Raw genomic sequence first — 72,089 nt, 5'->3', positions numbered from 1 at the left:
GCTTTGTATGTGTGCTTGTTAATGCTTAGCAGTGCTTTGTGATTGCTTTACCACTACTTTCTCTTTAAAACTGCTTTCCATGTAAACATTCATTGCTTTCAGTATGCTTTGGCACTGCTTGCTTTTGCACTGCTTGTGAGTGGTTTAGTAGTGCTTTGGCACTACTTTTTGACTGCTTGGTCACTACTTTGCATTTTTAGACTGCTTTACATGGAATATGAGTATCCTACATGTGCTTTGTGGGTCTCACTGCATTAGCACTGCTTTGTATGTGTGTTTGTCAATGCTTAGTAGTGCTTTGTGATTGCTTTACCACTGCTTTCTCTTTGAAAACTTATTTCCTATAAACAATCATTGCTTTCAGATTGCTTTGGCTTTCTTTTGTGAGTGCTTTAGCACTGCTTGTGAGTAGTTTGGTGGTGCTTTGGCACTGCTTTCTGACTGCTTGGTCTTTGTGGGTCTCACTGCTTTGTATGTGTGTTTGTGAATGCCAGTGCTTTGTGACTGCTTTACCACTGCTTTTCATGTAAACTGCTTTGCCACCTACATAGAAAAATTCAAATTCATGATTCGATCGGAAACTCGAGTGAAAATTTTGTTTGGGAAAAAAAACGAGCAAAAATTTATTTTTTTCACAATTTGCCACGTCATCCATCAATATTCATATGAATAAAAAGTATTCATACGAATAGGTATTTGTACAAATAGGTATTAGTATGAATAGCTTATTCGTACAAATAAAGCTAATAGTACAAATAATTTCTCCTATATAGGCCAACAGTTGTTTGTACTTTGCTCATCTTGTGCTTGGTTCTCTAGCTGCAATGGAGATCAAAGAAGGAAAATAAAACAAGGAAGGCCTCTTAGATTGCTCAAGCAATCTCTAAGGTCTAAAATAAGATGGAATTTTTGTTTTTGTATGTGTGAGTTCTTAGGAGCTTTTGTCTTGGATGTTCCTAAGCTAATAGTACAAATAATTTCTCCTATATAGGCCAACAGTTGTTTGTACTTTGCTCATCTTCTGCTTGGTTCTCTAGCTGCAATGGAGATCAAAGAAGGAAAATAAAACAAGGAAGGCCTCTTAGATTGCTCAAGCAATCTCTAAGGTCTAAAATAAGATGGAATTTTTGTTTTTGTATGTGTGAGTTCTTAGGAGCTTTTGTCTTGGATGTTCCTATCATTGACAAGAAGAGAATCAAGGGATTCTTGGGCGTGTTTCTTCTTCAAACTTTTAAACATATCTTCATTAGCCTTGTCTGCCCTTCTAGCCCACCTATGTCTAGTGTAGATTCTGGCCTAGTTGGCTACAATTTATGTTTCTACCCTGAGTTTTGCCTTGGTTGATCTCAGTTGATCCTATCCCCGTGTGGTGTAGTCGCTTTCTAGGAGAGTCAATTATTCTTCAAGCTTCTGAATTCTTAGTGCTCTAGCTTTATCTGCTCTCCATTTGATTGCTTGTAAGAAGGTTTTAGACCTCTCCGTCGCTCTGATCCACTTGTCAGTAGTGATGGCTATTCCCCCAAAGGCATTTATCCAAATTTTTTTAATCTTGTCCCTTACATGAGGAAGCTGGAAAAAAAAAGGATTGGCTTTGAACCACGATCGGCCAATTCTCCTCTTTTCCTTTTCCAAAACTAAGGAGAGAGGCTTATGATCCGAAAAGGAAAGGGGCTTCTTATCACTCTACACTTAATGCACATCATGTCCTCCACAATTCTCTTAGAGTAGTAAGCTCTGTCAAGCCGCCCTTCTTGTGGAGGGACCCCACCTGATTGTTTGTCCAAGTGAAGGACGTATCTCCTGATACGTACAAGAGCTCGGCCCTATCTTTGAAGTTTGACCGCGTATTTAACTCATAGCCTCTTATGACACTGCCTATCCCTTCCCATTTGGCTCCTCTGCTCTCAACCATGTTAAAGTCTCCGAGAAGAAGCACATTATCATTTAGGAGGATGGATTCCCACAGCAAGGCTCTGTCTCTTGCCACATTCGGGGCATACACCTACAAGATCTAACACGAGAGATTTGGGTGGCAAAACTCCACTCCTACTCCAAATTTGCCAAAGTCTTGAAGGACTCTTCCTACTCCAAGTGTGAGGTGTTTAGCTACCCCTATAACCATTCCTCCTCTTCCCTCCTGGTGGTCTATTGTGTACCAAGTTCTGTTATCATCAATCTGTTTTAATCTTTAGCGGAGCTTACCTCCTCCAGCTTTGACTTCTTGTACGGCTAAGAAGTTGGGGTACAACTTGATTAATCTCATCCATCTCTTAAAGACCAGGGGCTTCAAGTCATTTGTTAGCCCCTGCACATTAACTCACAGATATATGAAATTTTTTTGGCTCGTCATTGAGTGGAGATTTTGTTCCCTAGCTTCTTGAATGTGACCGGGCTCATTTGAGGGGAAAGCACAAATCCTCTGGATAGCCTTCTCTTTTCCCTTCCTACTAAGGATTTCTTGGTCGGGTTGTCTAGTTGGGCATTGTTTATCTTCCTTTCAAGTTGTGTGGCTCTTTTTCCTTTCACTACGGTGAACGGCCGATCATCCTGGGAGATGGATTCGAATTCAGCTTGCTCTAATTGAGCTTCGAATTTTTGCGTGTCGGGAACAAATTCCTCTTCCTCTGAGCTATCTTCCATATTTTCCTCGCTATTTCTTTCTTCTACTCTCTATTTATCTACCTTCTCTAGAGTAGTTCTATCCTCTTTGGTCTGGTTAGGCTCCTCTTCTTGCAACGTAGGGATAGGTTCCTTAATCCTTGTCTTGGCCCCTCCCTCTATATCCTTGCTCTTCTCTGATAGCTTCTCTGGTTTCTTTTCTTTACCATGGTTTCTTTGGGAAGGACAGTATTTGATGAAATGGCCACCCAACCCATAGAGAAAATAGGAGTTCAGGATATTTTTGTAGAAGACTTTTTGTATCAACTCTGCCCCTCTCCATCAAGTAGCCGAATGGCATTGGGGGGATCTATGGATAGGTCCATCAGCACACAGGCTAGAGGGTTTCCTCTTGGGCTTATGAACCAAGTTTTGGTTTCTACACCTAGAAACTGGCCAAGGGGCAAGCAAAGTGCCTCTAACTACGGGAAGAGAGACAGGGCCAAGTCTAGGAACTCAACCCAGATGGTGCCTTAGTGGGCAAAGGTGCGTCGGGATTGAAGGAAGGTTCCGAGAGCTGGACTGACAGAGGTTGATTTCTAATAGTCCAAGTTTCTTTTTGAACTACTTTCGTCGCCATTTCTACCTTTTCAAAGATAAAAACAATATATATGTTTCTTAAGAAGCGAATGCTTGCGTGACATTTAGAGCTTTTCGTGACTAGAAGTTCCTGATCCATCCTTCAAGAAACATCGTAGGCAGGCACGGCTCGTGGATATACCCAACTATCACACGCAAACACAGCCATTTTGTCATTTCATTAAGGATTCCGTTGTGAACCTTTACTATTGGAAACTTACCTTTGACAGTGCCTCCATCTGCGCTGGTGAGCTTATCCAGCTTGGAGGGATCACCGAAGATGCGTTTGGCCCACAGGGAGAGTTGTTCCCATGCTGTTTGTTTTGGTGCTTGAGGTCCTGTGAAGAGGCTTCGACCTCCGCTATGAACCGCTCCAACATAGGAGCCTCTCTGCACGTTCTACAAGGGTGCCCCTACTTGTGCCTGCTGCATTGGATCTTGTCTTGCTCCATTGGTTTGTCTATCTTGTCTTGGAGCTGCAAAAACAACACTTTTGGGCTTTTCTACTGATTTCTTTCCTGAAGACGACGATTGGTTGTAAGTGGCTATTTTGAGAGAGCTCGGTATCTTTCTGTAAGTAGCCTCACTGGCATTTTGCATGTCACATCCTTCCACATGGAATGTAAACCCCGACTTTATACCATCTGTAGAATTCTCTTTGATCCTCTCGAGATCTTGCATGATGAAATCTATTTTACTATTGTTCTCATGATTCAGTGACTCTAGCCCAATGGGATGGAAGGGGATTAATTTGGTGAGGTGAGCTCCCACTCTATCTTTGTCGCCACCACTGGTCTTGTCGCCGCCATCGCTAGGAGATGCCCTATCCCTACCACCATCGCTAGAGGATGCCATTTGTTGGAACATACAATACAACAACCCCCTTCTCACCTCTCATACACTCTATAACTTATAAGCTTACCTCCAATAGCTGTTATACAGCCCGACCACCATGAGTGTGAGCCTCTCTTGTTATGACGGGCAGTTTTTTTATGATCTATTCAATGAAGTTATTTTAATTTAACAAAATATTTTAATTTATATTAATATATTTTATAATATAATTACTATGGTATTTATTTAGTAATATATTTACTAAGGTGTTTACTATAGACTTACACAAATGATGCACTTCCAAGGTATCGACATTATCATAGAATTTATTCATTAAAAAATTATTTACATAAAAATAAATTTTAAATTTCTCACATAAGAAATAACTTTATTCATTTACTTACCTTTTTTCACATAAGAAATAAACTAGTATTTATTCACATAAGAGAATTACAATTACAACCCAAACAAATTGCTTATATATTTTTTCACAAAAGAAAGAACACAAACAATCACATTTCACACAAATAAATTAAACTAATATAAATAAATACACACTTTATAATTTACACAAAAGATGAAGATCTCAAACAAGAGATCCTAAGAACTCTAACAAATAAAACCACAAAAATAATTACACAAGAGGTTCTAATTTAACAAAAAAAAACACAAAAGCAATTTACATAGGAGATATTAAGAAATAAAAAACAAGAGATCCTAAGGAAACTAAAAAACAAAAGCACAAAAACAATCTACACAAGAGATCCTAAGCAAACTAAAATACAAAAGCACAAAAACAATCTACACAAGAGATCCTAAGAACTCTAATAAACAAATACATTAAAAAATTTTTCAAGAGATATTAAGAACTCAAAAAAGAGATCCTAAGAACTCTAACAAACAAAAACACAAAAAAATATCATAGAAGAGATCCTATGAACTCTAACAAACAAAAACACAAAAACAATTCACACAAGAGATCTTAAGAGCTTTACTAAATGAGAACATTAGATATGGGTTAACGGGCCTCCAATGTTGTGCTAAACTGATGCACACCCATTTTGAGGGCATGCTACATAACTTTTTTTTATTTGTTGAAAACCAAAAGGGATTGAAATTTTGGAATCCAAACTAGTGGGACTATTGCATGGCGATCTTAAAACATTGATAGTTGTTGATATTGAGATTCACCCTAAAGTGGAAGAAGTTGAAAATTTGCAATTTGTGCAAGTAGTTGTTTTGCCATTTACTTCAACTTTGCTTCTGGCTTGACATAGCAAAATTTCCACGTACGGACTGCCGCTTCGATGTCTTTGAGGGAAGATAGAATGAAACCCCACTCCATTCTATTGTATGCTTTGTCGAAGTCAATTTTGAGGAAGCAGACATCCTGTTTCATCTCCTTCGCCAATTTAAGACCTTCCCACAGAGTGAGAATGGCTTCCAAGATGTGCCTTCCTTGGATAAATCCCTTTTGCTCTTCCTTGATCCAACATTGCATTGTGGTCTTGAGTCTGACAACCAGTGCCTTTGCAAAGATTTTGTAGCTATTGTTCAACATAGTCAACAGTCTCCAATTTTTCAATGCTTCTTTTGGGCCACCTTTAGGGATCAATTTAATCATGCCCGTGTTGGTCTGTGAGTCTAGGAAACCCTTTTCTTTGGAATCTTGTCAGAGCAGCATGAGGCGAGGACCTACCATTCCCAAAAGACTTGATAGAACTCTATAGGAAGTCCATCTTCTCCTGGGGTCTTTCCCTTCCCCATTTGATCCACTGCCCCTTTTAGCTCTTCTAGAGATAGATCTCTATCCAGATAAATGATGTCAAACACTGAGACTCTTCTTTCTCTTGATCTAGTGCACTTTCCACGGGCTATGGGCTTAAAAGATCCATCAGACAAGGCTGCCTGCTTGCCCCTCTGCTCTTCGCCATAGCTGCAGATGCCCTAGGTTGGCTCATCAAAGATGAGGTAGATAAGGGCACAATGAAAGGTATCCAGGTGGAACGGGACAAATAGATATTGTGTCAGCAATTTGCAGACGATACAAATTTAATGCCCCACAATGATGAAGAGTCTATTTAGGGCACACTCGAATGCCTAAACACTTTTTGCATGGCTTCGAGATCCAGGATTAATCATGATAAAATAGGGATCCATGGCACACGGAGTCCTCTCCCCCTTTTCCTCTCTAATAAGGGGTGTAAAGAAATTAGAAATGGAGAAATCTTTAGACTCTTAGGAATACTCATGGGATTTGGGTGCACAACACAAGATAGATGGGACTGGGTCCAAGATAGAGTCAAAAGTAAGATGAACAGATGGCAAGGACTTCAGCTGACCCTGGCAAGAAGAAAATTCGTCCTAAACCATTACATTTACCCCTCCATTATCTACTATATCTCCTGCTGGTACTCGACTTGGAAGTTCCTAAGACAGATCAATAGCTTGTTCACAACCTTTCTTTGGGGGGGAGATGAAGTCAATAACAAGGTCCCTAAAGTGAACTGGCAACAAACCAAAAGCTATAGGTGGGCTAGGGATAGCGGTTGTGGAAAAATCAGCAGTAAGATTTATGGCACAATGGATGATAAAAGCAATGCAGAACTCGGATAAAATTTGGGCTTACCTAATTCTTAGAAATATAAGTAAGGTAAAGATTAATAGGTGTAAGCATTGGAAGCATCTCCCGGTTGGGTCTGCCCTATACGAAAAAGAAAGTTGCTCAGCTAAGGGCTCAGACCTGTGGAAAGGTATATGGGTAGCTTGGGAGTCTCTGAGATCCTACGTGATTTGGAAAGGTTTCACAAGAAAAACGGGCACATTCATGGCCAATGACTCAATCTGGTTCTCAATCATCTGGGACGCCACCCCACTTAGGGATGATGAAATCAAAAGTGCCTTAAGACTCAACAAGAAAGGAATACGGGTCTGGGGTGACATGTGGGATATAGAGCAAAGGAAATGGATAGATAATGACCGTTTAAAGCTTAGATTTAATTTGAATAGATTCAACCTGGAAATGATAATAGAGAGGAAAAACTTGTGGAACAGAGACTCGATTTCCTGGATCGGGGGAAGATCTCCTCCGAAAACCAAAGAATTTAGGTGGGCAGGCTAGACTGTCCCAGTCCCCATCTTTGTTGAAAGACAAGAAGAGCTTCTTGCCCAGTTGAACCGGAAATGGCTGAGAACAAACGCGAAAAGAGTGTGGGCAAAGAGGTTCAAAAGAATGTGGGACAGGGAAATTCCAGAAAAAGAGGCCTGCCTCTTATGACTCAGTGTGCACAAGGGTGTATGGACAGCCAAGCGAGCACTCACAATTGGTCAAGGTGATGGCTACTACCAAAGGTATATTAGAACGCAGGAAGATATCCCCTATCTATTCCTAAACTACATATCTTCTAGAGATTTCTGGGAAGTGGTTCACAAACAGTTTAGTTAGAGGCTCGTGGCTCAAAATGACCCAAAAGGTGTCTCGGTCAAAGTTTGAACGAAGCTGCTCCTCGTCCCGACTTCAAGCCTTTGGAACCCAGGCCTCTCGAACAGAAACCCATAAGCCGTGCCCCCATCCTCGCATTCTTAGAACGATCGTACTATGAGTGGTTGCCCAGTTGGCACCAAAAGAAGAGCCTCATGAAGCACCATAGCTCTCTTTTTGTCTCTATTACTTCTAGTTCATCTGCTGAAAATATATTTTTTGGTATAGGCTCAGATATTGAGCAGTACTCTCAGAGATATGTTGGTCATTTTTTACTATTGTAAATACAATTGACACTATTTTAATATAAACCCGCATTTTTAAATAAAAATTTAAAAAAAATAATAGATCATAAAAAGTTACACACTTTTTCCTTTTGCAGCTCCTTGATCCGAGTTGTAGGTCACATCATGTTATGTCCATCGAGATCCCCATGGCCATAACTTGAGATCCGTAGCTCGGATGGAGCTCTAAAAAGGGAAAGTGTGTGGTTTTTTATTATCTATTCAATGGCCCATGGGATATATGATTCAAAAAAATTACTTAACGTATTCGTACGAATAAGCTATTCATACGAATAAATTAGGAAAAATCGTAGGATTCGTTTTAAATCGGGAAATTCATGCTTTTTCGAATCCAAAAAAAAAGAAGCAAATTAATGCAACTTCGTTTGCCACTGCTTTCTCTTTTAAAACTACTTTATGTGTTCTATGTTAGGTACCATGTGTTCTCTAGTAGTTAGCATTTATTCTCGGCTATTTATAATATATTTTCTACCTATTAGCATTTATGTGTGTCAAGAAGCATTTGGTCTATGCTAACTAGCATGTATTCTATGCTAACCAGCAAAGCTCCAATATCTAGAGGTAAGTCGCTAGAACAAAGATAAAAATGGTGCTCCTTTCTAGATATAAACGGTGGTCAATATGGCCCTTGCCCCTAAATAGGACCCCTCAAGGGCCATATTGACAAATGTTTATCCCTAGAAAAGGCTCTAGAGATAAATTTGTTTGTCAATATGGCCCTTGAGGGCTCCCCTTGGGCAAGGGCCACATTGACAAGGGTACTAACATTGCTCCCTCAAGACATTGCTTTTGCACTACTTGTGAATGGTTTGGTAGGGCTTTGGCACTGCTTTTTGGCTGCTTGATTTTGTCAGTGCTTTTGTGACTGGTTTGGTAATCTTAAGCACTGGGTTTAGATTTTTGTTTGCTTTCCTTCTACTTTTGGACTTCTTTGCATATGCTTTGCATGGGTGCATCATGTGCTTTGTGATGGTTTTCAAGGAGTGCTTTGTATATTTATTTTTGGTAGTGCTTTGTTCCTGCATTGTTTATGCATGACTACATGACTACTAAATGTGTTCTTGCATTAGTTTACATGTGTTTTTTCCACCATGATAAAATCTCCTTTTGAAATTTGGCATGTTCTATGGATGCAGTCTTTGTTGATAATTCATAGGCAGGATCATCAAACAAGCCTAGAGTACTTGGATGTTCCCAAGCATTTGTTGCTGAGCCTGCACCTTTCTTGGATAGCACATCCCATGAGAAGACTCCTGGCCTCATCCCAGGGCTTGAGCCCCATTCTACTTTTTGGAAATTATTTTTGATAATGAATAGGTGAGGTCGTCAGAAAAGGTTGGAAGCAAACCTGATTGTATGTTTATTGATGATGAGATAACACCTTTGTCGGGTAGCCCAAGGTCTATGTAGAGTCCTAAAAAAGTGGTTGAATTAGAAGATGGAATAGACACACAGATGGGTGATGTACCTACATAGGCAGGTTTGGATGATCTCATAGAAGTAGCCACAACTATAGGAGATGCTACTCCCAACCAAGGGACTAGTCTAGATGGGTTGACTATGGGACAATGGATAAAAGTACTAACAAAGTCAAGACCACACAGAACAATGCAATAGAGGCCAGTCCATCAACTACACAAATGCCTACTATAGCAGGGCAAAAATGACCAAAACACCAAGTAATGATGAGAAGGTTCTTGAGAAGGATGCAAGTCCTGTAGCTAACCTGAAATCCAGTATGCACCGCCCATGGGCCCGCAAGACATTGTAATTTTTAGATTTGGAATCTAGGTTTACCCCATGTAATAAAATGCCATCTTAATCAAGTCATTGGTATTGTGATGTCTCTTATTGTAGTTTAAATGTCTTCTAGTTATTACGTATGCTCTCCGTCTAAACAGAGATCATAAACCTTAAAATAATTTGATTATCATACATTAATCTTATATTGTCCTGCATTTGAGGTTTGTGACTGCTTACCTCATCACTCCCCTTGAAGAACTTAAAAGTTGGGCAGGGAATTGTATCTTATTAAAATTACAGTTCAAAATTTGGGAGTTGTAGATATTTGCACCCGTGCGTAAACATGTGTTAACTTAATGAGAGAGTGAGAGATGGAGAGAGGTGCCTTGATGAAGCTCGATCACGTTGTGGTTTGTATAGGTGATCAAAAAAAAGCATTGATCGTGTACACAAAAAGTCCTTTCAAACTCCAGCCTAAGATGAGTGCAAAGATAGCATGTGGTTCACATCCAGGTCATCACAGGAGAGCACTAACAAGATATGTTGCAAAGCTAGGGATCATCATTCACCGTACCAGTAATATCGCCATTCCCCTCATGAACTTAGAGAGTAGGATTTTGTTGTCTCCCCCAGGACCTAACTATTACATGATCCCAGAGAGCAAGAATGCAGGATGACATGCATTTGTGATAGACATGAATGGTGTGCCAATTTATCATCACAACTATGAAAAGTAGCTATTCTGGCCCCGATGGCATCATCACGCATGGCAAGTATGAGACTTCCACAGATGGCCCAATTGTGACTTGACATTTTTGGTGCCAGAGGATGGAGATACTTTTTGTATTGGGCTGCTCGATGGCTCGATGTATATATATGGAGCTCCCAACAGAGACGCAACCTGTTGTGGTGCTTTAAGTTTGTTTTCTTGGCCTGGAGAATGATATCTCAAGATTTATGGATCAGGAATATTGTGACAGGGCACATTTCACCATTTCTGATGGGAAACCAATCTTTTCCAAGCACCTGTGGTATTTCTAGGAGAAATACCCTTTCTATGATCTTTCAAGCACTGTGCTTCTAGATGACAGCATCTATAAGTATACTGGAAATCTAGAAGGGACATTTTGTGTACTCCCAAATTTAGATTCAGTCCTTGTGCATTGGCAGCACAATTTTTTGGTTAAGCATGTAGGACCCTAGTTATGGTGATGGTTGAACTCATGGGATCACCAATAGTTTGCATCTAAAGACTACTTTGGTGCTTGGGAAGATACCGATAACTTGCTAGTTGCAAAAAAGCATGTTGTGCAGCCTGGATGAGTGGTAGCCCCAATTGTGGAGCTGATTGCTTTTGGGGCACGTGACATGTTTATCAAACTAAGGTAGAGGACATATTTTACAAGCCGTTATCCGTGAAATTGTTCAAGGACTACAAATACTACCTATAACCTTGGTCATGTACCTTGTTGTTTCATGAGGTGTAATTTTTGGCTACTAGATCATGTACAATTATTCAACTGGATCATGAATATAATACCAGACCATGTAATTATTCTTTGTGGCTTGCATCATGTCTTGCCTAGCTGTAGTGCTTTCTGACTGCTTGCAAATATTATCAATAACTTGGATCATGTGCCCTATGGTTGGATCTCGGGGGGGGTCACCCATCATATGTAACCCTATCACATGATTTCAACAAAAGGACATTTTTAATATCTAAATTTTACAAAATTTAATTTACATAAGGGAGTATTTAAAACAATATTGGGAGAAATGTACAGATTGTTGAGATATCGAGCTCCACTCATGATATGCCAGGGTGACCATTGTGCATTTATGTCACCGACTTGTTAGCTGCAGATGCGGTTGGTACACCGCTCATGAATAATAGCTGGATGACAGCTATCTTTATGTACTCTAGTTAGTGGCTCAGTTAGTATGCCACCTAGGTTAGCTGAGTTTGGTTTGGGACCCACATATAGGTTTCACCTATTCCTTTTATACTTAGAGAGTTCTTTTGGCTTTCACAACTAAGAAGAGAAAAACTGTTTTCAGCCTCCACCTTTGTGTGTATTCCCCCATTGTGTATGTGAGAAAGCCACAAGTGAGACTCCTTCCTTCTCTTCCACTCTCTTCACATGGTATCAGAGCTCAGTTCATGGTAAGGAGCTCAAGAAAGCAAACCAAGTTCGTGGTGTCTTAGTAAGAGGATCAGTGTTGCTTTCCTTTTTTGAGTTTGGGAGCAAATCTCTGCAGGTAGCACAGCCGGAAAGTGCAAGAGTGCACTGTCTCAAATTGGCATGCCCTTCGTGGTGTGGCAAGAGGGCATTATATGCTACGGGGCCATTTCGAGGCCCGTTTTGGTGGCAGAAGTTTTCCACAAGCACTCAAAAAAGCACCTTGTTTTTGCTGTGCGACCATTGTTCTGCAGGTTGATGAAAATTTGCCACAGAAATTGCATTGTATGCCTGTGCGCAGAGATATTGGGAGTGACAGAATCATTCTTATTGCTTGTTGATGCAAAATCGTCAGTAGAAAGTGACTGTGTGGTCAAATACCACTTTTTTCAGTTTTGTAGATTTGCCCTTGTGAGGCAGAAGTTGTGTTTTTTCGAGTGACAGAATATTTTTGCAGTGTTTTGTAATGGCATCTGATGCTCTTTCACAGATAGTCACTGAAAAGCTTGACAAGAACAACTTCCAAGCATGGAAGTTTAGAATGACGAATTTCCTTAAGGGAAAAGGCTATTGGGAGTTCATTACTGGAGTTGAACAAGAGCCAATTATTCCTAATGTTCCCAATCAATAGGAGTTGTAGGCATTTAAAGGATGGCATGAGAGAGCCAGAAAAGTTATGTACTAGCTGTCTACCAGTATTTCAGATTCTATGATTGTGCATATTCAGGATGCAAACATGTCGAAGGAGGCTTGGGATACTCTTACAAAAATGTATAGCACAAATACGCAAGCCAGGAAAATGCATCTCAAGTAGGAGTTGCATAATGTGCAGAGAGAAAATATGAGCATCAATGACTACCACATGAAGGTGAAGAAGATTGCAGATGCACTTGCTTCCATTGGGTTGCCAGTGGAAGATGATGATTTAGTTTCTGTGACCTTGAATAAAAAGGATTATGCACAATTCCGGACATCCATTGCCGTCCGTGAGAATTTTCCTGATTTTGGGGAGTTGATTGCTCTTCTAATTTCTGAAGAGTAGAGAAATGGTGGTGCATCTTCTTCAGGAGGAACTTCAAAAGAAACTGTCTTCTACTCAAATGCTGGAAGATGTAGAGGCAGAGGTAGAGGTAGAGTAGGCCGATCTGGAGGCTGTGGCAGAAATCAAAATATGCAGCAAATTCAAGAAAACCAATCCTATGGAGGAGGACGTGGTAACTTTAGAGGCAGGGGGAGCCAAAGAGGTCATGGTGGATGGTAGAGAGGCCAAAATGCAAAGAGCAATGTTGAATGCTACTACTATGGTAAAATGGGTCATATGGTTAAAGACTGCTATAAAAAGCAAAATGACATCATGACTGGAAAATTGCAGCAAGGCAATTATGCATCCTCTAGTAGACAGGGTGATGATAGAAATGAGCATTTGTTTATGGTGTAGCACATGACCAATTCTGTGACAACTGCAGAAGAAAGCAATGATGTGTGGTATGTTGACTCAGGTGCATCAAACCACATGACAAGTCATGCAGAATGGATGCAGGATGCAAGGAAAATGGAAAGACCAAGATTTTTGGAGACTAGTGATGATACTACACATCCTATTGTGCAGATTGGTAAAATTCCTTTGTCTATGTAGGATGGGAAAAAGAAATACATGTTTGATGTATTTCATGTCCCAAATATCACCAAGAACCTAGTTTCTATTGGTCAAATGGTTGAGCAGGGCCTATAGGTCAGATTTAATCCTCATGGATGCTTTGTTGAGGATATGAAAAATAAAGGTTGCTTGATAGAAAAAGGGAAGAAGAAGGGCAAGATGTTTACGTTGGATGCGGACATGCTTGAATTGAGTGCAGCAATGTTTGCACATGGGACCGGTGTAGTTGCAGATATTGATATCTGGCATAAATGCATTGGTCATGTTAATGTACAATGAGTTAAATTAATGCAAGCCCAAAATATTGTTACAGGATTGCCTAAGTTCAAGGTTGTAGAAATGCATAAGGTATATGAAGCCTGTCAATTTGGAAAACAGGCAAGGAAACCATTTCCTAGACATGTTCAACAAAGTAAGAGGCCATTGGAATTAATCCACTCTGATGTGTGGACTACTAAAGCTGGATCTATTGGAGGCTGTCATTATTTTGTCACTTTTATTAATGACTACAGCAGAAAACTTTGGGTGTATTTTATGAAAAAGAAAAGTGAAGTGTTTGGGCATTTCAAAGCTTTTAAAGCTATGGTTGAAAAAGAAACAAGCTTGCAAATAAAATGCCTAAGGTCAAATGGAGGGGGAGAGTACCTCTCAAATGAGTTTGCAAGATTCCTGCAAGAGCATGGCATAAAGCAGCAATATTCATGCAGTCATACCCCACAGCAAAATGGACTTGCAGAAAGGAAAAATAGGCACATTGGAGAGGTATCTCGTGCCATGCTCAACGAAAAAGACCCACCAAATTATTATTGGGCTGAAGTAGTTGCTACAGCAGTCTACATAATGAACAGGACTCCCACTCCAGCAATACATGGCATGACGCCAAAGGAGAGGTATACTGGTAGGAAACCAGATATTTCTCATTTGAAAGTTTTTGGTTGCATTGCCTATGTTCATGTGCCAGATGAGTTGAGATCCAAGTTGGATCCAAAAGCTGAGAAGTGCATCTTTATTGGTTATTCTCTGTAGCAAAAAGGGTATAGATGCTATAACCCTTCTACTCGTAAGTTTATAGTTAGCAAAGATGTTGTTTTTGATGAGATGAGCAGTTGGTATAAACCACTAAATGTGATTGATGATGTAGATTCACAAAATGGTAATGCTGCACAGAATTCACAGCAGCAATCACAAAATGTTAGTGGACCTGTAGTGTCCTCTAGCAGTGGTTCACATACTTCACCATGGACAGGCAGATTGAGATCAGGAGAATCTCCTCAAAGCAATGCACGTATCACGAAAAGAAAAAGAGAAAGTAGATCAGCCCATGGTTGATGTGAATGCAGGTCACTCTTATGTGGATGGTGAATCCAGTGGCTCAGAACATAGCCTTGATGATGAGTTGGGTATTCCTTCTGTTGTTACACCTAGAGTAAGAAAGACAAGGGATGTTTTGGGAGCACGTGGTAGTAAGCCTACTTTGCGCAAGTCTACCAGAGTTAAGCATCCTATGGATAGGCTGAAATATGATGGATTTTACAGCCATTCACTATGCCTATATGGTCAAAGTGATACATGAACCAGAACCCACTTCTTTTGAGCAAGCCATGGGAAAAGAAAAATGGGAGAAAGCCATGGATGAAGAAATGGATGCCTTGGAAGAAAATGCTACATGGGAATTGGTGCCTTTGCCTAAAGACAAGAATGCAATTGGCTACAAGTGGGTTTATAAGGTGAAGCACAATGCAGATGGTTCTGTGAACAGATACAAGGCAAGATTAGTTGTCAAGGGGTATGCATAAACATATGGCATTGATTATGAAGAAACATTCAGTCCAATTGCAAGAATGGCAGCCATAAGAGCAGTCATTGATATGGTTGCATCAAAGGGATGGTCTTTACATCAGATGGATGTAAAGAATGCTTTCTTGCATGGTGATTTGCAAGAAGAGGTCTATATGGAGCAGTCACCAGGTTATGTTCATGCTGTTCATCTTGAGTTTGTTTGCAGGTTGAAGAAAGCCTTGTATGGCTTGAAGCAAGCACCCAGAGCATGGTCTGACAAGATAGGACAATATCTTGTCACTATTGGCTTTCATATTTCCAAGGCAGATTTCTCACTTTATGTGAGAAAAACAGGAAAAGGTATTATGCTGCTTGTCATTTATGTTGATGATTTGATCATCACAGGTGATAGTGATGAAGATATCCTTCATGTGAAAATGCTATTGAAGCATAAGTTTGAGATGAAGGATTTGGGAGAGCTATGTTACTTCTTGGGCATTGAGGTAATTAGATCCACAAGTGGGATATGGCTCATGCAGAGGCAGTATGGATTGGACATGTTGTCTAAATATGGGATGACAATCTGTAAGCCTATTTCAGCTCCTTTGGAGAAGAATGTGAAGTTGAGTGCAGATGCAGGTGAGCTTCTGGAAGACCCTACAAATGTACAAACGCATAGTAGGAAGTTTGATTTATATGACTATTACCAGGCCAGATTTAAGCTATGCTATTGGTTTGGTAATTCAATTTATGCAGACTCTAAGGAAACCGCATTTGGATGAGGCTAGATGCATACTGAGGTATGTGAAGTCCACATTGTAGTATGGACTATTTTATGAGACTGGGGTTCAAATACAGTTGCATGGATACACTGATGATGATTGGGCTGGGAGTATTTCTAATAGACGATCTACCAGTGGATATGTGTTCTCTTTTGGGAGTGCTGCAGTCACTTGGAGCAGCAAGTAATAGCCTACAGTTGCCTTGTCCAGCACAGAGGCTGAGCACAGGGGTGCAGCAATGGCTACATGTGAGGCAGCTTGGTTGCATAAGCTACTTTATGATATGCATCAGTCTACAGATGGGCCAGTTGTCATTTATTGTGACAACATGAGCAGTATACACTTGGCAAATAACCCAATCTATCATGCTAGAACACATTGAGGTGCATTATCACTATGTGCGGGAGAAGTTCTAGTAGGTTTTATTGATCTAGTTTATGTCAACATAGAGGATCAGGTAGCTGACATATTCACAAAGGCATTGGGCACAGAGAAGTTGCGCAAGTTTAGAGACCTGTCTGGTGTGCAGGAATTGGGATTGAGCTCGAGGGGGAGTGTTGAGATATCGAGCTCCACTCGTGATATGCCAAGGTTACCATTGTGCATTTATGTCATGCAGATGCGGTTGTGGTACACCACCCATGAATAATAGCTGGATGACAACTATCTTTATGTACTCTAGTTAGTGGCTCAGTTAGTATGCCATCTAGGTTAGCTGAGTTTGGTTTGAGACCCACATATAGGGTTCACCTATTCCTTTTGTACTTAGAGAGTTCTTTTGGCTTTCACAACTAAGAAGAGGAAAACTGTTTTCAGCCTCCACCTTTGTGTGTATTCCCCCATTGTGTATGTGAGAAAGCTGCAAGTGAGACTCCTTCCTTCTCTTCCACTCTCTTCACACAGATTTGTATAGAAAAAGGATACATTTTATTAATGAAATATTTGCAGATAAGAGATTTTAGAAATAGGCCTTGAATGCACGTGATATAGAGGGTTTATACATAGTGACCCCCCTGAGGGTTGGATCATGAAGTATTACTTTTGCTAATGGATCATGACCATTACTTGACTGATGTATATACAATGGTTTCTCAGGATGCTGTTAATTCAGTAGGAGTGTTTGCAAATATTTCATTGGTTTGAAGTGCTGCTACTCTACTGTGGCCTTAAGTTGATTTGTTCCTTGCTGGTAGTGGAATTCGCAGACTCCACTCCATTTGGGATCTCACCTCTCCTGGCATCTATTTGAAGTGTTGCTACTGTGAGGCTAAGTTGCATTAATTCGGGCATTTTTTTTTTAATTCAAAAAAAACACTCAAATATACATTTTTTACGATTTAAAACCTTTCAAATGTTTTTTGCTATTTTATTCATATGAATAACCCATTCATACGAATTGTACAAATAACTATCTATTCGTACAAATAAAGTTAGTATACACTTGCAGACACTGCCATTTTTGGTATTCGTATGAATACATCCACCTGTCTTCCTTGCCACCTTAGCCACTTGCTTGCCATCCCTACTACCTCCTGCTTGCTTACCTACTACCTCCTACTTGCTTACCTACTACCTCCTGCTTGCTTCCATACCTACCAGCTCTCTTCATAGGTACCTTACTGCACCCTTGCTTGTGTTGCAATCTTTCGTTAGTAGTTAATGTTTATTTTGTTTTGTTTTGTTTAGCGATTGGCACTCATCTCTCTTAGGAGAGTTGTGTGTTATAGCCTTTTTAAATTATTTAATATTTATTATAGAGTGGCACTCATCTCTCTTGCAAGAGTTGTGTGTTGCAGTCTATTTTTGTGGTGTGTTGCTGTTTCAATTTTAATATAAATAATTATTTTTTACCTGAGGCCGGCACTCATCTCTCTTAAGAGAGTTGTGTGTTACAATCTCATTTTGTATAAAATTGTTTGTTTGTAGGAACTCTTGGGCTGGCACTCACTCGGCACTCATCTCTCTTAAGAGAGTTGTGTGTTGCAGTCCAAGCTTACTCATGTTTTCATAGATGCTTATTCTGGCACTCATCTCTCCCTTGAGAGTTGTGTGTTACAGTCTAAGTTTAGAGATGTCTTTAAGCACATAGTCTAGCACTCAACTGTCCCTTGATAGTTGTGTGTTGCAGTCTAAGTTAGATATCATGCGATGTGCTCTTAGACACTTAGTCTAGCAATCAACTGTCCTTTGATAGTTGTGTGTTGCAGTCTAAGTTAGATATCATGCAATGTGCTCTTAGACACTTAGTCTAACACTCAACTATCCCTTGATAGTTGTGTGTTGCAGTCTAAGTTAGATATCATGCGATGTGCTCTTAGACACTTAGTCTGTCACTCAACTGTCCCTTGATAGTTGTGTGTTCAGTTGAAGCCTAGTGTTAGATGGTGAAGTCCAAGGTTTAGGGTTATACCTAGGTCATTTTTTGTGTAGGTTACATGCTTATTTTTTGTGTTTTGATTTTCTATAGTCTATTACATGATGTGAGCTTGAGTTGAGAGGTTATACCTAGGTAATTTCTTAGACTGCTTGCATTGTTAATTGTTATGGCTTAATGAGTTTCTTATTGCACTTGGCACTAAATTCTTTTTTGAATTCTGTGTTGCAGCTTACTGCATATGAGATGCCTCACATAGGTGAGAAGAGGAAGTGTCAACAACCTGATCTCACTAAGATTCAGAGGAAGGTGCTGAAAAATGAGAATGTTCACTTCTTAATGAATGTTGATCAGGACATCATTGAGACAGCTTTCCAAAATGGTGAAAGCAGTGTAAAGAATTTGGTGAGGACAATGGCAGAGCATGGAGGGAGAACCTTGCATGACCAATTTCTAGATGTATTTACAATAGAGTCTATAGACCAATATTTGTACCATTTCGTGTTGGAGGGTCGACGATGCCTCAGTCAAATAGATCAAGACATAAACTCCTATGACATGAAGTGGGAGGGTCCTGCTATAGATGCCAGGGTCATGTACATCAAGAATGTGTGGTGAGTTTTCAAAGGCAAAGCAACTGCCTCGACCTCCCTTCCATCAATGCACCCATGCCCCAAGCACAATCGCAACCACAAGCACCAATGCACCCATGCCCCCAGTCACATGGCGCATTGCACCACCGCAACCATAAGCACCAATGCACCCAGGGAGTCACATGCCGCATTCAACCCAACGCAGCCACAAGCACCACTACAGCCATGCCATGCCATGCCATGCATATGCACTAGTGAATCGACCAGAGTATGTCTTTCCCTATATCCCTTTTTCCCAAGTTCTTCCATACCCAAAAGGAGTTCCTCCTCTCGGTCCACATCTCCTACCACATGCACGCCCACATTTCTCCATATCTTTTTCTTCTCCATTTGTGCCTCCTATTGCACACGCAGACTAGTTTCCATCTCCCACATACTCGCCTTTACCAAGAACGCACAATCTATCTGCACAAGCAGATACTTTTCCATCTCCTTCACTCTCGCCTGCATAAGCACCACGCGCATCACATGGCTTGCATGATCATGCAGCAGTGGCAAAACCCATGCGGCCCATACTTCTTCACCGGGAAGTGGGCACAGGCACACATGGAACAATCTTCTTGTCACTCCATTTGATCCGCACAAGATTTATGCATGTAAGGTGCTGAGGCTTTCTGTGCCCACTGATGCATTGAAGGCCAGAGCCTTGGAAGAAGCCACGTGCTTGGGCAATGTCATACATCCGGGCATCATCCGAGCACTAGGTCCAGTCCATGTGCAAGTGAGCTTACTACATAACAAATATATGGCCGTGTGATAGTCAGATATATAAGAGATCCGATGATCTGCCTATAGTACCTATCATTGACTGTAGGCTTTTTTGAATCTTTTGTAAGTTTCAAACTCTATTCCATGGGAGTGGCTGCAATCTTGCAATCTGCCATATGAAACTTCTTCAGGAGACTGTCAACATACCTGAGCTGACTCATGAATGTGCTATCTCAATCTCTCTAGAACTCAATTCCAAGACAATAGTGCATAAGTCCAAGATCTTTCATGTCGAACTCTACAGATAAGTCTTGTTTTAGTTTTTTGATGAAGCTATCCTTGCTTTCGATCACAATCAGATCATCTATGTACAAAAGTACAATAGTAATGTCTTCCCCTTGAACTTTTTAGTAGAGAGTATGATCTGCATTGGATTTCATGTATCCCAGATCAGCAAAATGCTTGTCAATTTTGCTGTACCAACTTCTAGGTGCTTGTGTTAAGCCGTAGAGACTTTTCTTGAGATGGCAAACCTTATTCTCCTTTCCTAGTTCAACATAACCTACTGGTTTTTGCATGTAGACTTCCTCGTCTAGGTAACCATTGAGAAATGCATTCTTGACATCGAGCTGGTACACATTCCATCTTCTGAATGTCGCTAGTGATATCAAGAACCGTATGGAATCCATCTTTGCTACTGGAGCATAAGTCTCATCATAATCTTGACCATATTGCTGTGCAAATCCTTTTGCAACTAGTCTGGCTTTTTATCTTTGAATACTTCCATCTAGATTGTACTTCACTTTGCATACCCATTTGTTTGGTATGGCCTTCTTTCCTGGTGGAAGGTCGCATAATTTATGGTTGATGGGGATCATACAACTTGTATGCTTTGCTTTCTTCACTTTAGCCAACCATGATGCATTTGTGTGACTTCGCATCCAATTTCCTGCGATGATCATCATGTATGTGGGCATATGCTATACAAGCAAATATGCAGAGATGCCCAATGTGTGGCTTGTGTCTAGTGAATGCTTTATAAGGTGTCATACCCTAAATCAGTTTGGTAGGAAGTCGATTAATCAAACAGTTTGCAGTGGCTATTGCTTCTGCCCAATACTAATTCGGAAGATGCTTCTCACTACGCATTGCTCTAGCACTGTCTGCTAAAGTACCATTCTTCCTTTCAGCTCTTGCATTCTACTGAGGAGTATCTGCATAAGTGAATTGTCTTCGAATGCCATGACTTTTGCAAAAGTTCATGAATGCTGAAGACATGTATTCACCTCCTCTATCTAATCTCATGACTTTGATCTTTCTGCTTGTCTGGTTTTCTACAATGGCTTTGAATTCTTGAAATCTAGAAAACACTTCAGATTTCTCTTTCATAAAGTAGGCCCAACTATAGCTGTTGTAGTCATCTATGAAAGTCAAGTAGTAAAGTGAACCATTGATGCTACGGGTCTAGTCATAACCCCATACATCTGTATGTATCAAATCAAGAATACCTCATGCACGAGAGGCACTTCTGTCGAAATTGGTTCTCTTTTGTTTGCCGAAGCAGCATGCTTTGCAAAATTTTCCAAGAAATTATAGCTTAAGAATCCCGATTGCCATATTCTGACTCCTGAGATCTAGCAGGCTCTTGAAATTGACATGACCATATTCTTTTGACCTTCTAATGGTTTCATCTCTATGAACCATTCCTGATGATTTGTCATGTGAGATGATGTATCGATATACCAAGTATCCTGTTCTGCTTGGTCGATTTGGTAGTTGAAATCCTCTTTTGGATTGCAATCAGTGTCTAAGTACACTATGTCAATTTGTTGCACTTCATTTGCAAGAAACATATTCCCATGTTCATTTGCAAAATGACTGTGACTAGAATGTCCACCATGATGATTTCCTCTTTCGTGGAAATTCCCTCGATTATTGATCGCCTTGTCATACTGCTTCTTGCAGCAATCTCTTTCATAGTGTCCAAACTTATGATAGTAGTTGCACTAGATGTTTGACACATTGGTGGATGCATTCCCTCGTCCTTAGAATCTTCCTCGATTGGAATGATTTCCTTTTTGTTGATTCTGATGCTGACTTTGTTGTTGCTGATGATGGCCACTTCTCTGGAATGATCTACCTATGCCTCTACCTCTACCTTTGCTTCTGTCTAAAGCTATGAATGTCTGATCATTAGAATGACCTTTGTGTGTTTGAATGGCTTGCATCCTGATTTCTTCACCAAGTAAGACTGACTGGAGTTCTTCTAGTGACGAAATTTGCCGTTGAATGGCAATACTCTAGACTAGATTCTTGTATCCCTCTCCTAGTCCATTCAGGATGACTTGAACCATTTCTGTGGGGTTCATGGTCTCTCCTGCTGCTGCAAGTTGATTGTTGTAGTCTTTGATCCGGAGTACGTAAGCATGACCGGTTTCATTGTTGTTTTTGAAACTCTAGTTGGTTTGGTTTCTTAGTGTGAGAATCCTGGAAGTGTTCTTGGACTTGTAGAGAGCTACGAACATATCCCATGCTTCTTTTGATGTCTTGATGGTGTTAAGCTGTCCTAGCATGACATCTTGCACATTCTACTTGATCAAATGATATGCATGCATACTTACCTTTCTTATCCCATTCTGCCTGAGCTCGGTCAATGGGAGGATCTACTACAGGTGCAAAAACTATATGGATAGCTGTAGATCCCGCTATAGATCCACTACTGGTGCTGTGACAACAGTGACAACAGGTGGAGTAGAGCTACTGCTGGCTGGATCATCAAATGGTCTAGGTGTAGATCCATCGACATACTCCCATTTCTCCTAAAGTACAAGAATGGTCTCCATTCAGTATTCCATGTGCTGTAATTGGAGTTATCTAACTTAGCAGATGCCTCGAGATTGAGGTCACTAGTCATAGACATAATGCAAGAAATGTACTCAAAGTGTCGTGAAAATCACTATCTGAATAAACTACCAAACACTGACTGTGGCAAGTGAAATTTGAACTGTCGGTGAAGATAGAACTGCAATATATATAATTCGATATGAATTATAAGGCTTGTGGCAAATGATGCCAAAATATTCAAGAGGCTTTACAAGGCTGAAATGATGTGTACAATGCCGTGAAATAGCCAAAAGGGCTTTACAATGATGGCATGTGTGTGTGAAATTAAATCAAGTGCTATCTGCCCATTGGACAATTAGCAATTCCTTTGAACACTCTGAAGTCTTCTCACTGAACTAATGAGCATCAGGTTTCAGGTAATGTGATGATGTAAAACCGTATGTAAGCGTAGGGAGTGTCTGACTCCGAGTAGGAACTAGTCGAGAATTTCGAGCATGGCTTAGATTGGCAACTTGGGGAGATTCAAAGCGTCCCCTCTATGGCAATCTAGTCTACTCTGATCTACATCTATACCAACCATCGATTGATCAAAGAACATCAAATAATTTCTTTTCTTTGGTTCTTTTTATGTGTTGGGTTAGATACGTCGATGTAGAGGCTGATGTGCCTGTAGAAAGTGGATTTGTTGGTGAGGCTCAGAAAGTGAGTGATACTTGCTCCAAAATGTGCATGACATGACGAGCATGTAGAACACAAAAAATCAATCGATTTTTCTTTTTGGAGTGCCCTCAAATTCTTCCTAGATCAAGAGATACGACTTGATCTAGGTGGAGGGACAAAAGGAGCGCAAATGTGCTCAATGATGATGTGGCAATCAAGGGGTCAGATGCAGTGACTATGCCTAGCAGGGACTGTGCCTATGGAGCAGTGAAGAGGTGGCAAAAGTGGTCACATGCAATGACTATGTGTGCCTATAGAGGGTCAAAGTGCCACGTGGCAGTGATGAGGTGGCAGATAATGATGTCAACAAAGATGACATGGTAGATGACATGGCAATTGACGTGGATGATAATGTGGCCTAGAGATGCTGACGTGGACTTGCTAACATGGCAACTGATGTGGTAACTGATGTGGCATGGTGATGTGGCAGATCCCTGGTCAATGATGATGTGGTAGATGTTTGACCACTACTGACATGGCACTCGGTGCGGTTAGGTCTACCAAGGTAACCCTAGGTGACATGGTAGATACGGTCTGCCATCATGTGGTAGATAGGGTTAACACGTGTCAACCCTCACACCACACCTTGGTGTGTGGTAACCCTTATGATAGGGTTGGAATCCTTTGCCACATGTTGAACTACGGGCGATCGGAATCTTTGGATTCTGACAAAATCTTTAAAGATTCAATCACCATCTTCATTGGAGCTTTGGGCTACAGAGGCGTCTCGCGTTTCATTTTCTTTGGTTGGAGCCTATTGTACCGCTTGTGCTATGGTTGCCACTGTGGAGGCGTTGCTTGTTGTGAGCCCGTGAAGGTGTAGGTCATTGAGGAGGCTTACTGTAGGGAGCCGTTTCTAGGAGCGTGGCTGGCTAGATGGAGAAGTTGATGCATCACCCAATTGAAGGAGCCCGTACCTGTGCATTGTAGCTGAGTTGATGGTCGGGCCTAGACGGAGAGCGTGGAGCTTGCATTATTGCATGCGGATGGAGAGGCTCGATGGCATTTTGAGAAGCGGCTCAGTGGATGCTTGGATGTGTTGCTAGTTGATGGCGACGGCGGTTGGAGTTGTGGACTACGTGGGTGCTTGGTTGATGGATAGTGTTGGAGCTTGCCCATACGGTTGGAGTTTCCTCATGAATAAAGAGGAGCCGGCTTGTTTGGCAAGCTTGGCTAGTGAAGATGAAGCTATGGCAGCCTGTAGATGGCTACTCATAGATGTCGCAATTGCTGGAGAAGGGCCCTCGTTGCTTTGTTGCTTGAAGAAGTCTCAGGGTTGACCAAAGATGCCAATGCTAGAGGAGCAGCCGCAAGGTGTAGATGCCGTTGGAGGAGCAACCGCTGATTGTAGAGGAAGATGCAGCCTTGTAGCACGGTGTAGTAGCAATCGATGGAGCTTGGGCTTAGAGCCTTAGATCCCATTGAAGGTTCATAACAATTGTAGAGCCGAAGTTCTATAGCCAGTCTGTAGTAGTTGCTGCTTGTAGTAGTTGTTGCTAAGCATGCCTTTAGTTGTAGAAGTTGATTGTAGCTTTCTATTCTCAGAGAATCTCTCAATACAAGCTCTCGTGAACACTTAAAGAAACTCTCTCACTTAATCTCACAAGGCAAAGAAGTGAAGAGTCGCTCCCTGTCTCTTACACTCAATATCTCTTTCTCACATTTCAAGAAGGTCTCTCTATCTCTTTCTCACAAAACACTATGAATAAAATTCCTATGAAAGGAATTTTTCTCAAAGTGGATGGAAATTTTCTTCACATGAACGGAAGTCTCTCACGAAAGAGAACTCTCGAGAAGCTCTCAATCTCTCTCACGATCTCTATCTCACTCTCACAAGCGGATTGCAATGCCTCAATGGAAGGCAAGGGAGCTCTGATACCATGACAAAATATGAAGAGGGGAGAGGAGAAGAGTGCAGATGAGGAGAGAGGGCACAATTAGAGAGCACACCACAAATGACTAACTGTACACTAGATTTAGTTGAAAATGTAGAATATATACAAACCCATTTAGGGTTAGGGTTAGGGCATGATGTTGAGCGTGAACTCTCAACATCCCATATTTAAAGGTATTTAAGAAAAGTTTACCTAGATCCTAACTCTAATAACTATTCTTCCCTAACCTTACCCATTGATGAAGTGTATAACTTTGACCTATCATTGTTGCATGGAACTCTTCATTCCTCACTTGTAGGGCTAAACAAGATCAGCATGTGAGGTTACTTAGTTTGTTCTCATGGTTCTAGCATCCGTTCCTTTGTATAAGTGGTAGAAGTTATTTAGCTACTTTGGATGTCTTTGTCATTCTTCCAATAGAAAGTATCTATGGATGTAGAAACTTGAGTACGCATATCCATGCCATAGATCTCACAATTAAGAAGAAGGTAGGACAAAGATAGAAATGTACATGCAAGATGTAGACATGGGTGCTTTTGATGTGCATTTCTCATTAATAGAATTTCATATTCATGAGCATTTGTGAAAGGGATTGAGTGGAAGGGAAGGTGCATCGAGTGCTCAGTGCAAGTTTTGGGTGTACTGTGTTCTTGACCAACGGTGTCATATGATGGAAACAAAAGTAGAACAAAGCTACACGTAGTCATGCTTTGCTATATACTAATTTAGCAATGATAGTGATTCATATGGATGTATGTGGAGCACTAATAGGTTTTATAAATGACAATAAACTATGGGTTATTAGTCAATATCTTAATATTCTTTTTGTTGTGGCCTCTATTAGTCTATCTTCTCCCTCTTACAAGCTCTTCATTTCCCTATAAGCATGGTGAGGAATGGGAGTACAAGACCATGCAATATTGTAACCTGTTGTGTGTTCCACAACACCAATAATAAATTGGATGAGTGGATCCCTTGCACCTACATCTTGAATGATTAGGTGGTCATGAAAGGATTTTCTAAGGGTCCACATATGCTTCCCAAGATTAAGGGAGGTTATCTGACTTGGATGAGTGGAAGTTACACAACTTGAAATTTAAGTTTGGGAAGAAAGGATGGGTTGTAAAAGTGCAACACATCTACATGGGAAAAGACATGAGCCTACCTTCATCCCATAATGAATCTAGGATACCATCACATTGTAAATTTTTCTATCTATATAGCCTTTTTATCAATGAGTGTAAGACGTGCATTTGGAATTTTTTTGTTGATATTGAAAGAGTACTTGTCCATGGCAAGTGTATCCCTTTAAACTTTGCCAATTGGAACTGGTCAAGTCTTTTAGAGTTAAGTTCACTACCATTCATGAAGATTTAGGTAAGAAAATGCATGCAAGAGAGAAGTTTTCTTATTTGCTAAAGAGAAAGGTGCAAATTTGTATAATTTAACATACATTATGTCACAAGGATGGTGTTAATCTATGGCCATATTCAAAGCATTGTGCCACCATAACTTCAATACATGGATTGCAGCATGGTGGATTCATGGATGTTGCAACCATACAAGGACAAGATTGTAAAGGATGTGGGCATGGACATGAAGTTTGCATTTGGCTCCAAACGGGCAATGTTGTCTTGGTTGATGCTTCTCACATTTTGGTTTCTTGTTTATAGAATATGAAGATGCATAGAAGAAAAACTATGCAGTTATACAAGCATGTAGATGAAAATGCTCTTAAAGAGTCTGCCTGGGATGAATTTGGAAACCACGTTAGGTGAACAAGGGGGTCATGTGTTTCAATGTCATGGATGTAAGGACAATGTGATTTTTAGGTACCACATCACACCAAATGTTTTATTTATCTTTCCATACAACATTGATTGAAAACAAGTGGTCGATGGCTTCTCCTTAACTCTAACGATGATGACAATCTAGAGATAAATTTATATTTTGATGTTGGTAAGGCATATGTCTATAATGTCACCGCTGTGAAACCACAATGGACTTTAAGGGATGTGGGATAACACTGTAGATCATTGAGGATGGCATATTAGAGTCCTTCAACTTTACCATAAATGGTGAAAAGGTACATAGGATTGTGCAAAAGTGCATGCATAGTGGTAATTTTATCCCTCCCATAAATTTGAATATAGTAACAATGTGTTTGGCTAGTACAGGCACTAAATTCAAAATTTTTACATTTGCAAGTTCTTTGCTTCGTGACTTGGGAGGACATAGATAATAGTGCTGGCTTTTACTATGTGGCTTCATGTTTATATTTTCAAAAGAATATTTGGAATTTATTTTGAACATTTTATTTATAGGGTTTGGGTACATATAGAGGTAAGAGGGAATTTTTCTTTCACTTTTTGTTTAAGTTATACTATTTTTTCAGACTCGTCCACCCGTGGTCCCATCAAGGGGCACACTACGTAGTACCTATGCACTTTATGATGTATTTGAATGAGGGGCACCGCTTGGTAGGCAAGTGCCCTACTACTTGAGCTACCACTACACCTCAATCACTTTTGCAGGTAGAGAGACATTGTTCTTATACTCTCAAAACTACCTCACTTCCACAATTTTTGTTTGACTACGTCTTCCACAAATTTAACTGCATCTTCCACAATTTTTGTTTGACTACATCTTCTACAAATTTAAGCAAGAGTGGTGCTCCATGGTTTCATCTCATAGATTGCATTTATAGATAGGGAGCAAGAGACTCTTTGGGTTTTTGACATGATTTTTTATGTTTTAGGAATATATGAGGAATATATATAAGACTCAAGGATTCCTTCAAACATCTCATCAAGTACATGCAAGACTGCATAAGTTATTGTACATATCAACTTGATGATTTTATGAAAAGATGGGTTCCAATAGTTTGCCTTAAATAACTTTAGACCCAACTTTGTGAAGCACTTGGCTCATTCTTGTGGTAATTCTACAAAGGATAGTTTTAGGGATAGTGGTATCACTATCCTCATAGAATTGGTAGACTGTCGAGGACAATGCAATAGGTTCCTTTCCTATGAGATAGCCATCTTCTTTCTCCAATAAGGAAATTTAGAAGATGAAGCATCACCCTCAAGCACTCCCTCTACCAATCTCATTATCCCTAGAGATGACTTTGAATTGTACATGGAAGAGCCTCTTACCTAGAAAGCAAGGAGAGTGAATTAGTTAAAGTGTTGGATCTACTCCAACGTGGGTTTAATGTTGACACAAGTCGAATATCCCAAATTTTTGGGATCAAATGACCAAAAGATGGAAGATTTTCTGCGACACAATGTGGAGAGTTCTTTGGGCAGCAGATTTGGTGCCTTTACTCTATCTACCTCTGAGCATCATGGACTCTGAAGCCTTGGGACTTCCAGGACCCACTACCTTCTACGGGCGGGTTCGGTTTGGAAGGTGGTTTCTAGCATTACTTTCGTGAAAATGTGTTTTTCCAAATGTGCGCAGGTCATTGGTGGGCATGCATCCATCGCTACTCATGCATCCAAATCTTGGGACGCATCTCATGTTTACTATCCAGAATCAATGAAAGGGATGCACTAGGACCTTTGCACCACTTGAGAGATATTGATATCAATTCATGAGGACTTGGGATTGTTCCTTATTTTTTCATATCACCCACCTAGGATGATGTGGCATTAAACACCAACCCCATGGTGGTTTATTCATATTTTAGAGGCTTCGGATAGAGATCTCACTCTCCCTCTGGTTTAATTCATTTTAAATGGAATAAATTACTTCCTACTTAAGTATACATATGCATGGGGTGACATATGCAAAAGAGAATGGGGAAGGGGAGGTTCCTAGTGAGAGAAACCTTGCTCATGGTGAGAGAACATTAAAACAAGGGAAGAGCAGGAGAGAAAAGGAGGGATTGTATGTGATGTAGAAAGAGCAAGGGAGGGTGGCGGGACAGAAAAGGAGAGATTGTATTTGATGTAGAAAAAGGGGTTTTAGTGCATCTCCAACTTATCTCAACGGTAAATAAGATCTTCCTTGTCATCTCTTGGGATTGTAGACATTTGAGAACTTTGGTATGGCATAGGTGAGTGATTCCAAAGGTTTGTCACGCCACGTTTCTCACTAAAACTTATCAGTTCGTGGGATGACCCAAGCACACACCCCATTATCTCCTAAAACGAGGACAACAACAATGACCCCTAGAGTTGGCCAGTTGAACACCCAACAATCCTCGAAAGAGTGTTTTACATTGTCTTTGTTGATCGATATCATTGATTAGATATGGGTGCTTGATTTCAGGGCTTTCAAAAGACAGTGCCAGTCTCCCCCTTTCCCTTGCTCTACCCCCCCCCCCTCTCCTCCCTCCCTATCCCCTCCCTCCATCCCTGCTTCCCCATCCTCTTGCTTCCCCATTCCTCGTTGATCCTTCTCGCCACCTCCTTCTCGTTGCTCTACATGGACACTACCCGATCGCTATGTTAGTATAAGTACGGTTAGTTTATGCTAGTTAAGCTTAACAGATGCATTGCTAGGGTACGTTAGGCAAATTGAGTTGGGTTAGAGTATGCCACATAAAACTTAGATTAGATCTCACAATAAGTAAGTATGCCCTTACCTTAAGCAAGGGATACTTAATTAATGTGAATAATGTGTTTTAACAAAATGTAATGCAAATTTGTTTTTTTACATGGCACTTTTATTGGCAACAATAGAAAAATGATGGCATTGGTATTATGTTGATAGGAGCTCCGAATTGAGAGTTAGGGATTTTACCCATTATGAAGTGTACCAATGATGTAAATAGTCGAATATCTATTTTCCTTGTCAAATATCCAATGAAAAACAATATTGTGGATCAACATGATGGACTAAATACAATCTACTTTTCGAAGATCTGGTTTGTTTTCAAGATCATGGAAGATACTTGATATTTTTATTTTACAATTTGTCGTCAAATGCCTCGAAAATCATCTATAGTATGCAACTACTACGTTGACATGCTGATAGGTTAAAATCATCTCTTCAAGAGAAGAACTAATCTTGTACAAGCTATGCAATGATGGGATGGGTCTACATATTTTGTCCTTTTTTTTGCAATAGATTGCAATGGGATCATCTCTTATGGACTTGATAGATCTTTATGGTTTATTGATGCAGATGGAGCTGATAATGTGGATGGAACCAATGGAGCTAATAATGTGGATGGCAAAAAATGTACCAATGGTTACTCCTTTAGATCAACCTTGTCATGGCAAAGCAATAAGCAACCAATATTGGCTTTAATGCACAATATAGAGGATCTTTTAATGCTTTTTGTAAAGTAGAAGCATATTTTTAAAAAACTACTAATGCCAAGACTCCTCAATAACTCAAGAAATTTGTTCAAGACATAATAGTGCCCTTGAATATGGAGCCAATCAATTAGAGCATTTACTTCAAATTCTAGAAGAACACTTTCTAAGAATCTCACTATATATAGAATTTATTTTGGGGGATATCACCTTGATGAACCTACTATAGGTTTTAAGTTGTCTTCAACTTCATGTCAATGTCTCCACTTGAGAAGGAAAGCAATAAAGGTGCAAAGACTAAGGTCAACACATGCATAAAGGAGAGTTTGAAGCACGCCAACCAAGGACTCCTCGAAACCTCAACCTTGACAAAAGGGACTTGATTTAATACGAACATCCTCAACAATATTATGACTTAGGAATATAAAGCTTCAATCATGGAACCCAACCAAGAATGTAGATATTGTAAGGTAGAAATAGTCATTTCAATAACACCTCCTTAGAAGGATACATGAATGTAATTTGATAATGGAAGAACACATGAACCACAATGTCCATAACTATATTTTCATTAGTAGTGCATATGTTGATGTTGAAGTTATGGATGTTTTCTAGTTAGAATTGAATGATCATACAATTGGATAAGTTTAAAAGATGGTACCAAGCCTACCATTACCCAAAAATCAAGAAGTACATGCATATATGGGCATGGATTCAGCATCCACAAGCTAGGAAATTTGTGAACAATGTGCCAAGTCGAGAACAAGAACACATGGGGGAAGAAAGAAGGAAAAATTGTAAGAACATAGCAAACCTACTATTTCAAACATGTTGGTGGCCTTTAATTATTCAGCTTATTGAGTTAGTGTTGAAAGAGGACATTGGTTGGAGCATTGAGTTAGCACAATAAGATGATGCACATGTAATTTTTATGGAAGGAAGAGATCAAGCTGCCAATACCAGTGTGGTAGATGAAAAGTACCTACAGGTCAGCCCTTGCAAAAATTTAACGGTTGTTATAACTTGCGTTATAATCTTCGGGATATGATTCCACTCATATCATGCTGCCATATAACTAAAGACTTCCAGATCTCCAATGATCATATTGGACAACGTGGCTCCTTTACAAACATGAGAAACGTTCAGTAAATTATATTTATTAAAAACTAGTTCTCCGTACCTCCCCAAAAGAAGAAAAAACAGGAATGATATGGTGTTGGATTGAAGATTACATTTGGCATTTGCTGTACAGGGAGCCATGCTCAGAAATGTGAACCATTTATGATGAAGGGCCCACTAGACAAGCCTGGTGGTAAGATTGTTGACTAGCTGAGCTTTTCTGAGGCACAAATACAGTAGATGTCTCTCGTGGACTACAGAATGTAAGGGGGGGGAAGTCCTCATCTTTTAATAGGTACGAACCTTGAGCTGGTGGACTGCAAGAAAACAGTAATACGGATTTAGCTCCAAGCACAAAACAAATAAATTTACACTTCCTAAATGAAAGTTAGACTAGAGCACAAATTTACACAAAAAAGGCCATTTCATGGCTTTTTATAAGCTATACCCAAATTAAAAGAATCATGTCTTTACTAAGTACAACGACACACACACACATGATTCATCTCAAGGTACAGATTTATCAAAAGCTCAAAGTGCAGACAAACAAGCTGATACATATGCTGGTAGATCTGACATTTGACACAATTATATCACTTCAATTATAGATATTCAACAGTTTTACAAGTGCATCATTAGACAAGGAATAGGCCAGCTGTTTGAGCTTGATATAACATGTGTCTATCTTCAACCAAATAATCTATTACTTTGATGAACCAAGGAACATGCCCAAACTCACCACTGATCAAGTGAAAGCAAAAAGAACAGGGCAGTTTTTAGCCTCAATATTCTTGCCATATCGTATTCCCACAAGGTCAAAGCCACATGTCCACCAATAAAACAACCGGCGCTGTCGTACTGTTCACATCCACGAGATTCTGGTGTTCACTAGAGTCTCCAGAAATCCAAGAAGGAATTTTTAAAAAGGATAAATAAAGCTTCCAAACCAATTGGTAAGATTTTAATCCTTTTTTAAAGTATATGGCGTTGGTTCGTAAGAAATTGGATGGGACTAAGATCCTATCTGGAAGGTGAAGCGTTGTAGTTATTTGGTTGCAAGGCTTATATCTGGTCTGGTTCCTCTTTTTAGGTCAATATTCCTGTCGCCATATAATTACACCATGTGGAATGGTTTCTCACATCTGGTCTTGCTTATTGTCTATCTCAACCTTATGACTGGTTCTCCTCTATTTGATTATCTGAAATTTTAGTTGCGAGATCACATGTGCTTGATGTTTTGTAAGCAAATCAATTAATTCTTTGAAGCGCTCTTTGAGTAACTTTTCAACCAACGACCATCCTAACATAATATTAAGATGTAGATAAACCATTCAACAAGGTATACATGCGACTTGAATCTTAGCGTGAGTAGATAACGGCCAGCAAAAGCCAAAGTTAGGAATAGGCATGCGAGAAGCCATTGCAAGCGCTTGAGAGTGACCTGACAATACATAAACAGCAAACTGAAATTACAGGATCTTGCTGAGTTGGAAGTCTCCTTCTTCTTGGACAGACGCTTTCCTTTAATTCATTGGAAGCAGATTGCGAGGTCCTACACCATCTTCTACTGCCTAATCTAACCAAATCTACTGAAGCTCCTCATATGGACGTTCATAGGTGGGTTAGTGACCTCTTCTAACACTTTTTGGGCGATTACTGATTGAGCTTGCGCTATCCTTCCCTCTTTCATGAAGGTGTACAACAAAGGTGGATTGAATTCTTGGAAGGTACTATGCATCAATTAGGGTTCTCAATATGTTGGACCAGTGGGATCTCTATGTACCATGAGATCTGAGGTTGTTACCACTGTCTTTTCAGGGATGGATTCGGACCCCTCTCTAGCCTCTTATCTCACACAAATCACAGATGGTTGGCGACTTTCATCCATGAGGCCATGCAGCATATAGACTAGTTGCTCTGTCACATAGACAAGATCAGGATGCTTAGTCAGACCTCACCCAAAGTGTGATCACTGAGTTTTCCAGTCGGAGGGCTGGAGCAAGAGATACGACAGACCCACCGGCGTGCCAATGCATAGATCAGGCTTGGGGAACTTCCTTCTATGTTCACCAGAGGCACAGTGAACAAGTGTGACAATGGCACTCATCCAAAGTAGACCACGCATATTGACCGACGCCATTGCACTTTCATGGGTTCTATGCCGTTGCCCCCGGCCCCAATGCCCATACACCACTGGAGCAGCTCTCTGCCAAGACTCTCTTATCCATTCTGAGCTGCCATGTGGACTTGGCCCCTCAGATAGCATACAGAGGCCTACCATAGTGATGCCACACTGTAGTTCCTACTGTCTCCATAGGCTCAGAAATTTTGTATTGGTGTTTATGTTTATGTTGTATTTGCTTGGATGCAAATGCCTGCTTAGAGGCTCCACCCATTCAGCCCATTGTATCAGATTTTTTCAATTATTTATTGTAAGCCATAAGGGGAGAGACGTCTCTCTCACATGCTCAGTACCACAAGCCTGCCTCCTGGCCACCTTCTTGATTCGTCCTGATTGCGAAGGCCTCGGGACATGCAGAGGGACCGGGTGTAATGGGATGGTGGCCTAGCCAGTTCCATGAAGACGAAGAAAACAATCACAACAATAGGAGACAGGTCTTAATATCCTAGGCTCTAGCGCACATGAGGCACACATGAGGGGGATAGGATGCCCAATCGCAGTAGCCATTCCAAAGGCTTGGAGAGAGGGTAGAGAAGGATGCTGCAGAGGCTCACTTGACTAGACAATTTTCCAAGACTAGTCCCTCTCTGTGTTTGTTTTATGGCCTGTCACTACAGCTGGTGTAAGAATGGGATCATGTGCGGCATGCCATTAGTCTACTATAGTATAGATTTTTTCTTAGAGGCCCCCGCAACTCTCAAGGATCATTCATATAATATATAATTGTTTGTGAGCTTCTTGTGGTGGCAAAGTCCTAGAGGGGTTGGGATCCGCCCTTTGCGGATCATTCATAAAGAAGTGCACCCAGTGTAGGTTGAGGCTTGGGAAGCCCGGCCTTTAAGAGAGATGAGGTAGGAGCTTGGGAAGTGGTTCTAGCCATCTTAGGCACGTAATTTACAAGGACAATGAAGGTGTCTTTTATACACCAACCGCATTTGTAGACATTTGTAGCTAGCTGCTAGCCACCTCCCCTTTGACACCCCCTATGAGAGACACTGCTTGAAGCAACAGGTACCACATGAGGTATTCAAAAGGTTTTGGTTTCAACTTTGGCCTAGCCTTCGACTGCACAAGATCTACTAGTTAGGCTCGTTGTTTGGCATAGCGTGGCCTCCCCATTAGATCCTCAGTGCAGCAATGAGGAGCGATGGTACTTGTGTTTGCATGACTCAAGATGAGGATACAATTTCCTACTGTCTATGGAGATGCCATTAAGCACAAAGGATTAGGAAATGCTCGCCCAGGATCATTGAGAGGGTGCGTACAGCTTGTTTTTGCGTAGGGATAGTAGCTTGGTTCAGAGGGGTGGAACACCTTCCCCATATAGATGGTATTCCCCGCCTATCTAGTGAGTGGGGAGACAAATACGAGCCAAGAGATTCACGAGGCCACTCCACCCTCTAAATAGCACTTAGAGCTCTCTGCAAAGGACATTATTTGGGAGACAGCATTCGTATGGAAGACCGTTGCTAGCATCATGGCCCCTTAACATCTAGTAGCACAATGCACACTTGTGATTGGGGGAGTCCTATGCCACTCTCAGTCAACATATGGTTGGACATTATTTGCACCTTGCATGTGATTTGGAATCAAGGTACAAAGGATTCCAAAAAAACCACTAAGCATCATGAGTGATTTCGGAAGGCCTAGACTAAGGTATATTTTATATTCTCAACAATTTTGAGGAATCCGTTGGTTGTATAGCCCACCACATTGGTTGTTGGCACTTGCTCCCAGGCTACCACAGGCAATGAACCAGGACCCAAAGAAGTTTGCACAATTGTCAGCCTATTAGTGCCTCACAAAAAGCTGATCATTTGTATTGTTTTAAAGCATCGAGTAGAAGGTACTAAAAGTTCCACGAGTGCTGAACAACCACAATCCACGAACTTCCTAGAAACAAGTTGTGCACAATTGAAGCACAAACATGGAAGCATAAGTATGCTATAAATGTCCATCTAAGCACTGTCGTCTTCTCATTTCAAGAAGAAGCCTTTCCCATATTTGTAATTTTCCTAGAATGTGCAAAAAGTGGATCTATACAATGCATGAGTTACCAAAGCAAAAAAGATTTTCTGATTAGATGAAGCATTAAGGGATGGGACACTACAATCCTAATAGCCAATCATGCTTTGAAATCCTAGTCGAATGTCACTTAATACTACAGCACAGAGCCAACTCAGCCTGCAAAGCAATGAAGTGGGACAACTATAGAACACAAGCAGTCCTGTTCGCAAATGTATAACATAAGTACGCTAGAAATCTGGCCAGAAATGAACATGGTCACAAGGACACGAAAATAGCACTGAGCAGACCACCAACATCCGCTAACCAGCCAGTCCATTGACCCATTACAGCACCCAGTCTGGGTGCATAGCCCTCCAAAGCCTCCACTGACCCATTACAGCACCCAACCTCAAGGTGGAGGAAGAAAGAAAGGCTCCCAAAGCCAGTGAAAATTGTGTCGCACCAAATTACCGCAATCTGCTGCAAAAAATTTTTAGACTCCTATCGTGACTCTTTATCTTGCCATGCATAGCAGCACCATCTTGCAACACTTGACATCACTGATTTACAATATTGGTGCTGGTTGTAATCAAAACATTCAAAGTCCTTACAGACTAGCACCACAAATAATGATAAAAAATATGAAACTGTTTTCTCCCACACAAGGATTCCTTCCCTCTCTGTTCTTCTACCTGGTACCGCTGATGACTGCTATAATCCAAAACATCGTCATGTATCTCACAGGGATGAACCGAGATGAACTCTACAGGGATGAACCATGACTCTTTATCTTGCCATGCATAGCAGCACCATCTTGCAACACTTGACATCGCTGATTTACTATATTGGTGCTGGTTGTAATAAAAACATTGAAAGTTCTTACAGCCTAGCACCACAAATAATGATAAAAAATATGAAACTGTTTTCTCCAACACAAGGATTCCTTCCCTCTCTGTTCTTCTACCTGGTACCGCTGATGACTGCTATTACAATCCAAAACATTGTCATGTATCTCACAGGGATAAACCAAGATGGAACTCTACAACCTACAGTTATAATGCCCACTTAGATGACTCTGACCTTACCAGAAGAATGACATGCAGTGTTGGTCTTAAAATCAGAGATGTCAAATGATACAAAGGAATTTTGAGCATAAGTAGCTCCATGCATCTCACATAAGAACGATCAACCTAGTATGTGAGAATTGTTGGAAGGAGCTAAAGAATGGAGGACAGTAACACCATTATGAAGAATGTGGGGGAGCGAAGCAGGTCCGGCACACCAACTGTAATGATCATGATATCTCTTTTAACTGTACATCCTTACGGTGGTCGATAATACACAAACACAAGGATTACACAACCCATTGGAGAAAAAAAGATGGCTTGTGATAAAAATGTTGAGATTCAAAGGAGATGGAAAGGCATGCTATTTATCTGACACATCTGCCTGTTCTAGAATTTCGAAGCATCTAGACCATCCCCCAAAACAAGAAAGAAAAAGGGAATTCAATAGTTTCTCCTACCTCATCTGCCTGTTTTAAAATTTCTAAGCATCTAGACCATCCGCGAAACAAGAAAGAAAAAGGGAATTCAATAGTTTCTCCTACCTCTGGCGATAATCAATGCTTTGCTCCTGTCTTGCAAATGCTTCACAGGAATCTGAAAATTCATCATGCTGAGAATCACTCTGATTTTGAAGAACAGAACCAATTCTTTCTTCTTCAATAGAGACATCTTGCATTCTTCCTGACAGTAATCCTTCCAGTTTGACTGGACCCAATGATCCAAATTCCAACTTTTCTATGGGGACAGCCTTGCTGTTGCCAGAAGGTAATACTATGACAGGAGATATCCGATGTGTTCTATTGACAACAGTGTCACCAGAGACTGCAAGACTCCCATCCCTTTCTGAAGGATAGAAAAAGTTTCCTGCACTATCAGGAGTACCAAAAAATGCATTGCTATGGACTGAAGCTTCCCTTGAAATATTCCCGTCTCCTCCTAGCTCCACATTACTTCTCTCTGACCTAGCCTTCAATGCTTGTCCATCACGCTTCTTTTGTCCATGGTATCTTGATCTGATAGCAGAGGCTTCATTATGATTGGTGGGATCACGGAACTCTAAGCTAGCTGTTCCTGGCCGTCCTTTGGCCCCAATTGTTAATCGTCTGGCTCTCTCAAAACCAGGCTTCTGCAAGAGCACCACAAAGCTTTCAGACTGGCATAATACGGCACAATAAATCCAGGATGATTCGGCAAAAAAAGCCATTTTTCCAAATGAAACTTAGCGACAGAAGGTGTTTGCTTCTTGTGAAAATAAGAAAAATTGTCACAAAACATACCACATTAGGAAAAAAGGTGCCTGTTCCTTTATGAAACTTGGGGATTCCATCAGCAAGTAAGCCATTTGGCGTGGTATATCTACTTTCAAGCATAGCTCCATGTAGTGCCGAAACAGAAAGGACTCCATTTCTGCAACTAGAAATTTGTGTGAAAATGTTTGGATTTATCATTCCAGGTCTGCCAGGGCCCTCCCAAACAGAATTCTCTTCAGTATACTTGGGATGAAGTGTATTTGATGATCGTAAAGGACCATGCAACCGTGTATTCTCAAGAAAACGTCCCACTTCCAAATTTTGCAGGTGAGTTGTAAAATTGCCTCTCAGAATATCAGCCTTTGTATCTCTGATGTCAAATATCTGCGAGTGGGTTGCGAAATCTTTTCCAAAAACCTCAGCTTCTGTTTCTTCAGTTTGCATGTCCTTCTGAGCTTTTATACTCAAAAGCATACTTGAAAAGTTGTCACTTGCCATCATTGTTTCAGTAGATTGGGCAGCTGTCACCTTCTCATCCAATCTAGTACTTATGTTGTGCAAATGATAACTGGATCCCACAGGATTGTGATACATATCTTCCCTTGTCAGTGGCATAGATGATGATGACTGCGACAGATTAGGGGCCATCATGGATGGACCTACCTGATCTGGTTGACCTGGAAGAGCCAGACATCAACCTTCCATTATCATATATCTTATTACTTTTTTCAAATAGATTGTAAAACTTCATCTATACAATGTGAACCATTAGATACATGCAACACCATACATGAAAAGAGTATTATCGTCAGCATTCTGGCAAAACCTAAATGACAGACATGGAACTGATCTTTTCGTGACACGATTCTAAAAACTTAAAATATCCACTAAAAATTTCGTAGCTTGTGGATTCCTATGCACATATATACCCGTACCTGTCGAGTTATTCTGTAATTGCAGGCTTGGTGTCATCTTCTCAGATTTTCGAATTGTATGATCAATGCAATTCGTGTCTGAAAAAGCATCCAGAACTTTAGAAATATCAACATGAAGACTATTATTGAAAACAGAAACATGGAGATTGTGGTTCCTTTGTTCTTCCATAATTGAATTGCATTCATGTTCACTCTCCAACTGTTCTTCTGGTGACTCTATGTCCACCACACAAGGTCTGCATTCGTGTTCTTGTACCATAATTGAAGCTTCAAATTCATCAGCCACGGTAGTTTTGTTGAGGTCAACTCCATGAAATCGATCTCCATTTGTTAAGGTTGAGGTATTGTTGAGCCCTTGCTTGGCCTGCTTCAGATTTTCCTTTGACTGTGTGTTGACCTCAACTTTCACCCCTTTACTGTTTCCCTTACCATCACAAGCAAAGGCATTGACCTGAAGTTGAAGCTGCTCCAAACCTAGAGCAGGAGCATCAGGGCGATATCCCCTAGAATGCCTGTCTGTATTTCGAAAAAATGCAGACAGATTCTCAGCAAAATGTTCTTCTGGACTCTGAAGCAATTTTTCTAATTGACCTGCTCCATATGCAAAGGCGCTGTGTATCCTGACAAAATTCCCTATGATGGCATAAAAATCATGAATTACAGTTAATACCAATCATTTGCGGCTCTTTATCTTACAAACAGGTGATGCCATGAATTTGCAATGGCATATGAATTGTTCACAATGAAGTAGTCTCACAGTAGGAGTTACCTTTGTTAACACTTCGACCAAGGTTATTATTGGAGCGTAATGGATCTATCACGTTCATAAATTTCTGAGAGAATACTTTTCCTTGAGTTCCTTCACTTCCAGGATGAATACTGTACTTCTCTTTACAGGCATTCAAGAATGCCTCACTGAGCAAAACCCCGCCCCCATGTTTTGGAGGTGATTCGTCTGTAAAAGGAGACAAACATTTTGACCCAACAATTAATTCCATTATCTGCACTGTCATTCAACAAGAGTTTGAGAACCTTGAGCTCATAAAATTGAATATGAAATTGCAAAAGCGGCAAAATTTCAAACAGTAGTATCGATTCTCCATGTACCAGACATGTTATGTAGAGAAGTGAGTGGAATAGGTCCCAAAAGACTGAGACAATACTGGTTCCAATCAAACTTGCTGTAAAACTCAAGGAAGCGAAAGAGCACCTGCCCCATTTCAAGGCAAGGACCACGTGATTACCAGGAATTTTGAATAGTGTGTGCAACCAATATAATTTGATGAACTAAAAAGACATACTTCAAGAAGATATCGTTTACCTCCAAAGGGCCACGTAGTGACCCATGAAAAACATGGAATACATACAAGACCAGAGTCTCCAACGCGTACGTAGAGAGAAGGCCATGATATGCTCCTAAAATTCGGCTTTCATAAAAGCACCAAGCTTTTACAAGAATAATACTCCTCTTGAACAGATGGTTTTGATCTATCAACATGTCAACCTGTAAGTTGCATATCACAGAGAATTTTGATGAGGATTTAAAAAATCTAAATCGCTTCACAGCATAGACTGTAAATAAAACATGTTCCATGATCTCCAAAAGAAATCTACCTCATCCAAAAAGCAGAGTGTGCTCAGTCCGCCAAGTTGATTAAAGGAAATATCCACAATAATGTTTTCCACCAGACATTTGACAACTGGAACCTGCATTTCCACTTAACATTTAACCTTCCATGGTTTGTATGCCTTAAAGGAAGATAGTATTCTTTTTTTTTTTTTTTCATGCAAAAGACTTCTATTAAGTAAGAACAAAAACCCGCGAGAGCAAGCCCAAAGCGGAATACATCATGAAATCATGAGGATAATAAAAAACCCCTCAGAGTGAGGTGGAAAGAAACCAAGGCTGAGGCTGAAAGTGCCATCTCAACCCTGTAGTAGATTCAGAGAAGAAAGGAGAATCCTTCCATTCCCTGAAGAAAGAAGCCCTCCTAGCTGAGGCTGCACGGGAGTCCCCCTGCATACCCGTCCATACGGCCATCAGAGTGTGTACGATGTCTGTCCAGATACTAGCCAATGTGTGCGAGGGATGAACCTGAGTACCCTCCATAGCCTCTGTGCATCTGGATCTCCAGATATGCCAGGCTGCTATGCTCGCTATAATCTCCCAAGAAGTATCCACAGAGGCATGTACAGCTGTAAAAGGACGGTGTGGAACCACATCCAACGAGCAGAACTCAACCCGATGACGTCGAACCGAAATGGCCCGAGAGGAGTCAAGTCCCTCATAGAAAACCTCAGGTCCTGTAAGAGAAAGCCAAGCCACCGAGCCCCAAGTCATAAAGAGTGGGGAATGGGCAAAGTGACTGAAGATCCTGGCTATCCCCATCCAAATCAATCTCGCCTGTCTGCAATCCCATAAGCAATGCTGAATAGACTCCGAAGCAGAAAGGCAACGAGGGCAAGTAGGGTCGGCTCCGAATCTGGACCTCCAAAGGTTCACTGCAATCCCTCCATGAATAGAAAGCCAAAAGAAGATAGTGATCTTTCTATTCCTGTGGGATTTCCAGAGCCTCCTCCAGAAGTACCTCTCCTGATCCGCAGTAATACCAAAAGTCTCCCAATGAGGAACTCTGGAGGGTCTCCAGACTCTACTACTGAGCTGAAATCTCCTGGCATTACTGACCGTGTAACGAAAGAAGGGGATGGTCTTCTCTCGATGCCCCGCGTCAATCCACTCCCACTCTCCGGGGTCCCACTGTAAATACCTGATGGGAACTCCTCCATAGAGCCAAAGTCTCCAAGACCCGGTGGAGAGTAACTGGGGGTCAGGGTCTAAGAACCACTCTAAATCTGATCCCTGCATCAAAAGGCCTACGACCCTGATAGGCTGAAAAGCAGACTCAAGCAATATATCATCTGTAGATCTGAGCAATCTGCCACCATCCTGGACACTGAAAACCAAAGCAACCTCCTGTGCATCTCGGAAGGCTAAGACCTGAAGTGGAACCCCGCCTCTCGAGAAAGTACCTACCCAAGTGGAGGAAGTGAGAGGCATATCATCTGTGTCTATCCAAGCCTCTGGAAGGGCTGTCTCAATCTGCAAGATCCTCCCTGCACTCCCTCTGAGATGTCCTGTCAACCTTGACTTGGTTTCCTCTGGAAGCCTACGGAAGGCTTTCCAAGATCCCAAAGAAGAAGCAAGTCCCCTCTCCCACCTGGCCCACTGCATGTAGAGTGAGGCACCCAGTGGTCTGCCACGATCATCTAAAATACTGTCGTTCCACATGATGGGCTGCCTATCAATCTCTTCCCGGGAGGAAGGAGGAATCCTCCGAAGAGAGCTTCTGAAACTAGCCCAAGCTTTCAGAATGGCAACCATGAGAGGGGATGAAGGTGATCTGAGGTGTGCTGAGGTGAAGATCCATCTAACACTGCTCATCCAGTCTCCTCCTGAGGAAGGTGTGCACCTCTGTATGCTGCTGATAAGAAAGTCCTTCCACGGTTCCTGTCCTGGCATAAGTCCTCGCACCACTATCTTGCAAAGTAAGGCTCTGCACTGTAAATCTGGATCAATAATATTGAGACCCCCATCCTGTGTAGGAAGGATGAGGGTCTCCCAAGCCACTCTGGCTAAGGCATCTGCTGTGCCATCAAGCCCACTCTAGAGAAAGTTCCTGATCGGTCTTCTGAGCTGAATGATGCAGTCCCTAGAACGGCACCAACATGAACAAATAAACCAAGCCGTGGCCAAGAGGACCTGGTTGACCACCACAACTCTAGAGGCAAGATCCAGCTTGGCTGAGCTCCAAAAGAGAAGCTTCCTTCTGATGCTCTCCAACACGGGAGCAAACTGCTGCGTGGTAGAAATACCCAAGCCGACCTGGCAGCCCAAATACCTGATAGGCACACCCCTCTGAACCCAAGTGAACCCTATGTCAAGTCCCCAAACTGGAGTGTCCTCATCACTGATCCAAAAGCCATTGGATTTATGCCAATTTATCTGCGCCCCTGCCGCCAAGCAAAATAAATCCAATGCTGTCCTGAAAGAAGTCAATGTCTGTGGAGAGGCATCCAAATAAATCGCTGTGTCATCAGCCAACTCACTGTCAAGCAGCTCCTCTTCTCTTCTGATAGGAAGTCTCAGCCCAAAGATGTCAGCTTGAGATCTAACATAGATGCTCATAGCTTCGGCCACGAATAAAAAAAGGAAAGGAGCAAGGGGGCATCCCTGACGGACTGATCTCGAAATCTGAGATAGTATTCTTTTTTACTTATTATAACAAGGAAAAGGCATTATATTTCAATGATTGTGCAGGGTCCACGTTGCCTTTCGTACAGAAGTATGAAAACTCACATCTTGACAAGATCTATGCACATATTTCACTTGCTGCAAAGAAATTCTATTTTGTACAACTAAATCCTGTACCAAAGGAGGAAAACAAGGAAGCCTTCTAACACACTCTGACTCACTACACCTGAACAAGAGAAGAGCGAACATGCAAGACTCCAAGTGAAGTCATTCTGGAGCCAAAACACTGCTGTATACTCTGTGAGTTGAATGTCACGATCTGTGACGTATTCCTTTCCCATGTGTGACTCTTCACTCTCTATATAAGAGAGGCCCAATTGTATGGATGACACACTACATCAGACACTACAGACACTCTACAAATATTCCTTGTTCTCTGCTATTTCAGTCTCCTTTCTGTTCCTTAGCACATTTCTAGATATAGTAAATCTAGGATTTCTTACAGTGGTATCAGAGCAAATTTCGCTCCTGCTTGTAGGAAATGCCCCCCCACCTTCTAGCGCCTATCTGATACATCTCTTTCCACTAGAAGGATATCCATGCACATTGTGCATGGAAGAGATGGAGAGAATGAGCGTAGAAATTTTTAGTGCCAACCCCACCTAAAGTCATCAATGGCCTCTCCATCTCCCCTACATCACGAGTTGATGTGAATGGACACGACAAAAATCATGTCTTTTCATGTGCTTGGGCTGTCCCAAAACCAAGGGACGCACCTTTTCCACCATCGGACACACCTTTTGATGAAGAGTTTTGACTCCACACACCCCATCGTGGAAAAAAGGACACCTCTTTTCGTGTGGGGACACCCCTTTTCAAAACAGGGTCACACCCCTTCATGAAAAGGTACACCTATTCCAACGGTCACACCCCTTAGAATAGGCACACCTTTTGGCACCAAGCACCCTACAAAAGGGCCTAAAAAGGGCAACCAGCCCTAAACCTAAGGCCCAACCCAAGATTACCCTTGCGTTCAAGTAACCCAACCTTTAATTTTTGGGAAAAGCAAGGCCTAGCAGTTATTGAGCCTTCGCAAATCGGCCTTTGGTGTCTCGTAAGTCCCGCCCTCTTCTCGAAAGTCGTGCCACCATCATGCTGATTCTGCCCCTCCCTTGCCGATTTCGGCTTGCCAGCCCACGCCAAGCCCACGCCAAGCTTGCCGTTTCTGTTTCCAGGCTTTGTGCAGCCTTTGGCGGCCTTCCTTAGTCACGCCAATCATGCCCTCAGCCTTCTGAATCTAATCGCCAGCCTTTGCTCAGCCATGGATGTGTTCCATCGCCTCTGAAGAGTGACAGCCTGACGCCCATCTCTGCACAGCCTGCTCTATCTCTTCACCTCGCCATCTCAGCCTGTGAACAGAGGCCTTGCTGTCCAATCATGCCCTTGGCGGCCTTTGGCGGCCTTTCTTAGTCACGCCAATCATGCCCTCAGCCTTCTGAATCTGTTCGCCAGCCTTTGCTCAGCCATGGATGTGTTCCATCGCCTCTGAAGAGTGACAGCCTGACGCCCATCTCTGCACAGCCTGCTCTATCTCTTCACCTCGCCATCTCAGCCTGCGAACAGAGGCCTTGCTGTCCAGCAAATCCCCTCAGCCAGCCCCTCTTGTACAAGAAAACCTCGCCTCTACACAACAGATCGAGATCATGTGTGGTTCGTGGTTTTGCTGGCAACACCTTTCTGCCCACAACCGGACTGTTTGATCGCTGAATCGCCTCCCTCTACAGCAAACCCTAATTTTGAAACTTGAAGCCTGACATCAGGACCTCCTTCAACTCGCAATTGATGCTGTACTTTTTCCAGCCCGAAGCTCACCGCTGGTACACGCTTTTCAGCACAGTCGGGCATCAAATTACAGCAAATGAAAGCCTCTTCCTTAAAGCATGGAAACCCCTGGTAATTCACCCGTCCCTTCAAGGACACCTCAGGCATCATCTACCACACAATATCGTGTTCAGATTGCACAACCAGCCCATTTCGGAGCTTTTGCATCATGGGTCTTCTGTGTCAAGTGCCCTTCCAGTGACTTGGACCACATCCTATACCTTCTGCGTGAGGCACCTCAGTTACATTACTTCCTCAGCACAGTTCACGTTGTGTTCCAAGAGACACGTAGATACCCAGAACCCGATATTCCTCATGAGTTTGCTGTCCATCTTTGGAGAGACTTTTACCCCTCAGCTTCAGGATCTCCAGGGTACTCTCCACCTCCTTCAGCTCCCAGATATCCTCCTGCACAGGTTGTACCTTCCCCAAGACAGTATTTACACTTTGAAGGCACTCCTTCTCCTGGATATCCTCCACTCCCGACAGCAGCTCCTTATCCCTTCTCAGATCCGTGGACTCTGCAACCTACCCCTGTACTCTCACGAGCAGTAACACCCATTTCGGCATCACCAGTGTTACCTCAGACATGACCTCCTTTACCAGATTTCCACGGCTGATTCCATCCTGCTTCTCCTGCCCCCTCCAACATGAGCAACCTCAGGTAGCAGCCCGAATCTCTTCCAAGAATGGTACAAACTAGCGCAGGTTCGTGCTTTTCTCACAGAGATCTCCGATATGTCGCAACGCTTGCGTGCAGCCTCTCCGGAGATAAGCGACTCAAGTCCAAAAAAGACCCCTGAAGTCAACTTACAAGGCGAAGCACTACTTCAACTTCAAATTTCCTAGCTTCAGGACAGCATCTCCGACTTGGTCCAGAAAGTCCAACAACTCCAAGATTGTCGCAGTACCACACATACAGAGGATGACGTGACGCAACCAGACGACTATGTGGACTCGTTCCCACCTGAGGTAGAAAACATTGAACTCTGTGCCCTCTACCGTTTACTCCAAGCTTCCAAAACTAAAAGACTTGACATTAAACTTCCGAAAGCCTACACTGGTCAACGAAATCGTCGAACAGTTGACCAATGGCTCGCAAAACTGCGCATGTACTTTGACACTGTTGACCTCACTGAAGGCAAAAAGATTGCCTTGGCAGCCTCACTCCTCAAGGATACAGCTTTCCTATGGTGGCAACGACGCTTAAAGGACGGTAAAAGTGTGTTAGCTTGGGAACGTTTTGAACACGTGCTCCGTAAGCAGTTCATACCTGCCAATGCGGACTTCCAAGCACGTTCAAAACTCAGACAGTTGGAGCAAACAGGCTCCCTGTCTTCCTACATCTCTCAGTTCACCACATTTATGTCTTAGCTGAGATGGTACATGAACATATGCAAGAGACCCAAAAACTCTCATGCATGAAAGTGAAGGCTTCCTGCCTTTCCATGCTTTATAAGGTGTAACAGTTTTCAATGCCCTTGTAGGTGATCTATTCAGCACATAGTTGGCACACATCACTACATCAAGCCAAAATTTATTGGGCGAAGACTTGGCCTTAAGCATGCATCTAGCCATCTCCATTGTGGACCTGTTTTTCCTTTCAGAAACAGAATTCTGCTGAGGAGTGTAAGGAGTAGTGCATGAGTGAACAATGCCCAGTGAAGACAAAAAGGCATCAAACTCCTTTGACATATACTCCCCCCCTCTATCTGTGTTGAGGGTGACAAGCTTGCATCCTGATTCATTCTCAACCATATTCAGCCACCTCTGAAAGCATAAGAAAACTTCAGATTTGGCTTTCAAAGGATATACCCAGCAATATCTTGTGAAGTCATCAATGAGAGTCATGAAATACTTGTACCCCCCAATGGCATTTGTCCTCATTGGGCCACAGACATCACTGTGCGCAAGCTGCAATTTCCTTTGTGAGAGTTTTGGACAATTCTTTTGAAAAGGAAACCAATGCATCTTACCCAAAAGACAACCCTCACACACATGTTTAGAAACTGTGTGAGTTTGAGGTACATCATTTGCCATCTGCTGTGAATGTAGCTTTGCAAGAGCTCTATAGTTGAGGTTGAAGGGACAGAAGGGGGAAGAAGAGCAAGAGAGAGAGAGTGTGAGAGAGAGAAGACTCAAGTGTGCGGGTGTGAAGTGATGAGCCACACCACAAACTCATTAGTTTTATTAGGATTAGGTTTTACCCTATGACTGTCTTAAGACAGTCATAGGTGTCCTATCTTTAATAAAGGGGTGGCAATGTGCCTTTACCCCAACAACCTCCCACCTAAAGGCCAATGTGCCTAAAGGGGAGAAAAGAATAAAAATTACAGCAATATACAGTTACTGTATACAAGACCATAAAATAAGAATGGTCTCATCCTAATCCCATGATGTGGCGGCAATGTGCAAACCGCTCTGTAGGCAAGCTCTTAGTGAGCAAATCTGCAGGATTATCATCAGTATGCACCTTCACAAGCTCAAGTCGCTTGTCTTCCAGACCTCCCTGATGAAATGATATTTCACATCTATGTGCTTGGTCTACTGATGAAAGACCGGATTCTTTGCCAACATGATAGCACTCTGACTATCACAATGCAAAACTGGCATATCTCCTGTAATGCCCAAGTCTCCCACCAGCCGAGTAAGCCATATTGCTTCCTTGCAAGCCTCAGTGGCTGCAACATATTCAGCTTCAGTAGTTGACAGTGCAATGCATTTCTGCAACCGAGACACCCATGATATAGCACCTCCTGCAAATGTGAAAATATAACCGGTAGTAGACTTCCGGTTATCTACATTCCCTGCATAGTCTGAATCTGTAAAACCATGCACCAATGCATCCTGCTTACCATAGCATATGCACAAGTCTTTGGTACCCTTGAGATACCTCAAGACACCTTTCACTGCTTCCCAGTGCCGCTTGCTTGGATTTGCCATATACCTGCTGATGACTCCCACCGCAAAAGCAATATCCGGACGAGTGGCAACCATGGCATACATTAAAGATCCAACTGCAGATGCATACGGAACCTTGGCCATTTCAGCCTTATCATCATCTGATTTGGGGCTGTCCTTACTGCTGAGTTTTAAATGTGGAGGCAACCGGGTACTAATAGACTTCCCCCCCTCCATTTTAAAGCACTGCAGTACTTTGTCAATGTACTCCTTCTGTGACAGAAACAAAAGTCCCTTGGACCTGTCACGAGTAATCCGCATGCCAAGAATATGATTTGCATCACCCAAGTCTTTCATGTCAAAAGACTTATGCAGTTGTTTCTTCAAAGCACTAATCTCATGCTGAGATTTACTGGAAATAAGCATGTCATCCACATATAGAATGAGTAGCATCAAACTGCCATCCTTTGCCCGTTTGGTGTACAAGCAATGATCGGTCTCACACCTATGATACCCTTGGGACTGCATGAAGGCATCAAACTTCTTGTACCATTCTCTTGGCGCTTGTTTGAGTCCATACAAGCTCCTCTTGAGCTTACACACAAGCTGCTCTTTCCCTTTAACAACATATCCCTCTGGCTGACTCATATAGATCTCATCATGGAGATCTCCGTGAAGAAAAGCTGTCTTCACATCCATCTGACATAAATCCATGTCATCATGAGCAACAAGAGCTAACACTACTCTCAAAGTAGTCATCTTGACTACAGGGGAAAAGATCTCATCAAAGTCAATGCCCTTCTCCTGCTTAAATCCCTTGGCAACCAATCTGGCCTTATACCTCGGTAAAGCATTTGAATCCACTTTGACTTTGTAAACCCACTTGCATGGCAAAACCTTTCTGCCTGCAGGTAGCTGCACCAAGTCCCATGTATCATTTTGAAGTAGAGAGTCCATTTCAGACTGCATGGCTTTCTCCCACTTCCTTTTCTCTGTTCTTCCCATAGCTTCCTTGAAGCTGGAAGGCTCACCACAATCTGTCAGCATGATAAAATCAGCCACATTATTGGCTCCTGGAACAAACCTGGCAGGAGGCCGTTGTACACGGGTGCTCCTCCTAACAAAATGTTCCGGATTAGGCTGCTGTCCAGCCTGTTCGTCATGCATGACGGGTGGCTGTACCACCATATCTGGCTGTTCTACAGCCCCATCTGCTCGCATATCTAGTGGTGCATCATTGGCAAAATTATCTGGCTGATTTCCAGCCTGTATACCCTCTTGAACAGGGTTATCTGCAGCAGCCTGCTGCTGCATATAAATGGGCATTCTTTGCTGTCCAACATCATCATAAATAACCCTCCTGTATTCCACAGGTTGCACGGGTTCCTTGTGTACACTATCCTCTTTAAAGATGACATCATTGCTGCGTATAATCTTCCGTTTAACGGGATCCCAAAACTTGTACCCCATTTCACCTTCGTCACCATAACCCATAAAGATGCATCTGATAGACTTTGGATCCAGTTTGGTGCGTAGTTCTTTGCGTACATGAGCAAAGCACTCGCAGCCAAATACACGTAAGTGCTTATATGAAGGTGGTTTGCCAGACCACACCTCCTCTGGCACTTTCAACTCCAAAGCCTTGTTTGGCGACCTGTTAATAATGTGAACTGCTGTTTGCACGGCTTCTGCCCAAAAGCCATGGGGTAATGCAACATAAGACAACATACATCGAACTTTCTCCTGAATAGTTCGATTCATCCGCTCACTTGCACCATTTTGAGATGCATTATGAGGGGCTGTGAGTTCCTGTTTGATGCCCTTAGCTTCGCAAAACTGCACAAAAGCATGTGACACATACTCACCCCCATTATCGGATCTGAGGCATTTCAGCCTACGACCTGTCCGATTCTCAACCTGAGCGACAAACCTCTTGAAAGCATCCAAGGCATCGCCCTTATGCTTCAAGAAATAGACCCACACTTTGCGTGTGGCATCATCAATGAAAGTAATAAAATATTTTGCACCCCCTAGTGATAACTGTGGCATCTCACACAAATCAGTGTGCACTAGATCAAGCGGTGCTCTATTCTGGGGAGTTCTCCTCTTATGAGGAGTCACAGAATGCTTGCCAAATATGCAATGATCACAAGTAGGCAAATCTGAAAAAGAAAGAGACGGCAGATAACCCAAACGTGACAGTTCTTGCATTCCTTTAACAGACATGTGTCCCAACCGACTATGCCACAATGAAACCTTTGGCAGCTCGGTTATGGCAACAACATGATTACCCACACTGGAAACATAAAGAGGGTACAAGGTATCACTCTTAAAACCCTCAGCCACTACAGCCTGGCCATCAGTAATCACCCATTTGGAATCCCCAAATGTGGTGTGGTAACCACTATCATCCAATAAGCCAGTGCTAATCAGATTTTTCTTGATTTGCGGCACATGGCGAACACCATCAAGCATAAATATGCGTCCATCAGGGAATACTATCTGTATACTGCCAATCCCTGCAATCTAACATGCATAGTTGTTCCCAAGATGAACAACTCCATAAGTACCTGTGTAGGAAGTAAACCACTCCCTATGAGGAGTAACATGAAAAGAAGCACCTGAGTCCAAGAGCCAGGTGTGCATGTCATGGCCATCAATAACCAAAGCATGTGCTATTACAGCAAAAGAGCATAAAACATCATGTATGTCACTGTCACTGTCCTCTGCTGCAACATTCACTGCATCCAAGTCATCTGCCTTGGCCTTGCCTTTGCCTTTGCTTTTGCTTCCATCGCCTGCATCCTTTGTTTCAGCCTTCTTGGCTTTCTGATCCCGTATGAACTTGAAGCACTTAGACTTTACATGTCCCTTCTTGCCACAATAAAAGCATTCAATATCCTTTTTGCCACGGGACTGACTACGGGATTTGGACTTACTAGCAGATCTCCCCTTCTGCTGAGTCCTGCCTCTATCCTGTACCTGCAAGGCATTTGAAGACTTGCTGCTCGCATTATTCTTCCTGCTCATCTCCTCCATAAGGAGAGAGCTCTCTACATCAGCATACATAAGAGTGACATTCGAATTTGACAGGGTGGTCTTGAAAGTGTCCCAACTCTCAGGGAGGGTACACAACAAGAAAGTAGCCTTGAACTCCTCATCAAGGTTCAATCCCTGTGCAATAAGCTGTGTAAAGATGGCATCGAACTCACTCAAGTGTGAGGTCATAGCTGTACCTTCCTTCATGCGAAGATCAACCAGCTTCTTCAACCAATAAACCTTACTGGCTGAGCTCTTTTGGGCATACAACTCTTCTAGCCTCTGCCATAGGCCATAAGAGGTCTTTTCAGCCTGAACATTGAACACAAGAGTATCAGAAATAGTGAGCATGATAGCTGCCCTTGCGGACAAATCAAGCTCTTCCCAGTCATCAGCTGCCATGTCAGATGGCTTGACACCCTTCACCCTTATGGGCTTAGAAATCTTCTTTAACAGAAGTACATTCAAGCACTGTTCTGCCCATAATGCATAATTGTGTGCTCCTTCCAGTTTCTTTATGTTCAGAATTGAAGATTCACTTCCCCCTGATGCCATATCAGATAAGGAAAGTATCTGACTCCCTGGAAGTAAAAAAGACTGAATAAAAAATTCTGATTTCTCAGAAAAAACCTGCTCTATCAAGAGCCAGGAGCACTCACAATAGTGCTGTTTTTTACTGTCAGGAAAATCTGCAGCAAAACAGTAAATGTCCCTGCAATCACTGTACCTTCTGACACACTGTACCGTGCTCAAATAGGCATAAACAGTAAATCCAGAATGCTGCAGCTGTTCCACAAGTGCTTTAACAGTGCATCATCAGCTGACAAAACACAAAACACTGCTGTAAACACTGCTGTACTGGCTGTACTGATCACTTCTCCCACCTCAGATGAGGTATTGCACTGAGTTAATATGCATAAACCACTTGGCATACACCCAAAAAAAAAATGACACTTCAGCCTGTCACAAAACCTGCAACAGAAAATGGGATAAATCCCAAGCAATCACCCTTCTGCCAAGGGGATAAAATGCATCTGAAGATCTCTGTCGGTAACCCAAGTGCTATCAAACAAAATCTGGGCAAAAGCCCCTTGATCTGACACCTGAACCAAGTGAAGAACACCTCAACACTGAGGTAGCATGCAATGTGAAAATCTCTCTGACAAAATCAACCAACAGTGTAATGCATATACTGCCCTGTGTAGAAATGACACACACAGATCCCAACGTACAAACACTCAATGAGGAACCTTTTGAGCACTGTCAACGATGGACAGTTAGGGACCGAGTAAACTCGATGCGCCCTGGCCAAGCGTGGCTCAACTGAGGTTCTCTGAGTGTTGCACAATAAATGTGACCTGCAAGAAAATGTCACCTCGACACTGCGGAAATCGAGACAAATGTGTGCTCTCTGGCACCACACTGCCTCAAGGCATACAAAGCATCAACTACCGGGCAAAAGCCCTATGATCTGCTCACCCGGAAACTGAGATTCAAGCCCAGTAAAAGCATAAAAATCCTCTGCAAAATCAAGGCATTTCCTTCACGAAAACAGATAACTGTGCAATCAACCACACACTGTGGTTCTCTTCACCTCAAGCACGAGGTAAATGAAGGTACTTGCTGTACTTTCAAGAAAACACAGTTTTGAGAACTGAAAGATGATCCTGAATCAAGAGCAGAGAGCTCTTTCTCCTTTTCTTCCAAAAAAAAATTCTGTGCCTGCTGTACTTCCTGTACCTGCGCACGTGTGCAGGGTACGGAATCCAAAAAAAAAATTTTCGAAAGTTCTCCCTGATGCACGTCCTGTACCTGCGCAGTGTAAGTCCGTACGGATGTACGGCTCCTGTACGACGTCCGTACGGCAGGTACGGATGGCCGTACCTGAGCGCGCGCTGCGCGCTCTGGCTCTGCGCGGCCTGGTGCTGTGCACTGGCTGCCCCTGCACAGGCTAGCAGCAGCTAGCTGCTGCTGTAGCTCTAGCTGCGTGAGCAGCTGCGCTGCTCGTGCTGCTCCGCTTGCCGCCGCCCGTGCTCACGCGCTGCGCTGCCGTTGCTGCCTGCAGACCTGCGACGCCTGTCCGTACGGATGTACGGACGACGTACGTCCGTACACCTGCGCTGTCACCTGCTGGCCCGCGCTGCCGCCTGCTGGCCCGTTGGCCCTTGCAGAGGCTAGGTAGAGGTCGAGGGGGGTGGGTAGGCAAGGGTAGAGGGAGAAGTGGCTCTGATACCAGTTGAAGGGACAGAAGGGGGAAGAAGAGCAAGAGAGAGAGAGTGTGAGAGAGAGAAGACTCAAGTGTGCGGGTGTGAAGTGATGAGCCACACCACAAACTCATTAGTTTTATTAGGATTAGGTTTTACCCTATGACTGTCTTAAGACAGTCATAGGTGTCCTATCTTTAATAAAGGGGTGGCAATGTGCCTTTACCCCAACAGAGATGACCCATTCTCTCATGCCAAAGATGAGTTTCAGCAAGCTGTGAATCTGAAATAGCAAATGCTTCAATAGAAAGTGCAGCTGAATGATGATCAAGGTGATAAAGATTCTTTTGCAAAGTGCCAGTGAGAACTATGGCATTGTCATCACGAAGATCATAAACTAGGCATCTGTAGCCATCAAAAATCACTTTGAAACCTGAAGTGGCAATTGCTGAAATTGAAATCAAGTTGACTTCAATTCCAGGCACAAAAAGAACATTTGTCAGAGTGACAATATGACTAGAAATGGATGTGAGCTGCACATCTCCAATTCCTTTTACAGCATAGGAAGCATTATTAGCACATGTGACAATCCCCCCTCGAGGTGCATCAGCTAAAGAATGAAACAATTGTCTACAAGATGTGACGTGCTTGGAAGCACCACTATCAAAATACCAAGACTGAGCATCATTAGCAATAAAGAGTGCATCAGCTTTGGAGGGATCAAATGAGCAATGGACAGCCCATGCCCAATCATCCTAGAGAGCATGTGCATGTGAAGCATCTGCTGGCTCATGGGATTCAATAGCATGTGAGGCATTAATTGTCAATCCTGCTTTCTTTTTCTCCGAAGCAATGTGCTTCCTGCATTCTGATATGTCATGTCCAGGCTGCCACAATAGTTGCATCTTTTCTTCTTTGACTTATCTGCTGTATTTTTAGATGCATGGGAGAAATTGCAGCTGCTATGCGTAGATTTAGGCTTGCCCATAGGCTTGGAAGCCTTGCCTCTTCCTGTCTGCTGTGAAGCAAATGCATTATCAGGAATAATGGCTTGTCTATTAGCACGACTTTGCTCTTCTTGCAAAAGCAAAGTAACTAGCTGATCAAAAGAATAGTGGTCTGGATTACCCATGGCCACTAATCAAAGGGTTGTAGCAAATCCTTGATATGTATCTGCAATCCATTCAATGTGGTACTCACAAGCTGAGAATTTGGCACCGGCAAGTTGTTCCATGAGGTCCTTGACCTTTGTCAGATATGCATCCATAGAATCACCTTCATTCATACTGACTTCCTGTAATTGCCTTCTCAAATATGCAACACGTGCCTCATTGTGAATATGATAGAGAGAAGCCAATTTGTCCCAAGCATCCTTTGTTGTCCTGCAAGACCGGATGTGTGGAATAATGATTCTCTTGCATGATGAAGCAATACATGAATGTGCATTTGCATCTCTTGCATCCCATCTTGACTGTTCCTGAGTTGGGGGAGCAACAGCAGGAGTGCTAGAAGATAAGGCATCAGGAGAAGTACTCCTGTTAGAAAATACCCAACAGAGGAGGGTACGCAGAGCGGAAGACTTATAGTAATGCCTAGGAGCTCACACAATGTGCGTGTGGGGTGAGTGGAGTCACAAACTTCTTTACTTAATGTGCGTCACATAGATGTGCAGACTCATCAATAGACAATGAACCAGCCAGATATAGAAGACACCAAAAAATATATTTCCATCCAAAACTATGGACACAATACAAAAGAGATAGATCCAGAGTCCCACCAATGGTGTGGTCCTCTGACCTAACCACAAGGTCCGCCTATTTGCCGGCTATCTCTAGACTCGAGTCCGCGTGCTCCATCTCATTTCGACGGAGACACTGCAAGGATATGGAATTCCTCTTAGTAATATGGTTGCAACTGGAAAGGGAAAGACAGAAATATTAATGAAACTAATAGCTTAGGCTTGAGGCAAAAAAAATATTGGGTTGGCCTAGCCCACCTGGTTCAAAGGCTTGGTTTTTGTTATAGTTTTACCCTACTACAATTTCAGCCACTTCTCTCATCCAATTGGACAAATTTTGCATCAGTAGTTTGGAATATTGCTTGTTTTTTTATTTCATAAAATTTGAGCGTTCATGTTTGGATTGTAGTACTTGCTTTTTTAACTTGATTTACTGAGGCATTTGGATTCAATGTAAGAAATCCTAGATTTACTATATTTAGAAATGTGCTAAGGAACAGAAAGGAGACTGAAATAGCAGAGAACAAGGAATATTTGTATTGCTTGAGTGTCTGTAGTGTCTGTAGTGTGTCATCCATACAATTGGGCCTCTCTTATATAGAGAGTGAAGAGTCACACATGAAAAGGTGTGTACTCCAAAGTGTATGTGCATGAAGAGGTGTGTACCCCTTGTGAAGGGTGTGACCCTTGATGAGAGGGTACATTACAATAGGAGTGTCTCTTCCATAGAATGTCTCTTGTGAAGGGTTGTGCCTCATAGGAAGTGTCCCGTCGAAAGGGCATACCCTTCCACAAGTGTCCATTCATCAAACCATCCATAAGTCTAAGATATAGAGAAAGGAATACCTCACAGATCGTGACATCCCCTCCCACTCAAAATAAGACCCTGGTGGAGATAATGAACTGATGTACAAAATATCACGGTAAATTCTGAAAATACTGCTGTAAAATGTCAGGGTACTGCTGTAAGTCTTCATCAGATTGCCAAGTAGCGTCGGAGTCGTCTAGATCTCGCCAAAGAACAAGGAATTCCGTGATAAGTCGATGTCGAGTCTCTCGTTGTCGATGGTCTAAAATACGCTCAGGAATAAGGACAACATAATCGTCTTCGATTTCTGGGACATAATCACGTGCAGGAGGAATTGCTTCATCGCTTGGAATGTACGTCTTTAGCCAAGAAATATGAAATGTCGGATGGATTTTACCCCATGATGGTGGTAATTCCAATTTGTAACTTAAAGGTGAATTTTTCTTGACGATCCGGAAAGGTCCATAGTATCTTGGTTGCAACTTAGGAAACACAGACTTAACCGTCTTATAGCGATGTGGGGCTACAAATAATAGCACCATGTCATCAGTGTCAAGTTCCAGGTGACGTCTATGTTTGTTGGCAGACCGTTGATACCGCTCTTACGCTTTTCGCATATGATCCTTGACTTGGAGTAGAATGTCTTGCATTTCTTGAACCAGTTGATCAGCTAGGGCCACTCGATGTTGAAGTACAAAATTCGTTGGTACGATCAGAGTGTGTCCATAAGCTGCTTGGAATGGAGTCATGCTGATGGCACTATGGAAAGAGTTATTATAAGCAAACTCAAGGAGTGGTAGATACTCTTCCCAAGCTGCTAGGCGTGACTGAATCTAATGTCGAAGCATTTCTTCCAGAATTTGGTTGACTCTTTCAGTCTGGCCATCTGATTCTGGGTGGTAGGCTGAACTGAACAGTAGAGTTGTACCCAAAGATTCGAATAGTGAAATCCAAAAGTGACTGGTAAACTTAGGATCTCTGTCGGATATGATATTCCTGGGCAATCCATGGTGTCGGAAGATGTGTTGTATGAAGAGTTTGGCTATGTCCGAAGCCTGTGCACTGCTTTTGCAAGCAACAATGTGTGCCATTTTGGACAATCGATCAACAATTACCATAATCTGAGTGTTACCTCTGGAGGATCGTGGTAGTGTTGTAATGAAATCCATGGAGATACTTTCCCACCTTTCAGTTGGAACTGAAAGAGGCTGAAGAAGTCATGCTGGAAGTCGTCGGCTTGCTTTCATTTGTTGACAAGATATGCAAGATGTAACCATTTTGATGACGTCGCTTTTCATCTGAGGCCAATAGTATGTTGCACTAAGTAACTTATAAGTCTTGTTGATGCTTGGATGGGCAGCATAAGGAACTACATGATGCTCTTTTAACAAAAGACATCGAACATTCTTGTCATGTGGTACACAGACGCGATCTTGATAAATACAGAAGGTCGTCCGTATAAGAATAGGATGAGAAAATCTTCTGTTCGGAAGTCGAAGGTTGATCTTTTGAAAGAACTTGTATTGCTGTGCCGAAGTCTTTATCATTGAAATACTTCCATTTGAGTGAATTCGAAACATCCACAGATAACGTAGAGATTACCATAGCTGATGCTAGAGTTAACCTGCTGAGAGCATCTGCAACTACATTGCGTAGTCCTGGAATGTACTCAATGGTCATGTGAAAGTTGGCCAGAAACTCAACCCAGCGTGCTTGTCGAGCGTTCATGACTGGCTGAGTAAAGATATACTTTAGAGAGTGATGGTAAGTCTTGACCACCGAGTCGGCTCCCATGAGATAATGTTTCCAAGAGCGATAAGCATGTACAACGGCAAGAAACTCCTTATCATAAACAGGGTATCGGGTTTGGATATCGGAATGTTTATGGCTGTCCAAAGCAATAACTCTGCCTTCTTGCATCAAGACGGCTCTTGTAGCGATGTCGGAAGCGTCGGTCATGACCTCAAATGGAAGGTTTGGGTCAGCAATAGCCATAATTGGTGTGGTAGTGAGTGCTTGCTTGAGTAGTTGGAAACTATACTCTGTTTCGGGAAGCCACTGAAAAACTGCTGTGCTTTTCAATAATTCGGACATAGGAGCTGCGATTTTGGAAAACTGATAGACCTTTGTATGGTAGAAGTTTGCCAATCCGAGAAAAGAGCGGACATCATGAACATTCAGTAGGCCAGTTTTGGATTATCTCGACCTTCTTGGGATCCACAGAGATGCCTTGAGCTGAAATAACATGTCCCAAATATTCGAGTTGGGTCTTGAAGAACTCACTCTTCTCAATGTTGATGTAGAGAGAATTGGCGCGGAGAACTTCAAAAACTTGGTGAAGATGTCGTTTGTGCTCATATAGGGATCTGTTGAAAACGAGGATGTCATCGAGGTAAACGATGACGAACTTATCGAGGAAAGGCCTGAAGATGTCGTTCATTAGTGTCATGAATGTGGCCGGGGCATTGTTTAACCCAAAAGGCATGACCAAACATTCATAGTGTCCATACTTTGTTCAAAAAGCTGTCTTGTACTCATCGCCTTCTCGTATGCGAATTTGATGATAACCTGAACGAAGATCAATCTTTGAGAATTGTGTTGCGTGTAGAAGTTGATTGAAGAGATCATCGATGCGAGGCAATGGATACTTGTTTTTTATAGTGAGCTTGTTGAGGACTCGGTAGTCGATGCAGAGGCGCATTGACTTATTCTTTTTCCACAAGTCGTACAGGAGATCCGAAAGGGCTGCGACTGGGCCGAATGTGACCTTTGTCGAGTAGTTCGTACACCTGTCTTTGGATTTCTTCATTTTGAGTGTAAGAAACCCGATAAGGAGGTTTCGACGGTGGATTATTGCCGGGAATAAGTTCGATTGGGTGATCCACTGGTCGTCGAGGTGGTAACTGCTTTGGCAATTCCTGTGGAAAAAGGTTGGTTGAGGTATTCAGGAGTATCCTTTGTTGGTGTCTCCTCTACTGCCGTAACCAACAGAAGTGAAGTCTTCACTTGATGTTTACGAACCCACTTCTTTACTTGTAGGGCAGAGGCAATTGGGGCTGAAGGAGAGTCCCTAGAACCAGTTAGCTCAATAAGTTTTCCCTGGTGGACAAACTGGATAGTATGGCTGCGAAAACTGATTGATGGATCATAGTCGTAGAGCCACTGTTGTCCAAGTATGACATCGTACCGAGAAAGAGGCATGATGTCGAAGTTCAACTTGTCCGTATAATGTTGGATGCGAAAAGATAAGTTTTTAATCCTGGTGCTGCACAAGAAGGTAGTTCCATTTACGAGTTCAATTTGATAGTGCATGAGACTAGGACTGGTGGTCAACCGAAGTTTGTCGACCATAGAACTAGCTAGGAAGTTATGAGAGCAGCCAGTGTCGATGAGGATAGTGACCGTTGTTTCACGAATTGATCCTTGGACACAAAGTACTTGAGTGGCCAGGGAAGGTTCGGGGTTGCTGGCAAGGCTCATGTGGATGGTATTTGCCATTCGAACAGCTTTGCCTTTCTTGTCTTGTGCTGGGGTAGCATCTTCTGTTTGGGAAGTGCTAGGTTCCATATTGGAATTTTGCTTTGCTCGCTTGGGACAATCGAACCATCTATGGTCGCCTGTACAGATGGTACAAAGTCCTTTTGTGCTGGAGTTGTTCTTCTTGTCAGTGGCCACACCTTTATGTTGAGGATGACGGTAATGACTTTGTGAAGAAGAAGAGGCGCGATCCTTGGAGGGGTGCTTCTGTCGGAATCCAGCATACGATTTCTGAGACTTATGGGGATCTTGAGACTGTCGCTGACCTTGATTACCCGAGTTTTTTCTAAACTTGGGGTTATCTTGAGGACGAGCATCTTTGGCCATAGTAGAGTTCTGTGTTTTATTAGCACTCTGCTTCCCTGTGTTTTGGAAATCTGTAATGCGCTCTGCATAAGCAATAGCGCGAGCTGTGGTGGTGATGTTTGCTTTAAGGACATCAATGCGTAACGAGGGATTTAGGCGTGAGATGAAAGCATGAAGGCGATCATCCTCAGTTAAACCATCAATCTCCAGCACCAAGCTTGATGACAAGGCAATCAAATGCATATTTATTGGTTACAGCCAGGAGAGCAGAGGGTATCGGTTATACCAACCAAATACTGGGAAAATTATTGTCAGTAGAGATGTAATCTTTGCTGAACATTCAGCTTCTCCTCTTGTGGACTGCAAAGCTGAGCCAGATGTTGACATGTTTGATGCCTTTGACTCTTGGTTACCTCTACCTTCCTCAGAAGAAGACTTTGACCAGCAACATGAGCCTCCTGCAGGCCCTCCAACAAGCAATGATCAGCCACTACCCCATGCTGATTTGCAGGTTTCTCTTCCAGCACAAAATGATCCCACTATTCATGATGCAGTGATTGAAGAAATAGCAAAGGCAAGTTCCCAGATGGCTTCTTGATACATTGAGGCACAGCAAACAAGATCAGCCTTTTGCTTCCCGGACAAGATCAGGGAATAGACAGATGCATGGTCACTTTCTTGAGTTTGCACTCCTTGCTACAGCTTGCAATGAAAAGCCTTTGTGCCATAAGGATGCTTTTGACAGCAAAGAGTGGATGGATGCAATGAGAGCTGAGTTACAATCCATTGCCAAAAATGACACATGGGAATTAGTAGATCTCCCTCCCGGCAAGCATGCCATTGGTACTCGGTGGGTCTACAAATTAAAAAGGAAATCTGATGGCAGTACCCATCTTGTTGCAAAAGGGTATGCCCAACAACAAGGCATTGACTTTGAGGAGACATTTGCTCCCACATCCAAGATTACTACCATCAGATGTGTCATTGCCATTGCATCCCATCACCATTGGCAAGTGCACCAACTTGACATCAAGACTGCTTTTCTTCATGGGGATCTGTAGGAAGAAGTCTATGTCACACAACCTCCCGGCTTTGAGGTTGTTAATTCTGAAAACAAGGTATGCCGGCTGAGAAAAGCCCTTTATGGTTTGAAGTAGGCACCCAGGGCATGGTATACCAAAATTCATGCACATTTACTATCTCTTGGTTTTCAAAATAGCCCCATAGAACCCACTCTTTATGTCCGTGGGAGCGGATCTGATTTTTTAGTGCTGATTTTATATGTGGATGATATGCTCATCATGGGCCTAGATACTCAACATATTGCAGCTTTCAAGGCTGATTTGCAGCAGGTTTTTAAAATGTCAGACATGGGATAGCTCCACTATTATTTAGGCATTCAGTTTGCTCATGTTGAGGGGGGTATCATGATGTCACAGTCCAAGTATATCGGACAGCTCCTTGATCGTTTTCAATTCGAGGATTGCAAGCCAATCTCTACTCCAGTGGACACTAGCTTCAGATTTTCAGCTAATGATGGGAGCCCACCATGTGATATCACTCTTTATCAGCAGGCTGTTGGATGCCTTATTTATTTATGTCACACCAGACTTGGCTTACAGTATGCAGTATCTCAGCTCAGCAGATTCATGCACATGCCCAGTTCACAGCATTGGCAGGCAGTGAAGAGAGTCTTCAAATATCTCAGAGGCACTCAGGATTTATCCCTTTTCTATGGTGATCAGGGTTCACTTACCATGCATGCTTACACGGATAGTGACTGGGCAGGTTGTTCCGACACCAGAGTGTCACATACTGGCAATTGTTTTTTGCTTGGCAATTCATGTATCTCTTGGCTCAGCAAGAAGCAACCAACAGTTGCCACATCTAGCTGTGAGACTGAGTACAGGGCAGCTTTCACTGCTACAGTAGAGTGTGTTTGGCTTCGACAATTACTTACAGATCTTGGTATTCGCCAAACATCCTCCACTATTGTCTACATTGACAGCCAGAGTGCTTTGGCCATTGCGCATAACCCAGTGTTTCATGCGCGTACCAAGCATATTGAAGTTCACTATCATTATGTTCGGGAGCGGTTGTCAGCAGGAGACATAGAGTTGTCATATCTTTCCACAGAGGACAACATAGCAGATATGTTTACAAAGGCACTTCCTCGTCCCAAGTTCGAAGTCTTCCGACAGGCTTTACACTTGGTTCCCTTTGTTACATGATCTGCATTCCTTGTACATTCATAGGTGGCTATATCCTTTTGGATGAACATATGCCATTAGAAAATACCAGGTATTCTGAGACGTTTCCAGAATACTTCAGCCCATCCCATGGAGGGGGGTTTGTAGGCCATCTTCTGGTGGTTCTAGTGATGCCCCATAGGCCATGGTATGTGCCTTGTACGCATAGATATAGGCACTTATAGTTTTAGTGTCTTTTAGGCCACTTAGGACACTTAGTCCTATGTGACACCTAGGACACTTAGTCCTAGGGTCTAGGTACAAGTACTTTGTACTCTTTCTTTTCTCTACTCTAGTTGACGTGATGGCTAAGACTCATCGACTCCTTGTACCTTGTATTCTCTCTTTTGCCTATCGATCCTACATCCCCGATAGTAGCACATCATCACTCTTTTGGACATAGCCTACAAGATCTTCACTAAGGTCTTGTGTTTGCAATTGCGTCCCCTCCTCCTAACATTATCCGTGACATGCAACAGGATCCTAGACAACGTCTTCATTTTTTGAGAGGCATTGGACTTGGCCCGTGAGGAGCCTCTGGACATTGAGAAGGCATATGATAGGGTGGGGTAGGCTTTTTTGGAAGGCACCATGCACACACACACACACACACACATATATGCATGCATGCATGTGTGTGTATCACACACACATTCATACACACATATATATACATATATGCATGCGTACGTGTGTGCCATGCACAAGTGCATTCAATGGCTGACGGTAAAGCCTACCAGAGTACTAACCCCTCCGACTCCTAAATCCCAATTCTATAGAAAAAGAAAAGCCACCTTTGAAAAGATTTCTCGAAGAGCTGTCATCGCCAACATCTGCAGATGAAATTGGACTGCTGTATTATAACATTGACACAACCAGCACCATTCTTCTAGCATAATTGGCTCGTACTGACTGGCTAGGCCAATCAGCAAGCGGCTAGATGTCCAGTTCTTATGAGTTTCAGAGAGACAAGTAGCTAGCTGAACAGCCTTAAAACTACAAAACAGGCTGGCCAACCAGTCTATAGAGGTTGCTAGTCAGCTCAACATAACACGTTGCGGAAACCACCAGGACCGCATATTCACAGGTGCATACAAAAGTGGATGAGGAGGAATACCATAGCACATAATCCACTGAATGCAGATGAAAGGTGTTCTAAATACCTTGGAGAGCTTGAGAGGAGTAGTAAATCTTGAGGGGGGGAGTTGGTAAGGTGTGAAGTATAATTAGTACGGTTTTGATTATTTTCGTCATTGGTGGCCTGTTCAAATAAATTTGAAAAGTACTGGGCTTTAACAAGTGTAAATAACGAGGATCCCTTGGAGAGCACGTCTGGTGCCAGCAACCACAGTGATTCCAGCTCCAATAGCGCAGATTTTAAGTTGTTGTAGTTCAAAAGCTCGTAGTTGGATCTAGGGGTGGGGCAAATGGTCTGCTTCTTTTGGTGTGCACCGGTCACTCCATTCTTCCTATCAGGGGACACATTCCTAGCTTTGGTTGGCTGGGACGTGAATCTTTGGAGTCTACCCATGTATATGAAGGTTGGGTGCAGACTGATCATGTAAAGTCGAGCAAAGCAGTTAAGTGTTCTATTTTGCAAGCAAGCAGTCTTTGCCAGTGTAGAGGGGAGCATTAATCCTTGAATCGTAGTGCAAAAGTACGTGAGACTACTGCAACTTACTCTCTTATTTTGTTTATATGCCAATCTCTGAATGCTTCAATCTGCAAACGCACACTAAATAGGTTTGTGAAGTGAAACAAAAAACATTTATCTTGCCTTCGGCTAATCAAGTCGCTAAAGAGCAAAATACAATATAACGAAGAATGCTCATTAACCGAAACTCAGAGAATGGAGTCATAGACAATTCTCGGCTCACTCTTAGTAAAGACGAGTCCAGTTGACTGTCCAAACTACGAAAAAGAGTGATACCTCGGCCTGTATGAATTTTACTTCGTTTACTTGATATGGAGCTTTGTGGCTGCGCTCTTCGTTTTCAAGTATGGTGCAAAGATGAAAAGCCCAAGAGTCATTCACACGGTGAAGCCCACTACATGCTGTAAGATCTATATCCCCGTTAGGCAGGTACGTTTTGAACGGTACAGACCCAATTGGGAAGACCTAAAACCATCCAATACAATCATCAATTCACCTGAAATAAAGGACGTGAAAATTGTAATTAGCCTGAGCAAGCAGAGCTTGTCTAAACGTAGTGCTACTCAAAAGAATTGCAGGAGTTCCTATTTAAGTACGCAAAATTCACCTCGCAGTCGAAGTCTCTTCTTATTAATTGTTCCAGGTATTCAATTACTGCCTGCCTTCGTTCTTCGGATAGCCTGGAAGGTTGGATGCGCTCTAAGAGCTCTGCTGTTTTCGACTCAGCTTTTGCCCACCTCTCATCGTAGTCCGAAGAAGAAAAGAGGAAAACCGACGACGAACCTCCAGGCAAGAGGCCGTTGAGCACAGGAGAATCCATGCAAACCAATTCTTTATCTGCTCTCCACTGTTTATATGATTCCTTTGCGGTTGGAAATCGGCCGTTTATCTACTGATGAAGACTCAATGTGTTATCCAATACGACAGCTCAAAGTATATTCGACGTTGTTGGCGCCGGCTACTCAAAAGTTTTAAGTTCGTTGGGTTCCGTTCAAGGTCACCTCCGGCATTTTCAACAAGGCACCTGCGTGAAAGGTAATAATCCAGGTGTGCCGTGCGATGCTTGAGTCGTGGAAAAGGCCTTCGGCGTAAACCGAACGTTTTGGGCGTCAAGCTCATTCGGTCCAAAACAGACGTTGTTAACATCAAGGTCAAGCAGCCGTCGTGGCGCAATGTTTACTCGGTCGGCGTCTCCCTGTGCGCATTTCAATGCGAATAATCAGGAAGACTTTAAGAAACGGATGCGCGTAAAAAAGAGTACCAAGCGGCGACCACGTCATGCAAGGAAGGAAAACACGAACGAACCAGCGAAAATAGTCATGTTCCAGATGAAAGCATCGAGCATTCCAACGGCAATGAGGCAGGGCCGGAGAATTCCACCGGCAATGAGGCAGGAAGAACGTTCAACGGAGATGAATTCGGCAGACGGTACAAGGGGCAAAGGAAGCTCGAGCTGATTCAACCGAAAAAGCAAGGCTATGTACCAGATTAAGCAAAGGAGGTTGCCGGAATGGGAGGAAGCAAAAGCTCAGAGCTTCGTCCCTGTCGAGAGATCTGCATCAGAGCGTCTATGGTATAAGCACGAAATGGCAATCCGTCCGTCGTTCGTTGAAGTTCTACTCTGTCTGTCTGTCGGTCGCTCGACCTCGACCTCGACCAAACGTAGGCTCGCCGGCACACAAAACACCATTCAATTCGCTGATTTTCTGTCTGTGGAACGAACGTTCTATGATCCAATCTCGTCGTCCATCACAGAAAAAACTCCGACTCCTGTGCTGTGTCCGTCTCCGCGTCCAATGCCCGTTCTATGCTCGCATCTCTCTCCCTCTTTCTCACCCCCTCCAATGCCTCTTCTACGCTCCCATATCTCTAGTTTCCCTCTGCTGTCACCCTTTCCCCCTCCAATACTCCTTCTATGCTCCAATCTCTCTCTCTCTCTCTCTCTCTCTCTCTCTCTCTCTCTCTCTTCCTCCTCTCGCCCTCCAATGCCCCTTCTCTACTCCAATCGCTCTCCCAGTGCTGCTGTGTCCCTCTTCCCCCCCTCCAATGCGCGTTCTCTGCTCCAATCTCTCTCTCCCTCTCCCCGGCTCTCCCCCTCCCCCTCTCGCCCTCCAATGTGCTCCAGTCTCTCTCCCTGTGCGGTATCTCTCTCCCCCGTCAATGCCCGTTCTATGCTGCTGTCTCTCTCTCTCTCTCACTCTCTCTCTCTCTCTCTCTCGCTCGCTCTCGATCACTGGAGCTGCTTTCAAGCTCGGGGCAACTCAGGGGCGCATGTCGTGGGGTCGGGCATGTGCGAATCCAGAGAAAGTGCGAGAGAGGAGTGCGGGCAAAGATAGGGAGAGGTCTGTGATGAAAGATCGAGCAGGATGAGAATGAGCCATCATCTCCATCCCCAATCCCAAAGGACAAGAAGAAGAAGAGCAGAAAAAGGACCCAAAAAGACACTACACACTGCACAGAGATATCATTGTTACAAATGTCCTATTTTTTATAGACCCCATCCAACACATGTTTTATTATTATTTATATCTTATATCTTGCTTGGAATGGACTTTTTATAGGGGTCCAAAAAGACCATTCGTAGGAACAATTCTCCTCTCCTTTGACAATCTTGCCCACTCCCAATAAATAACTCCAAATATGGTTTTATCTCATTCATTCCTTTGCTTCCCCGAGTGTGCCTCTACCCCCTAGCGAAGGAGTCAGAAGGCCACCCTCGAGTCTTTACGGTTTGACAAGGCTTTCATAATAAAGGACTCTCAATCTCAACCTACAAGCTTTCATAATAAATGGGTCTCGCTCTCAACCTAAAGGCCCTCAAGCTATACCTCTGTGTTTTGGCATTACGGACTCTCAGTCCTTATCTGTTGTACGTCTAGCTTCCATGGTCTGACATCTCATATTTGGTCTCCTGTGGACATTGATCCCATCCTCTCTCTCTCTCTCTCTCTCTCACACACTCTCACACACACATGTACTTTTGTTTCATTTGTCTCCTTCTAATTACAATGATTTTCTCTAGCCCTAGTGCAATGTTGGCATTTCTTCATATAAGTGCTTAGCTTCTCTTTCGAATTACAATGACATTCTCTAGCCCTAACATTTTTATTTTTTTCTTCATATAAGTGCTTAGCTTCTCTTTCGAATTACAATGACATTCTCTAGCCCTAACATTTTTATTTTTTTCAAAATTAAAGCCACCGACTTGATTAAAGGGGGGTAATAAGCCCAAATAAAGACCTAATACAAAACTTGGCCTTAACTAGGGTAAAAACCCAAGGCCTACGCTCAGGACAACTACAAGGAAAGACTTATCCTAATTTGAAGTTGACTTACACTGAAGGACAGCATGGCTAACTACCAGGTGTTGGACTTCCAACATACACCCAAGTCGTGCAACAAAGTCTTAACCATGACGAGGATGTCCTTTCTTTATAAGTGCTTACTTTCTTTTAGGATGCACATTGCTTAAGCTTTTTTTTTGTGACATTTTTAAATGATATGATTCTTTTAAACAATTCCTAACTTTTATAGCTTCATATTATGTAGTTTATTTATTGCATATGAATTCTCCTTGTATTTCTCCAAGATAGCTATCAACTCATTTCCACATCTAGGCATGCATTGCAATTTTCAAAAGAACCAAGACCCATTACTTGGGCCCACATTAGTTATAAGCATTATTCTTTATCATTGTTGTCATTTTCGCCACTTTTGCTCAATCTCTTTGTCTTGAGTCACCTCCTCTCACCTCAAGCAACATTAGTCATCTCCTCTCACATCACACAAGACCAGCATAGCTTTTCATCCTCAATCATGTAATTCAATACATTCAGAAAAGTGCAATTCATCTATGTTGATCCCATAGTAGCCCATACCACCTACTCATGCCTAAGGGTGGATTCACAAGCAAGCCTTGGATATCGTGCCACTTGCTCTATATGTCCGAAAGCTAAGGCTTTTTTGCCAAGAGCTTGGGCACAAGCGGATTCACAAATGGGCATCAGATAAGTACATTACTTATATAAATGCTTTGAGTCAAGCAAGTTAAAGTTGGCCAAGTGGTTATCATGGCAACTTTTTAGGTGCGATCCACTTGAGTTCAACACTTGCCTGCCCTACCCACCTTTTGTCCAGCCTTGGACAACCGCCCATGATTTGACTCCACCCAATGCTAATTCGAATGCCACATAAGTTTTGGCCATGACGTCCGTGCCTATTTGTGAAACCTTTTTTGGCCGGACAATCCAAATTCATGAATCTTATTAGTCCGCGCCCATTCCCATTTGTGAATTCTACCTTAGAGCATAATATACACACATGGCATAGATCTTTCCAATTCGCATCATGCATGATCTTATCCTTTTAGTTTAAGAGCTAAATTCCTCTACGGTTTTGAGTTTTGGAAACCAATGACTAGTGGTTTTTATTAACAGTTGAACAACCCTTGATTTCCTGGTTTTGGAAACCAACGGCTAGTGGCTTTATTAACAGTTGAACAACACCCAATTTAGTTGAAGGGTTACTTATATACATTATGTGGTTTGACAAAAGTAATATATTTAACAGGGCCTTGCAAATAAGTCTAGCATCCATTGAGTTCCCCTGGTCACATGATGGTATCACTCACCATTGCAATTGTGTTATTTCAATTCCATGCCAACAAGCCTCCATCATTCCTTCAAGGCCCATGATTGGCGAGTGGCCATACAAAGGGTTCCTAAATGAATTCAACCTTTGAAACATTGCTCAACAAAGTGGCAGGTTGAATGGTATGATTTGTGCCCTTTGAGAACGTAGTCGTGTGCAAGTCCCACTAGCACATCCTCTAAATTTGAAAATGCAAGTGAAAACATGATTTCAAGTGAAGATGTGATTTCATGTGATAAGAACATTAGGAATGTGTGCTCATCCAAAACAAGCAACTCAAGCACTTGAGCACTTAAGCTACATGCCTTTATTATGTTACTTATTTTATCTCACAAGAAGTGTCCTAACCACACACGTAACTGCAATGAACTCAAATGATTATTCAATGACAACATCATGTGTACTATCAATAAAATTATATCTTTGACTTGACACGTACATATAAAGTGGTGGGTTTAAGTATGTTCGAACCAAAGAAATCATAGCCTACTTATTAATTCTAGGGCTTTGTTTTAGTTACCATGCTTTAGTGCTTGGGGTAAATTCCAATCATAATGTTTTGTTGAAATTGATGTAGACAACTTATTGTGAGGGAGGCTTTGTAGATTTGAGAAGTTCACTTGCAAAGTAGTGATTGCATAGGGAGATGAATATAATGTGCAAAGATGACAATTCGGTGATTGCACATAATAGATGAACAATCAGCATGCTCATGTAGAAGGAAATATGGCACAAAGTTTGCATCCAATAGATACAACACAGAAAACAATTATCCTCAAGCAAATAATGATTATATTTGTCACATACAAGCAGTAGTCATGTGTCGCAAAATGCCCTATTATATTAGCTTTTGTGGTCTCATAAATCATATTTGACCTCTCGTAGATGTTAATTCTCTCTCCTCTCTCTCTCTCTCTCTCTCTCTCTCTCTCTCTCTCTCTCTCTCTCTCTCTCTCTCTCTCTCTCTTCCGCCCTCTCCCTCTCCCTCTCTCTCCCCCTCTCCCTCTCCCTCTCTCTCCCCCTCTCCCTCTCCCTCTCCCTCCCCCTCTCCCTCTCTCTCCCTGAGATACACACACACACACAAAGACGTATAGACGTATAGAAGTACTTTTATTTCATTTGTCTCTGTCGATTACAATGATGTTCTCTAGCCCTTATGGTGATTTGAGAATGTTGTCCTTTCTTTAAAAGTGCTTAGTTTCTTTTGGGATGCACATTGCTTAGCACCTTTTTTTTACATTTTTAAATGATATAATTCTTTTAAAATATCTCTAACTTTTATAGCTTAGTATGATGTAGTACATTTTATTTATTTTTCCCACATGAATTCTCTTTCTATTTCTCCCAAATAACTATCAACTCCTTTTGACATCTATGTATGGAGTTACAATTTTCAAAAGTTCTAGGATCCATTGGTTGGTAGTTATAACCATCATTCTTTATCATTGTTGTCATTTTCACCAATTTTGCTAAATCCCTCTGGCTCCAGCCATCTCCTCTCATCTTAGTCCACACTAACAATCTCTTCTTACCTCACATAAGACCAGCATACTTCATCATCCTCAATCATGTAATCCACTACATTTGTTTCTTTCACAAAATGGTAGTTCATGTACGTTGATCCCATAGTATCCCACATCACCAATTCAGGCCAAATAGCAAGCAAAGCACATATGGCATAGATCTTACAAATTTATGTTATACATGATGTTCTCCTTTTAGTTGAAGAGCTAATATCCTTTGTGGTTCGAGTTTCGAAAACCAATGACTAGTGTTTTTAATTAACACTTGAACAACCCCACTTTAGGTGAAGGGTTTACTTGTATATTCTATTGTTTCAAAAAAAAATAGTATATTCAACAAGGTGTTGCAAATGAATGTAACATCCACTAAGTTACCTTGGTCACATTACAGTACCATTAACTTCCCTTGGTCACATTATGTATCACTCAATATTGCAACTATGTTATCCCAATTCCATGCCGACAAGCCTTCAAACACTCCTTCAAGGCCCATGATTGGCAAGTGGTAATACAAAGGGTTCCTATATTAATTCAACCTTAGAAAAATGGCTTAATAAAGTGGCAAGTTGAATGGTATGATGTGTGCCATCTGGGCACCTAATAGTGCGCAGGTCCCATAGTAGCACATACACTACATTTGAAAATGTAAGTGTAAATATGATTTCAAGTGAAGATGTGATTTCATCTTATAAGAATATTAGCGAATGTGCGCTGATCCAAAAAAAACAATTCAAGCACGTGAGCACTTGAGCAATATGCCTCAATCATGTTACCTGCCTTATCTCACAACAAGTCTCCTAACCACATACGTATTTACAATGCACTTAGATAATTATTCAATGACAACTTCACAGGTGTTATCAATTAAATTATATCCTTGACTTGACACCTACATTGAATGTGGTGGGTTTTACATATCTTTAAAATAAAGAAATCATGGCCTATTTGTTGTTAATTCTAGGGCTTTGTTTTAGTTGCCATGCTTTAGTGCTTCAGGTAAAGTCCAATCGTAATATTTTATTAATAATAGATGTAGGCACTCGTGGGACTACTCATGGGGCTATGCAATTTTGAGAAATTCATTTTTATTTTTTAAGGTTGATGAATTCATCATCCATAGTTCACATGAGAATAGGGAAAATGTTATCAAAGAAGCACATGATTAAACATTTATATTGCTATAGCAAAGCCTTGTGCGGGTCGATGTGTCATCTTGATTATAATAAATCCCCTAGGAGTATATTCTTCATATAAAGTGAATTAAGTGAAGACAATTGTAATCATTTCAATTCGAATATCTGTTGAACAGATCAACCTACTCAAAAAATGCAAGGACAAGAATGGCATCCATGGCACTACTTAGAATATGAACCATGTCTTGAATATTTTTTGGCCATATCTTAACTCATAATTGATCTCACTACTTTGATAGAAACATATAGGTACCTCAATTGTATTGTGTATGAAATCTAAGTGATAGCAACACATAAGTACCTTAATTATATTGTGTATTCTTTACCAAAATCTAAAAAGAATGCATTTAGCAAAATTCTCTCCTTCCCCCCTCCCTCTCTCTCCCTTCCAACAAGTCCCACATACATGCGCACACATAAGCCAGTACACAATGTGTGCAAATTGTGTACATGAATGAGTCCATACATGCAAGTGTACACATGCACATACATGTGCAAGGTGTGTTTGTGGACATTTCAAGACAAACATGATATCTCAATCTTTTCTTTAAAGCAACAAGATAAACTTTATGAAGAAGGGACAACACACTACTTTACAAAAATTGAATGATTTTTGCCATATAAATACTGAATGATATTGAAGGAGCTCCACTCACCTGCATCCATCCACAACAAGGACATGTTAGAACTTCCATCCTTATATGTGGTACTATAGGCTTCAAAGCACAGCTCCAGTTGTTATTGACGTCACAACATCATAGGCTATTTATACTGGTAAGTTTATCAACTTTCCTGGCAGTGCATCGTGTGGCACCTCAATATTTGAAATAAAGGAATCCAAATGCTCCATGTTAATGGTGTAAGTTAATCCACCCTTTTTCTGTAACACAAATTTTTAGAATATCCCAAGTAAGGGGTTGACATAAATTCCAAGTCATAATTTTGTACGGTATCTCCAATAAATTAAGGTAGAAGGATAAACAACTATCACCTGTTTCACCAATAAAGTGATGGAATCAAACTCCTAAGTGGGAGCCACTATATCATGAATTCAATGAGTTGTAGGTAATATGCCTTATTTTCATCATTCCTTAAATTACACACATGGTAGTTTAATCGTATGGCAAGCTCT

At 42.1% G+C, this 72,089-nt stretch overlaps 1 protein-coding gene across 2 annotated transcripts; it reads right to left on the bottom strand.

Annotated features, from left to right (window-relative positions):
- Window positions 1–31,475: 31,475 nt before the first annotated feature.
- Window positions 31,476–65,535, bottom strand: LOC147893722 (uncharacterized). Of its 2 annotated transcripts, XM_087385633.1 has the most exons (12): window positions 64,897–65,535; window positions 64,199–64,786; window positions 63,868–64,056; window positions 40,637–40,729; window positions 40,344–40,526; window positions 40,130–40,232; window positions 39,792–39,977; window positions 39,023–39,655; window positions 38,115–38,764; window positions 37,380–37,963; window positions 31,695–31,898; window positions 31,476–31,583 (listed from the first exon to the last, which is right to left on the bottom strand). In XM_087385633.1, exons 2-11 carry the CDS (start codon window positions 64,409–64,411, stop codon window positions 31,742–31,744), a joined length of 2,991 nt encoding a protein of 996 aa, XP_087241759.1. In that variant the 5' UTR covers window positions 64,412–64,786; window positions 64,897–65,535; the 3' UTR covers window positions 31,476–31,583; window positions 31,695–31,741. The 2 variants fall into 2 exon arrangements, with proteins under 2 accessions (XP_087241759.1, XP_087241758.1); XM_087385632.1 differs by having other exon boundaries at window positions 31,476–31,898.
- Between the last annotated feature and the right edge of the window lie 6,554 nt (window positions 65,536–72,089).

Source organism: Dipteris shenzhenensis, chromosome 15, assembly GCF_047967505.1.
Source record: "Dipteris shenzhenensis isolate YYH24624 ecotype China chromosome 15, Dip_SZ_1.0, whole genome shotgun sequence".
NCBI classification, from domain to species: Eukaryota; Viridiplantae; Streptophyta; class Polypodiopsida; order Gleicheniales; family Dipteridaceae; genus Dipteris; species Dipteris shenzhenensis.
The sequence above is the reverse complement of the archived record's forward strand: the minus strand, read 5'-3'. Positions and strand labels throughout refer to the sequence as shown.

Excerpts from the sequence above, each read along its gene's own strand:
- LOC147893722 (XM_087385632.1), bottom strand. The coding sequence starts at position 64,411 with ATGGATTCTCCTGTGCTCAACGGCCTCTTGCCTGGAGGTTCGTCGTCG. Across the intron at positions 40,730-63,867 it reads TAAAATTCATACAGGCCGAG|GTTCCAGTTGTCAAATGTCT; the intron begins GTATCACTCTTT and ends GTGGAAATGCAG. Across the intron at positions 39,978-40,129 it reads TTCTCTACATAACATGTCTG|ACGAATCACCTCCAAAACAT; the intron begins GTACATGGAGAA and ends CTCCTTTTACAG.